This window comes from Ovis aries, chromosome 8, assembly GCF_016772045.2.
Source record: "Ovis aries strain OAR_USU_Benz2616 breed Rambouillet chromosome 8, ARS-UI_Ramb_v3.0, whole genome shotgun sequence".
NCBI lineage: Eukaryota > Metazoa > Chordata > Mammalia > Artiodactyla > Bovidae > Ovis > Ovis aries.
The window spans coordinates 64,421,260-64,493,348 of NC_056061.1; positions in this window are offsets into that span (position 1 = coordinate 64,421,260).

A 72,089-nucleotide genomic window follows, 5' to 3' on the forward strand; every position below is an offset into this window, starting at 1 on the left:
TTTGCATAGTCAATAAAGCAGAAATACATGTTTTTCTGGAACTCTCTTGCTTTTTCCATGATCCAACGGATGTTGGCAATTTGATCTCTGGTTCCTCTGCCTTTTCCAAAACCAGCTTGAACATCAGGAATTTCACGGTTCACGTATTGCTGAAGCCTGGCTTGGAGAATTTTGAGCATTACTTTACTAGCATGTGAGATGAGTGCAATTGTGCGGTAGTTTGAGCATTCTTTGGCATTGCCTTTCTTTGGAATTGGAATGAAAACTGACCTTTTCCAGTCCTGTTGTGCCCAAGTCTTTGTGACCCCATGGACTGCAGCATGCCAGGCTTCTCTGTCCTTTACCATCTCCTGGAGCTTGCTCAAACTCATGTCCATTGAGTTGGCTCTGTTGTCCCCTTCTCCTCCTGCCTTCTATCTTTTCCAGCATCAGTGTCTTTCTCAATGAGTCAGCTCTTTGCATCAGGTGAACAAAGTATTGGAGGTTCAGCTTCAGCATCAGTCCTTCCAATGAATATTCAGGGTTGATTTCCTTTAAGGTTGATTGGTTTGATCTCCTTGTTGTCCAAGTGACTCTCAAGAGTCTTCTCCAGCACCCCTGTTCAAAGGCATCAGTTTTTCGGTGCTCAGTCTTTTTGCTGTCACGTCCAAATATGACTACTGGAAAAACCATAGCTTTGACTAAATGGACTTTTGTTGGCAAGTAATGTCTCTGCTTTTTAACATGCCATCCAGGTTTGCCATTACTTTTATTGGCATAAAAGATGCCAAGCATCTTTTATTTCTGTGGCTGCAGTCACCATCTGCAGTGATTTTTTGAGCCCAAGAAAATAAAGTCTGTCACCATTTCCATTGTTTCCCCATCTACCTGTCGTGAAGTGGTGGGACCGGATGCCAAGATCTTCGGTTTTTGAATGTTGAGTTTTAATCCAGCTTTTTCATTCTTTTTCACCTTCATCAAGAGGCTCTTTATTTCCTCTTCACTTTCTGCCATAAGGATGGTGTCAATTGCATATCTGAGGTTATTGATATTTCTCCCTGCAATCCTGATGCCAGCTTGTGCTTCATCCAACCCAGCTTTCGAATGATGTGCTCTGCATAGAAGTTACATAAGCAGGGTGACAGCCTTAAATAACCTTGATGTACTCCTTTTCCAATTTGGAACGAGTCTGTTGTTCCATGTCCAGTTCTAACTGTTGCTTCTTGACCTACATACAGATTTTTCAGGGGTAGGTAAGATGGTCTGATATTCCCATCTCTTTAAGAATTTTCCACAGTTTGTTGTGATCTACACAGTCAGACTTTAGCATAGTCAATGAAGCAGAAGTAGATGTTTTTCTAGAAATTTCTAGCTTTTTCAGTTCCTGGGTGAGGAAGATCCCCTGAAGGAAAGCATGGCAACCCACTCCAGTGTTCTTGCTTGGAGAATTCCATGAACAGAGGAGTCTGGCGGGCTATAGTCCACAGAATCAGACAGAGTCAGCCACAACTGAAGCAACTGAGCAGTCATGTACCCACACAGAGAATGGCGGCAGTCATTTCTCTTATTAACCACAGTTCTGTTCTATGAAGTTGCTACAAACACTGAATTAGAGGAAATACAGGGTTATGTTCATGTGAGCTTTTGGTCATGACATTTTCATTAGCTGTTTAATACATATCCTTGTTATAGGTGTGTTTCTATTTAAAGACACTGTGTTGGTCAGAGTTATCCAAAGAATATATATTAATATATATGTATATAGAGAATATATATGCAGTATAGATATAATTATATATATATTATATATATATATATATATACACACACACACAATATATATATATATTGTGCTTCCCAGGTGGCTCAGTGGGTAAAGAGTCAACCTGCAATGCAGGAGATGTGGGAGAGGTGGGTTCTGTTCCTGAGTTGGGATGATCCCCTGGAGGAGAGCAGAGCAACCCACTCTAGCATTCTTGCCTGGAGAATCTCCCATGGACAGAGGAGGCTGGCGGGCTATAGTCCATAGAATCGCTAAGAACCGGACGTGACTGAGTGACTGAGTGTGCACACATACTATATATTATGTATATGGAGTATATGTGTGCTAAGTCGCTTCAGTCATGCCTGATTCTTTGCGACCCTGTGGACTGTAGCCCACCAGGCTCTTTTGTCCATGGGATTCTCCAGACAAGAATACTGGAGTGGGTTGCCATTTCCTCCTCCAAGTTATCTTCCCATCCCAAGAACTGAATCCTTGTCTCTTATGTCCCCTGCATTGGCAGGCGTGTTCTTTACCACTGGTGCCACCTGGAAAGTTCATACAGAATATATATACTAATATAGTAAATATATATATATGTATATATATATATAAATTTATTGCAAGGAATTAGCTCATATGATTATAGAGGCTGAGAAGTTTCATGAGTTGCCATAAGCAAGCTGAAAATTCTGGAAAGTTGGTGGTGTAATTCCAGTCTGAGTCCCAAAGCCTGAGAACCTGGGGAACTGGTGGTGTAAATCCCAGTCCAGGAGTAGAAGTCCTAGCTCAAGGCAGGCAGGAGGAACAAGTGACAAATCCCTCCTTCTTCTACCTTTTGTTCTATGTAGGTCCTCAAAGGAGTGGGTGATGCCTGCCCACACTGGGGAAGGCAATCAACTTGACTGATTCAAATGCAAATTGCATCAGAAAACACCTCACAGACACACCCCCAAATAATGTTTAATCTAGGCACCCCAAGGAGCAGTAAAATTGACACATAAAATTAACCGTCACAGACTCCTTGTTCAACATATAATGTTGGTTCACTAACATTGATCTCGAAGCCAATGACAATAGAACTCATGCCTGAACAGGGTGTACCTGACCCAGCTCTTTTCCTTGTCAGCACGTCTCTGTCCTCTTATGCTTAGGAACACTAGGCAGCCCTTCAGTGGTCTTCATTTGGAAAGTGAAATCCCCAACAATATACACAAAAATGTGGAAAAGGTGGCTCTAGAAAGAGCACTTGTTTACTGTGAAGTGAAGTCGCTCAGTCATGTCCGACTCTTTGCGACCCCATGGCCTGTAGCCTACCAGGCTTCTCGCTCCATGGGATTCTCCAGGCAAGAATACTGGAGTGGGTTACCATTTCCTTCTCCAGGAGATCTTCCTGACCCAGGGATTGAACCCGGGTCTCCCGCATTGTAGGCAGACGCTTTACCGTCTGAGACAGGAGACCCTTAACCAGAAGGTAGAGCACTGCCTCGATCCCTCTCTCTGGGAATGTGGAGTCCAACCCTTCAAGTTCTTTTCTATTCGTCACACATCTGTGAACGATCAGGGAACATCGTGTGTATTGATTTGAGGATTACAAATAATTTATAACGAGCAGGCAAATGAATGAATAATGAATTCATTGAATAATGAGGATGGGTTGCATTCCTTTAAGATTAGAAAAATTTTGTTTATGACATGCCTTTAAGACATGAAAGTCAAGTGAGTTGTTGGATTAGAAAATAGGTACTTGAGACACATTAGTATTTAAATGGCTGAACTATGCTGACTGTGTAAGAGACTGCTATGGGCTGTAGGAAATTGTTTTGGTCGTGTTTAAGCACATGCATGATGTTAGGATGAAGAAGGATGGTGGCTGTTGTGAGCTCAGGGGCAGGGCTGGCCGAATATGTCAGACATTGGAGGAACCCTGGCTCTTCCTGAGGTGAGCTTCTATCTGTATTACTGCCCTCTCTGTCCCACCATGGAATTTAACGTATGTTGGGCTCTGGACATCCCAGAGAGGGATCCAGGAGACTGGATTCCAGATCTCTACAGTTCCAGTCACTTTCACGGTTAATGCTTCAAGGAGGTCTAAAGTCTCATGGGAGGGGATCTGAAGTTGACAGAGAGCTCTGATAAGAATTCATGCCCCACCCTTTGTGTTACTTTTTTTTTTTTTTTTAATATACCATCTTATCCTTAAAAAAATTTTTTTTTATTTGTCTGCCTCGAGTCTCAATTACGGCGCATGGGATCTAGTTTCCTGATCAGGGATCAAAGCCGGGCCCCTTGTGTTAGGAGCATGGCGTCTTAACTGTGCTGCACTTGGCTTATCATGCAACATTTAGACCTGAGGTTTTTAGATTCTGTGGAGAGATTTACTGAATAGAAGGGAAGATGCCGGCCTTGGGAAAAGGACTTGATAATACCTTGCACAATTGAACACCAGCTGGAGAGAAGCCCCTCTGCTTTCTGTTGTTATACTTGGATTTAACTGAATGACTCCATCTGAAAGCCACTGCTGTGCCCTGTGAGTAGTAGCAGAAGCTCATGTATTGCTCTGGGTCCCCAAGAACATCTGAGAGAGACCAGGAGACCACATTTGAAATACAAAAGTTGAGTTGCTTTACCAGAGGTAAACATAGTGCCGAAATCTTGCATGTGCAGCAATTTCTGGAAATCAGCTCCCTGCCTTCTCAGATACAGATCTCTTGAAAGCATGAAGTGAAGCATGAATCCAAATAAAAATTGTTTTTCAAATAAGTATTAGGTAACACCCAGTGGGGGCGGATAGTTCTTCTACCATGCAATGCACATGTGTGGTTCAGTGTTTCACTATTAGCAGAAGGGAGCTTAGAGAGATATTATAAATATTTACTATACTTTATTAAATTTAGGGTAAACAGGTACCTCCACCAAAGGGTTTTTTTTTTTTTTTTTTAAGGGAAAAAATTATAGCCATCACAAAAGAATCCTCTTTCGTTTATTTTATGGCTAAAGTGATAGTTGGTCAGTCATGTCTGAGTCTCTGTGACCCCATGGACTATAGCCTGCCAGGCTTCTCTGTCGGTGGATTTCTCCAGGCAGGAATACTGGAGTGGGTTGCCATTCCCTTCTCCAGGGGATCATCCTGGCCTGGGGACTGACCCCTGGTCTCCTGCTTTGCAGGCAGATTCTTTACCATCTGAGTCACCAGGGAAACCTAAAGGACAGCTCTATTTAAATTAATAACCTGTTATGATTCTGTGAGAGAGGCAGGTGGAATCCACAGGGGCAGGCATGGCACTTGGTCTTGGCATTGCTCTTGTTTGAACTTAGACATCAGAATTCATCTCTCTGGCACTTACTCTGCATACGAAGAGTGCATGGCAGCAACGCCTATCCCTTGTTCTTGCCATGGATGGTTGTGAATCATGGTCGAGCATATGGCGTGCTTGAGAAAGGTTTGCTTCTAGTGCAAGCCTACCATGGAGTAGGTTTTGGGTCCACAAGCATATTTAGAGCTGTGACTAGAACTGAGTTGAGTTACTAAAAAATGCGAGACATTTAGATCCTGGGAGTACCTGATCATTATAAAATGTGGTAAGAAAACCACCGCTAAGACTTTCCTGACTCTAGAGAACCTGATAATGTACATGAGAGAGGGCGTTCTAGTTCTTTGGAGTTCTCTTTCTCTGTTTTCTCTGGTGAACTGTTCTCTTTTGCTCTTTCTGCTTCCTTCCCCTGGTTTTCCACTTCCTTCATCCAGTATATATATTTTTTTCTTTACTCATTTCTCTCTTACTCATAAGTGTGTGGAATCCACACTTAAAGACTCAACATGTAGTGAGGCTGAGGAGTCTAGTGATGAGCTTTTATTGGGAACGACAGAAAGATTATATTACAATGTTATAGTTGCCCAAAGCAGAGAGATTTTGCCATTCAACAGTTTAGCTGATTTAAGGAAGAGTGGGTATGGAGGGTTGTGTCTGAAGAGATAACAAACAAAACCCCAAAATGAATGCCATCTGAGATGCCAAACCATTGTAGAGTCTACTATCAAAGTCACAACACTCAGGAAATGCCCAGATAGTGTGGTTTTCATTATTAGTATTTGTATTATTTTTGAAATGTATGCGGTACGTGTGATAAAGTCCACACATAAAACTGGCTCTCTTGTGATTTGGTGAATGAGATCTCCTAAATTAAAGGAGTTTGATTGAAACATAAACAGTAGGTGAGTGCAAAAAAAAAAAAAGTTACTGAGTTGAGAAAAACAGTGGTTTGTAAATGATTGAGTGAAATAATACTTTGTTTTATCTTTTTGATTTGTTTTTAGTGTGGAATTATTTTTGATGACTTAATTTAAATTTAAATATAATTTAGTTTATTTCACTTCTTAAAAACGAACAAACAAACTTCAAGGTTTCAAGTTCTTGTGTTCAGCCCCTTCAAATGTTCATGTGTTATAGATATGTTATGAATATCCCCTCATATTTTCTGTCTTCTTTCAAGGCTCCTCTCCGGGGTCAAGGCCTCTTTTCAGGCATTCTGAACTTTGTGGGCAGGCTAATCCTTTCCCATGAGGGACCCTGAACTTTGTGTTCAGACTGCTACTGTAGCAGTAGCTACATCTCCAACGAAAGCACATCGGCGGTCATGTGCTATTTCCTGTCAGGAGGCCCTCTTTGAATTTCATGGCCCCTTTTGGGGCCATTGTCTTATCTCCCCATACCAGCCCCTTCCCAGCACTTGCCCCCTTTTGTATCATTGTCTGTTGGTCTCTCCTGGCTGAACTGTAAGCTCTGAGCGGACTAACACCACCTTGTTTGCCCTGTACTTGTATTGTAACGCTTACCGTGACAGTTGGTCCTTGAGTGGAATGAATATTTCACCTGTCAACCAAAAATATGTTTTATCAAATTGTTTCTGAAGTAAACAAATTTTTAAAGATTTGCACGTCAAGTTTTCAATCAAATTTATTGGAATTGCATTCCAAATGCAAATGATTCTGTCCATTTGCCAGTGTTAACACTGAGGAGTCCTTCCTTTTCCAGACATCAGTGTTGTTGGCCAACTCCTACTCATCCTTTCTATCTCAGCTTGAATGCTGCCTTTTTTTTTTCTCCTGGCATCTTCCTCTCTCCTCTTGCCCACCTAATCTGAAACAACTTCTCAGAAAATAATCACTCATCATACACCCTTTATTTTCCCCACATCTTTTGTCAAAAGTATAAATGATAGATTTTTTTTTCTTATGGTTTGTCTCTTCTACTAGATTGTAAATTATGTGAGGGTAAAAAAATTATATATTTAGTCAGTATTATATCTTAGCACCTAGTACAGAGTCTGGCGCATACCAAATTTGCAATAAATCTTTGTAAAATGATTTTTTAAAATATTTTCTGTTGTTTAAAAAGTGCTATAGGAATACATAGAAAAATAAGATATTATCTTTAGCCTTAAGGGGATTCTAGTGTCTCTGATGTCTTCAGGTTGAAAAAGACACATAGTGTATGAGATAAGGAGGAATGAAAATGTCCAGAGATTGTGTATGGGAATATTTTCTTACCATAAAATATTTAATAGTTGTATATTTATGAAACATTGATTAAGAAAATTCATAAAACTATATATTTATTCATTAATGCTATTAAATAAGTTTATAAATTGTGAATCAGAGCATTACATTATTTTGAGGGATATAGTATATATGGTAAGAGATATATAGTAGCAATTTTTGCTAAATTTAAAGTTTTGTAGCTACATCAGTTCAGTTCAGTTCAGTTGCTCAATCATGTCCGACTCTTTGCAACCCCATGAATTGCAGCATGTCAGGCCTCCCTGTCCATCACCAACTCCCGGAGTTCACTCAAACTCATATCCATCGAGTCGGTGATGCCATTCAGCCATCTCATCCTCTGTCTTCCCCTTTTCCTCCTGCCCCCAATCCCTCCCAGCATCAGGGTGATATCAAATCTCTTGCAATAACAGCCCCAGGATCCCCAAACTTTGATTGCTGGTTGTCTAAGGAATAATGCCAAGACGTGAGAAAAATCCCAGAGTGTAGCTGAAAGAATATCCATTCAGGGAAATACCGATTTTTAGTTCTTGTGGCATTTAAGAAGGCCCCTAAATTTGGAATTGTTTTTACAATTTCATCTTCTCTTCAATACTATGTGTATTAATTTCCTCCTTAAATAACCAGCAGTTGCTCTGACATATTTAGTGATGACCGTGTTTAGTTAAGAAGACACTGTTATCTCTTTGTTTTAAGCGGTGATAGACAGTATGGAAATAAACACTTGAATGTACAACAAGCTACAGCATTGTGTAATAGGTAGAAGCAAAACCCATAAATAATCAAATGAATGCATAAATATTTACAGAGTTTCACTGCTTAGGGAGTTGAAATAAAAAGAAATACTGTCACCCTTCTTTTAAAATTTTAGTCAGTAAGCCTTCAGGTAAAGCAAAGACCTTCTAGGCAATAAAACTGAAGTAACAACTAACACTTATCTTGGGCTAAAATACTCTGGGTGTCATACTAAGTGATTTATAGGTATTAATTCATTTAATCTTTATGTTAACTGTAGTGGATGCTGTGGTGTGTCAAACAATATCTCCCCCAAAGGACTAAGACATTCATTCCCTCATTTCCTGAAGTGTTGTCCTGCTGACAGCTTTTAGTTAAATCTCTGCCTAGAAATTGCCCTTGGCAGAAAGCAGCTGCTTTGCCCAAGGCTGCACACCTTTCCAGGGATAAGTGAAAGTGTTAGTCACTTAGTTGTGTCTGACTCTTTGGGACCCCATGGACTGTAGCCCGCCAGGCTCCCCTGTCCGTGGAATTCTCCAGGCAAGAATACCAGAGTAGGTAGCCATTCCCTTCTCCAGGGGATCTTCCCAATTCAGGGATTGAACCTGGGTCTCCTGCCTTGCAGGCAGATTCTTTACCATCTGAACCACTAGGGAAGCCCTGCATCCAATGATTGGTCAATTCAGAGATACAAAGATCTGGTTAACTTGCCACAATTCAGGATATCTCTGCAGGACCATTCCAGCTTCAGAGCTCTTCTGCTGAGACGCTGCTGCAGCTGTTTCCCTGTTCAACTTCATCCTCTCTTCCAAGTGGCTGCCCTCACTGCCTTTCTGATGTCTCCCCTCAGAGAACTCTCTATACACATTTCTATCTCAGAGTTTATTTCCTCAGAAACTGGAAGATAATAATTATCAACTTTGTTAATTTTTTTTTCAACTTCGTTATTATTCTCATTTTATAGGTAAGTAAACTGAGGCATAGAGATGGGTAATCATCCACATTTACTTGGTCAGGATTGAGACCCCACTTCCCTAGCTCCAGAATGAATGCTTGCAGCCACTGTGCTCTGTCTTAAAGTAAGAAGAGGAAAAGAGATGGGCTCTGCCCGTTGTGACTCTGCCCTCCTCTCAGGTGTAATCACACTCTGTGTCCTCTCATCTCCTCCTGTTTCAGTCAAACTGGCCTTCCTTCAGTCCCTTTACTGGCCACGAATGAGTGAATGAATTACTAAGGGTACCGGCAGTGGGTTGGAATATTAGAGTCTAGGCTGGTAATGATTAGAATCTAGGGAGAGGATTTGACTGCAGCAAAGAGAAGAAAAAATGAAATGTAACTGATATTATAGTTTGTAAGTAATAATTTATGAAATGTAAATCTGAAGTTCTCAGCTTGGGGGTAAAACATTTTGTGCTCAGCACAGTATTAAGTTCTTATTGTAAGGCATACAGGAAATAATGTCTGCGTCCTTTGGAAATTTGTAATCATTTGGGGAAGAGAAAAACACTATATAAGGAAGAACAAAAGAATACCAGAAGGTAATATGTAATCAAGAGCAAGATAATGTGACATTTTCTAAATATATTTATGAGAGTACGTAGATGAAATTAAGAAACAAACTGCACAAAATATTGAGATAGAATTAATTACTTAAAAGTTAGTGTTGAGTTTGTGGTGTATTTTCATAAGTTGAAAGGAGACAGAGGATTATTTTTGACAGAGGAAACAGATGGAAATCATGTGAAGAGAGTCATTGTCTCATTTAATCTCATAACATTTCCCTGAGATGAGTGTTATTATCAGGATTTATGAGAAAGTTGAGGTGCAGAGAGGTTAAGTAACTTGCTGGCACAAGCCAGGTTGGTGAGCCAGGGAGCCAGGGGCTGAACCTAGACAAGCTGCTTTCAGAGTGCATGACCTTGCCCACCACCTTTGGGGGCACAAGGTTTGTGGTGACATAGCAGATCAGGTAGGCCAACTGATGAGGCTCTCAAATTTGTAGGCTGGGAGAGTTTGGAAAGATCCATTAGGTAATCAGAGACCTTCATGGTCAGGTAAAACAGGCACTTGAAAGTGAAACTGATGGGCATTTTGATTCAGCTCTAGTCATTACTGGAAGAGTTGCTTACTCATTTTAAGATTCACTTTCCTCTATTCTAAGATGGAATAGCAAAATTTAACTTTTTGAATTGTAGTGAGGATTATATATAATGTATGTGAAGCAATTTGTATGGCACTTGTGATGATTGTTGTGGGTACTCTGCTAATGCATGATAGTTGTTGTTTTAGTGTAGATGATTAAACCTGAGTGGATATTTCTGGAAAAGATGGGATCATAGGGCAAAATACTAAACATGGAATTTTAAGAAGACAGAGATGGCTACATGGGGCATGGTGGGCTGAAAAAAAGGATGGGGTAGAGGAGCTGGGTGTGGGTAAATTATCATGATTTAGGATTCTCCCATAATATAAGGACACGAGTGGGGAGTGGGGGCAGTGGCGGTGGAAACATATGGAAGGAGTAGAGCTGAGGAGGAAGGGTTGACAAGATTCAGGACACAGAAGACAAGAGAAGAAGCAGTGAAAACGGTCAGATGATCTGGAGATCAAAAGGTTAAGGGAAAGAAAATACCATTGAGGAGAAAATGGGGAAACTGAGGAAGATGTAGTTCTTGAGTACATGGTGATAAATTCTGATGTTGAAATAAAGAGAGCTAAGATTTATGAAAAAGATTGAGAGGAATTTGAACGGTGAAATTAAAACAATTTTTTAAGTCGATGATTCCATTGACTTTGGTCTTGTGAAGATGGGATTTCTGGTTGTAGCTTTTCTGCTAAAATTTTGAGGAAAAGAGAACCAAGAAATATGGCTGCTTGACCTAGTGCCATTGTTGTATAATAGGGAGCTGAAGTCATAGGAATGTATAAGACTGGGTACTCAAAGAAAAGCAACAAGATAGATTCACATATGTAGATCACATAAGGGGTAGATCCTTATGTGAGCCTTTCCTATGTTGATTCCATGGTATTCTTCCTCTGAAGCCTGCAGTTCTAAGATCAACTCTATGATTTTTTAGATTTTTCACTTTTGGGGGTGATTTTAGAATAAAATTTCAAGGCCATTGTGTTTCTTCTGTTCTTTAGCTTTAACAGCAACAGGATAGAATGCCTTGCAACACCAAAGGATTCAGGAGAACTATTTCTGTTTTTCCAGAGGGCTTAATAAGGAAGCAACTTATTCTCTCTGAGGAAAATGACACTTCACAGAGGCCAAATAAATTTCTGTAAATTGTAAAGGATAATATTGTTCCAATTAAGCACTTCATGCTCACAGCATAGAGGCCAATTTGACATTCTACAAATAGGACAGAAGGAGAAAAAAGATGCAATTGCCAAAAATGCTCTCACCTGAAAGATAAATGTCACAAATAAGCAGGTGCCGAAAAAAATTCTAGAGAAACTAGAAGCATCACTTTATTTTTTCAAAGTGATGATAGATAGATGAATTCATAAATTGAGAAACTATAGGGAGCTGGAATCAGGGAATTTGAAAGTATCAGCCATGCTGAGCCAAGTAGATTCTAGAATTTCGTATTTTCCAATAACAAAGCCTAAAGCCCTCTGGCAAGCAGCCCTATCAAAATTTTTTATTATTAGTTCATCAGATGAAGTTAACTCTGAACACTTAATATGTATTTGTTTTACAGTTGGTGATGGCTTCTAGAAGGTTTCCCCAGAATTTACCTGCTCTAAAAATGGTCAAGGCCAGGTGCTAATTAAGGTCCATGCTTTTCCCTTTCTTGCAGACTTCTAAAGAAAGATGGAGAACAAAAACCCCAGAAGAAGCCTTTCCTTAGTTCATCTGTGAGCCATAGTGTTGTCTGTTTTTGTGTTTTTAAAATATACAGTGAAAAATTCTTTCTACAGTCACTGAAATATCTCAGAGGCGGGAAAGACAAGGAACTCACCACTGTACTTAAAATTCAATTAGCTTGACTGCAGGCTTGGCATAAGATTAGCTTGTGTAGTGATCTTTTTCTCTCCTTATAAGCTCAAATTTTATTCTCAAACATTATGTAAATGTTCACACTGAAGGATCAATAAATGCCCTGCAAACTTTTTTTTTTAATTAGAGAAATGTTTCCTGTTTAAGGAAAGAAACATACCTGGGAAAGAAATACAGTACAATTTCATATCCATTGATCAGGCATATTCTCATTCTACCTGTGACTCTTTTGGAACAATGTCTCATCGAAGATTCCCAGTTTCTATTCTGTAAGAGGAACCAGAGATCAAATTGCCAACATTCACTGGATCATAGAGAAAGCCCAGAAAAACATCTACCTCTGTTTCATCGGTGAAGTGTCTGTCTACAACGCGGGAAACCTGGGTTCAGTCCCTGGGTCGGGAAGATCTCCTGGAGAAGGAAATAGCAACCCACTCCAGTATTCTTGCCTGGAAAATCCCATGGATGGAGGAACCTGGTAGGCTACAGTCCATGGGGTCGCAAAGAGTTGGACACGACTGAGCGACTTCAATCACTGTTTCATTGACTATGCCAAAGCCTTTGACTGTGTGGATCATAACAAACTGTGGAAAGCTCTTGAAGAGATGGGAATACCAGACCATTTTACCTGTCTCCTGAGAAACCTGTATGATGGAAGGAAGCAATAGTTAGAACCCTGTATGGAACAACTGATTGGTTAAAGATTAAGAAAGGAGAATGACAAGGCTGTCTATTGTCACCCTGTTTGTTTAATCTGTATGCTGAGCACATCATGAGAAATGCTAGGCTGGATGAATTACTAGCTCAAATCAAGATAGGCGGGCAAAACATCAACAACCTCAGATATGTGGATGATACCACTCTAAAGGAAGAAAGCGAAGAGGAACTAAAGAGCCTTTTGATGAGGGTGAAGGAGGAGACTGAAAGAGCCGGCTTAAAACTAAATATTAAAAAAAAACTAAGATCGTGTCATCCAGCTCCGTTACTTCAAGGTAAATAGAAGGGGAAATGGTGAAAGTAGTGACAGATTTCCTCTTCTTGGGGTCCAAAATCACTATGGATGGTGACTGCAGCCATGAAATCAGAAGATGTTTGCTTCTTGGCAGGAAAGCTATGACAAACCTAGACAGTGTGCTGAAAGCAGAGACATTGCTGACAAAGGTCCATATAGTCAAGGCTACAGGCTTCCCTCTTAGTTGGTAAAGAATATACCTGCAAAGCAGGAGACCTGGGTTTGATTCCTGGGTTGGGAAGATCCCCTGGAGAAGGAAATGGCAACCCACTCCAGTATTCTTGCCTGGAGAATCCCAGAGGAGCTTGGCAGGCTACTGTTCATGGGGTCACAAGAGTCAGACACAATTTAGCAGCTAAACCACCACAGTGGTCTTCCCAGTGGTCACGCATGGTTGTGAGAGCTGGACTGTAAAGAAGGCAGAGTGCCGAAGAATTGATCCCTTTGAACTGTGGTGCTAGAGAAAACTCTTGAAAGTCCCTTGGACAGCAAGGAGATCAAACCAGTCAATCTTAAGGGTAATCAATCCTGAATACTTGTTGGAAGGACTGAGGCTGAAGCTGAAACTCCAGTATTTTGGTCATCTGATGCTAACAGCTGACTCCCTGATGTTGGAAAAGATTGAGGGCAGAAGGAGAAGAGAGCGTCAGAGGATGAGATGGCTGGATGGCATCACTGATGCAATGAACATGAATTTGGGCAAACTTTGGGAGATGGTGAGGGACAGAGAGGCCTGGCATGCTGCAATCCATGGTGTTGCAAAGAGTTAAGCAAGACTAGGAAGGAATGATGCTAAAGCTGAAACTCCAGTACTTTGGCTACGTCATGAGAAGAGTTGACTCATTGGAAAAGATTCTGATGCTGGGAGGGATTGAGGGCAGGAGAAGGGGACGACAGAGGATGAGATGGCTGGATGGCATCACTGACTTGATGGACGTGAGTCTGAGTGAACTCCAGGAGTTGGTGATGGACAAGGAGGCCTGGTGTGCTGCGATTCATGGGGTCGCAAAGAGTCGGACACGACTGAGCGACTGAACTGAACTGAACTGGGCAACAGAACAACAACAATATGTCATACAAAGATGTAATATATTGAATTTAGCGGTCAGATTTTAGCTGTTTGGCTTCTTTGGTTGATGACTGTCAAGTATGTCAGTCATGTCAATGGTGGTAAAAAACCTTTGCAGCATCCTAAACAGGCGTCTTCCCTTGTGACATCCTCCCTCTTGCAGTGGTTCCTCATGGAGATTACTCCTCCAACTCCTCTTTTCCTCCCAGGGAAAAGGCTCCAAAATGGTTTCCAATTGTCTAGATTATCTTATATTTGGGTTAATTGGGAATCTGTCAGTTCAAATATTCAATCCACATACTTCTTTTTAAAAGTAACATCTTACAGGGAGCCCCATGGACAAAGGAGATCCTGGGATGTAGTGCTGGGGAAGGATGCAGATGCAAGGAGGTGGGGATGATAGTATTAAACTTTTTCTTATTCTAACGCCCAACTAGTGCTGACCTGTATTGTTGTTACCTATGAGAAAGAAGAGAAATAACACCCCGATTCTTCTTACCTCATGAGTTTCTGCTCATGAAACAAGAATGATTTCAACTCAGAGCACAGCCTTTGCCTCTCAGTCTTCATGTTAGGCATGGGTGCCAGGTCTTGCTTCTCTATCTACCTGTGTTTGCCCCGAAACTCTTATGCCTGCAGTAAATGAGCATCAATCCTTCTTTCTCTTTGCCCAATGCTGTACAAAAAATAACCTGCTCTTATAGAGAATTACTAAGCTAACATTGATGCTGTATTCTTTCTTTGGAGGAAATTTAAAAAAGCATATTTCTCATTAAAGGGTCAATATTTTTGAAACAGTTAAATAGGAGGCTACTTTAAAAATATTCTAGCTGCTTAAATGTGGGCTATGAAAAGAGTCAAACCCAAGAAATTTCCTTTGCTCTGTGCTTATTTATTTTCACCATATTATGAGTTAGTTTTGTTTGCTTCAAGCCTTTTGTGTTTTGTTTGTCTGATTTGGTCCTTTGATGGCATAAGTTAGGTCAAACCTGATGACTCTCTGTTTTTACATCTTCTCTTTCATTTGCATCATTGCTGGCTTAAAAAAGGGCTCCTCCTCACAGATATTTGTTATTTATTTGTGTTCTTATTTACTTAGCAATCTGTTAAGAAATGTCAATCTTTTCTTATGCTAGTTTGCCTCGTCTATCACTTTTCTGGTCTATTTTAATTTTATTTCTTTATAGGCTTTCAATTTCTTGTTGACACTTCTTTTAAAATGAATATGCTCAAATTCCAAATTGTATGACCTTTTTCTCTAGTTTTTAGCTTTATGAGTGCTATTAAAAATAATTTATTGTTTTAGTTTGTTAAAAAATACAGGTTTGAAAAATTAGCAGAAGAGTAATTACTTGTTTAAAAAAAATGGGAAAAATACAAATGGGACAAAACGGGCACATAGTGAAACTTTTTAATATTTCTTTAATTCCACTCCCCAGATGCAACCGCTGTAAATAGTTTGGTATATATATACACTTTCAGGGGACTTCCCAGGTGGCACTAGTGGTAAAGAGCCTGCCCACTAGTGCAGGAGACGTAAGAGCCACAGGTTCAATTCCTGGGTTGGGAAGATCCCCTTGAGGAGGCCGCGGCAACCCACTCCATTATTCTTGCCTGGAGAATCCCCATAGACAGAGGAGCTTGGTGGGCTATGGTCCATAGGGTCTGCACAGAGTCAGACACGACTGAAATGACTTAGCACATACACTTTCAGATATTTTTCTATGTATAAACAAATTTATATCTATCTTTATCTACCTAGTATATATTTTTAAAAACAAATGGCACATATATATATGGAATTTAGAAAGATGGCAATGACGACCCTGTATGCAAGACAGCAAAAAAGACACAGATGTGTATAACGGACTTTTGGACTCAGAGGGAGAGGGAGAGGGTGGGATGATTTGGGAGAATGGCATTCTAACATGTATACTATCATGTAAGAATTGAATCGCCAGTCTATGTCTGACGCAGGATACAGCATGCTTGGGGCTGGTGCATGGGGATGACCCAGAGAGATGTTATGGGGAGGGAGGTGGGAGGGGGGTTCATGTTTGGGAATGCATGTAAGAATTAAAGATTTTAAAATTTAAAAAAAATAAAAAAAAACAAATGGGACATACTCTATGAGGTCAGTCCTCATTACCTGCGATAGTTACATTCTATAAGGGTGCTGTGAATCCTGAATCAGTGAAGCTCTGCTCCTAGAGAAAATATAGGGATAGGTTCCTATGAGCCTCTGGTCACAACACTTTTGTCAACTGATCAATAAGTATTGGTTTATAGGTATTTCTGTTTAAAGATACCTAAGTTAATATATATAGTTAATTCACTAACCTTGGCCAACAGCACTGTGACTCATACCTGAACAAAGCTTATCTAAAATATCCAGATATTTTCTTTGAAAAACACAGACTTCTTATGCTTAAGAATACCAGGCAGCCCTTTTGCAGTATGTTTGGGGGCCATTTTAAACAGAAAAATCAAATGCAAAAGCCATGGCAGCAAATAGACCATGAGACGAACACGTATTTATAGTATGAGAACTGGTATGAGAAGGAAGTCACCTTGTTCAGCCTCAGCTGGGAACATGCACATTGAGTGACTCAAATATTTTTGCTACTCTGTGCATATCTGTGAATGATTGTCAAAGTGCTGCAAGTATTGACTGTGGGGTTATAGGCAGAAAATCTGCAAATGCAGAATCTGTGGATAATGAGGATTGACCGAGTATCTTTCTATAGTGTGTAATTCGTTCCCTATAATTATCGATAGACATGGAACTGATAGACATCCTTCCACACTATTGCACATGATCTTTAGTTCATTCACCCCATGTTTCTTGAGCATATCTCAGATACTGTGCTTAGTGCTAGGATACTGTGCTGAACAAAACAGAATCTGTGTTCATAGAACCTACGTTCATTATGAATAGATAATATAATGCTTGGTAGTACTCTGAAGAGAAACAGAACAATTAAGGTTAGAGAAGGACAAAGAAAGTGATTGGCTAGCATGGTTAGAGAAGGACTTTCTGATTAGATGACATTTGAACAAGACTTGAATGAGCCAAGCAGATTGAAAAACTAGTGATTATATTTTAGGGCTCCTTACTTACATGGTTCTAGTGGTGGCCTTATGTCTTTCTAAGATTACAAAATAAGATGTTTAACTGCAGTCACTTATGACCACTGCCTCTTTCCTCTCCAGCTTCCCCTCTGGCATATTTCTGCTTGTATTGAGTGTTGCTGACTGTGAGCATTTGGGGGACTAAAGTAAAGCAGTGGTATGTTGGTGAATGTTTAGCAACAGGTGCTCAGGAAATGAAAACCCTAGTTTGTAGCACTTGTCATTTTCTGTGGTGTAGATACTCCTACTACAGACAATTTCAAGCTATCAGCATGAGGTCACAGAAGACAAATTTGGCAAGAGATGTCCAGTAGTATATAATTTCCACCATGCAATACAATAGATGTAACTTCAGTTCATTCTAAAGGAGATCAGTCCTGGGTGTTCTTTGGAAGGAATGATGCTAAAGCTGAAACTCCAGTACTTTGGCTACCTCATGAGAAGAGTTGACTCATTGGAAAAGATTCTGATGCTGGGAGGGATTGGCATCAGGAGAAAAAGGGGACAACAGAGGATGAGATGGCTGGATGGCATTACCGACTCGATGGATGTGAGTTTGAGTGAACTCTGTGAGATGGTGATGGACAGGGAGGCCTGGTGTCCTGCAGTTCACGGGGTTGCAAAGAGTCGGACATGACTGAGTGACTGAACTGAACTGAACAGGAGCATAAATTAGTATAGTCCTTTGAACTTTGAGTTTTCTGTAAAGTGGTAGTTAGATCTAGAGACTTGATCAGATTAAGGTTGTTTGTTTGTTTTTTTGACCAGACTATGTCATTGGCAGTATCAGTCTATCACATACATCCATCAGTAGATCTATTGTATATAATAGTCTTGCCTTAAATATTTATCAACTGTAAAGTCAAAAGGGAAGTCACTCAGTCGTGTCTGACTCTTTGTAACCCCATGGACTGTAGCCCACCAGGCTCCTCCATCCATGGGATTCTCCAGGCAAGAGTACTGGAGTGGGTTGCCATTTCCTTTTCCATATAAAGTCAAAGGACAGCTATAAATGATTTGTTGAACATTCTTCTGGAACAATGAGTCTATAAAAATAGGCAAATTTAGGTTGTATTTGTAAGGATGTTATATTATGACCATAATCTCAAGAAGCAGCACCACTGACCAAAGTGATTCTGACTCTGGAATCTTGGCAATATAGGTAGAGGAGATGATGTCATTTCTAGTCATTGGTGAACTAGTAGGAGAAGAATCAAAGTCTTCCATGTTTCTCAGTGTTGGAGTTAAAGGACTGAAGCTATTATTTATAGCTATCTTGATTTTTCCCTGGAGGAGGAATACCTCCAGGGAAATACCCACTCCAGTATTCTTGCCTGGAGAAATCCATGGACAGAGGAACCTGGTGGGCTACAGTCATAAGGTCACACAAAGTTGAACATGACTGAAGTGATTAGCATGCACACATGTCTTGATTTTTAAGGTAAAAGAAATAGCACCACATTTCCTTATTGCTCTATAGCAGGAAAGCTAATAAGGCTATAAGAGATGCTTCTTAAGCAGTGTTTTCACCCTTATGGGTGTCTATGAGGTCTCCTCTGTGGCTCAGCCTTGGTGTGTTCATGACTATTATTTTTGGCTCAGCCTTTTCCATTCCTGGGAGTCTCCATCTTCCTTCTTGCTTTGCATTCTTGAGGTCCGTCCATCTATGACTCTACTCTGGTTGGTAACTCTTAAATTAGACAATCTTTTCTCCTTTGCCTTCTAGGATCAACACCACCACCCTCTCCCTGCTGCTGCTGCTGCTGCTGCTAAGTCACTTCAGTCGTGTCCAACTCTGTGCGATCCCATAGACAGCAGCCCCCATCCCTGGGATTCTCCAGGCAAGAACACTGGAGTGGGTACCCTCTCCCTCCCTCTCAACAAGTACACACAAACCAGCATGTTCTGCTGTAATCATGGATTACCCTGACAGATCTATCAGCCTAGACTCCATCCTGCCCCACTTGGCATCTTCTTCCTCCCAGTTGACTTGGTAGTAAACCTCTGTGCATGACCCCTGGTTAGTAAATTTGTGAGGACAGCAGCTGTATCTGTTATCTATTTTAACCATTAAATCCATAGTATTTATTGCAGACCCGGATTAGTAAATAAGTATTGCATGACTGAATAAATGAATGTTCACTTAAGTTACTATATAAGATTCTATTAACTCCTACATTTCTTTCTTGGCATGTCTGAAGCTCTGATGCTGATACTTTAAAGCAATTTAAGATGTGCCCAACAAGGTGGCCAGAGTGGCTTTGGCATAGAGTACTCAAAAATGATGCACATACTTCAGATACTTCAGTCGTCATGTGCAAATGCGAGAGCTGGACCATAATGAAGGCAGAGTGCTGAAGAATTGATGCTTTTGAACTGTGGTGCTGGAGAAGACTTTTGAGAGTCCCCTGAACAACAAGGAGATCAAACCAGTCAATCCTAAAGGAAGTTAACTCTGAATACTCATTGGAAGGACTGATGCTGAAGCTGAAGCTCCAATACCTTGGCCACCTGGTGTGAACGGCCGACTCATTGGCAAAGACCCCAATACTGGGAAAGACTGAAGGCAGAAGGAGAAGAGAGTGACAGAGGATGAGGTGGTTGAATGGCATCGCCCATTCAATGGACAGGAACTTGGGCAAGCTCCGGGAGATGGTGAGGGACAGGGAGGCCTGGCATGCTACAGTCCATGGGGTCTCAAAGTCGGACATGACTTGGCGACTGAACAACCACTTCAGATTTAGAGGGTGGGGTTTCCTCAGAGATATGCCCCTGCTCCAGAAATGGTGCTCTCCAAAGGTCTGGGCTCGGCATGATTTGCAGTGCCTCTCCCATGCTTCCTGCCTTTCCACAAGTTGCAACTACTCCTCTTCTCCAGACACGCTCCATGAGGAAAGCCATTGTAGACTCCTGCCCTGACTCCAGTCTTTTACATTGTCACCTAGTGAGGTCCATGGAAAAGAGTCCAAGAGTGCCTGTGGACTCTCAGTGTCTGTGACTCCCAAGGCTCCTGTATTTAAGCTATCACATGCATACAGCTATTCTGTATGTAAGCTATCACATACTCAGCATTTTAAATTCATTAAATCTGTTAGCTGAGTTCTTCTTTCCTAATTGTATGTCTTCCTCCTATGACTGGCCCAAGATGAGGTAGTATTCATGTCCCTTCTTCATTTGGAAGCACTTTTCTTAGATTTCAGGCTAGTTGGTTTCACTGTAATCTCCATTCCTTCATCACTGTGATTTTGTATATTATCCAGCTTTTCCTTGTTAGGATGAAAGAAACCTTCTTTCTAACTTTCTAAGCAGAAGATGGAATATTTTCTATGTCATGTCTTCACTTGGCCCTTACTCCTTTAATTATTCAGGGATTTTAGTTTATAATCAATGACAAAAGCAAAATTTTACCTCTACTCATGACCATGTTAGTCACTTTCTTAATGGGATGATGACCTCTGGGTCAGCCAAACTTTAGATTCTATGCCAGTTCTATGTCTTTTTAATAATAAGCATTGTGTGTTAGGGAGTGTCCTAAGCAGTTTGCTTAAAATAATTAGTTGTTTAACCTTCACTACAGCCCTAAGAGGTAGATAATATTATTGTCATCCCCATTTTAGCTGTAAGGAAATTAAAACTAATTGGCTCAACAGGTGGTGGCAGAACAGAGATTTGAACCTGGGAGGTCTGACACCAGGGAATATGCACTTAATCTCTGTAATACCCTTCTTGTAATGCTGTGACTTGGTGAGGACTGCATGGGGTAATATAGGTAAAGGCTTTAGCAGGAAGTGGTTCATGGCAGGAGTTCAATTAATGCTGGGGAGAAAGGCAGGGTCTGCCACCTTCTACTTTTTTTCTCCCAGGCTTTTTTTGTTTTATTTTTTTCAATTACTCTTTTATTTTGGAAAAAGCCAAATATCTAATTGTTTTCATAGTAAAGAGATTAGTATAATGTAGTTTTACGTAGCATCAATAAATATGAATCCATAGATACTCTTGTTCCTCTATACCTCTTTCTATATTATTTGGAAGTAAATCTCCTGCATTACATTATTTCACCCATAAATATTTCAAGGTATGTCTCTAAACGATAAGAACTCTTTAAAGACACATAAGTAAAATACCATTACTGTATCTAAAAATAGCAAAAAATAATTCCTCAACATTATTAATCATCCCAGCCATGTTTATGTTTCCCAGTTGTTACTCATATTCTTTTCCCCATGAGTTTGTTTGATGAAATATAATTACAAATAAGGTCCATAAATTGCAATAGGTTCCTAGGTCTTGTATGTTTCTTTTACTCTATGGCTCTCCTCCACAATTTTCCCACTAGTGATTTGTTTGGAAAGAACTGGATTGTCCTGTGGGTTTCCTGGGAGATTCTTCCCCAGTGTGGATGATTGCATCTTCACAATGGTGTTCCCCTTGTTCCCCTGTTTCCTGTTTTTCTTGTATTTTGATAGATCTAGAAAGTTGGTCAGATTCAAGCTTTTTGTTTGTGTGTTTGATTTTGGCAAGAGTACTCCATAAATGCTGATGTCTACTTTCTACAGGAGGTATAAGCTTTCTGATATTTCTCTTTTTTAGCATATTGGCTGTCATTCATGATTATGCCTAGATCCACTCACTCATTCAAGGTTATAAATGGTGCTACTCTACTCCCTCTGTTATACAGAAGACTTCTATGAGGAGAAACTTCCCTATGAACTGCTTGTTTACTATGATTTACAGTTCTTTTAAAGCCTCTTGATGAAAGTGAAAGAGGAGAGTGAAAAAGCTGGCTTAAAGCTCAACATTCAGAAAATGAAGATCATGGCATCCGGTCTCATCACTTCATGGGAAATAGATGGGGAAACAGTAGAAACAGTGTCAGACTTTTTTTTTTTTTGGGCTCCCAAATCACTGCAGATGGTGACTGCAGCCATGAAATTAAAAGACACTTACTCTTTGGAAGGAAAGTTATGACCAACCTAGATAGCATATTGAGAACAGAGATATGATTTTGCCAACGAAGGTCCGTCTAGTCAAGGCTATGCTTTTTCCAGTGGTCATGTATGGATGTGAGAGTTGGACTGTGAAGAAAGCTGAGCGCTGAAGAATTGATGCTTTTGAACTGTGGTGTTGGAGAAGACTCTTGAGAGTCCCTTGGACTGCAAGGAGATCCAGCCAGTCCATCCTAAAGGAGATCAGTGCTGGGTGTTCACTGGAAGGACTGATGCTGAAGCTGAAACTCCAGTACTTCGGCCACCTGATGTGAAGAGTTGACTCTTTGGAAAAGACTGATGCTGGGAGGGATTGGGGGCAGGAGGAGAAGGGGACGACAGAGGATGAGATGGCTGGATGGCATCACCGACTCGGTGGACATGAGTTTGAATGAACTCCGTGAGATGGTGATGGACAGGGAGGCCTGGCGTGCTGCGATTCATGGGGTCTCAAAGAGTTGGACACGACTGAGCGACTGAACTGAACTGAAAGAAGACAGAATAAATGCTTGATTTCTCCCATTGACTAGTTTTCCAAATAATATATTGTTTCCTGATTATTGATTTAAACAAGTCCATTTTCAACACTTAAAAAAAAGATAAAACACCTCAAATTTGTGGAAAAGTTGACAGAGTATGCCTCTTACCTAGAGGTACCAGGTATTAAGTTTTTACCACATCTATTTTATCTATCCCACTGTATATGTAGAACTTCCTAGAAGTAGGTTGTAGTCATCATTACAGCTCATCCCTGAATACTTCAGCATATAGTTCCTAGAAACAAGAACACTTCTCTACATAACCAAATACTATTTTTTTGTAAGCAAGAGATTTAACATAAATATAGTATGTAACAATCCATATTAAAATTCACTGTTGTCCCAATGAAAGTGAAAGTCACTCAGTCGAGTGTCTGACTCTTTGCAACTCCATGGACTATATAGTCCATAGAATTCTCCAGGCCAGAATACTGAAGTGGGTAGCTGTTCCTTTCTCCAGGGGATCTTCCCAACCCAGGGATCAAACCCAGGTCTCCTGAATTGCAGGCAGATTCTTTACCATCTGAGCCAAAAGGGAAGCCTAAGAATACTGGAGTGGGTAGCTTATCCCTTCTCCAGCATATCTTCCGGACCCAGGAATCGAATCAGGGTCTCCTGTATTAGATTCTTTGTCCCAATAATGTCCTGGAAAACTTTTAAAAATTCAAGAACCAATGAAAGATGATTATAATATTCCATCATGTTTCTTTCTCTAGCCTTTTATATTCCTTTGTGTATTTCCTCTTGGTGAGATAGAAACCAGAGTGGATCTGACCCAGAGCCCATTAGCCTGCATTATGTTGCCTGGTGGTGGGGCAGGGGCGGGGGGGTCATGTATATCTACTACATAGGTGATACTGTTTACTTCTTATTCAGTTCAGTTCAGTCGCTCAGTCATGTCCAACTCTCTGCAACCCTGTGAACCGCAGCACGCCCGGCATCCCTGTCCATCACCAACTCCCACAGCTTACCCAGACTCATGTCCATTGAGTTGGTGATGCCATCCAACCGTCTCATCCTCTGTCGTGTCCTTCTCCTCCTGCCCTCAATCTTTCCCAGCATCAGGGTCTTTTCAAATGAGTCAGTTTTTCGCATCAGGTGGCCAAAGTATTGGAGTTTCAGCTTCAACATCCAACATCCAATGATCATCCAGGACCGATCTCCTTTAGGATGGACCGGTTGGATCTCCTTGCAGTCCAGGGGATTTCTCATTGCATCCTATCATTACTTCTCACTGCATCTTATCAAAAGGCATGTAATGTCAGTTTGTCCCAACACTGGTGATATAAAACTTAATTATTTGGTTAAGTTGAAGTATGACCAATTGCACACTTTAAAGTGAATTTGAATAGCACAATAGCAAAGGACAATTCAAAGTGAACAGTATAATAGCAAAGGGATTTTTTTTCCCCCTTGTAACTAATAAATATGCGGGCTAGCAGTTTTAGATTGTTTGGACCTTCTCTTTTCCCCAAAGGTGTTAACATCTACTTCTGATCTTGCCTGAATCAGTTATTACATTGGTGGCTGCAAAATGATGATTTTCTAATGTTAGTATGTCTGTTGTAGCTGATATTCTTCTGTGAAAGGGAGCTTTCTCTACTCCCCCATGTTTTGGAGTAACAATATTGATTCATAGATTCTTGTTTGATTCAATGCCATTATAATCCATTTACATCGTTATTCTTTTTCATGTTTAAATTTTTCCAAATTCGGCCTATATGAGCTCCTTCAAGATGGCTCCTGTGTTCTTTGAAATATATCCCCATTGGTCTTTGAGCCCTTCCGTGCTTCCTGGCACAGCTAGATGTTCTGGTTCATCTTGTCCCCCAGTGCTTGAGTCAGCAGCTTCTTCAAGGAGCCCCAGTTCTTTCCTGTGAATAATGGTCTTTAGAGAAACTGTGATCTGGGTGCCAAGTATGCATATTGCTGCTGAAGTGTCATCACTTCAGGCCCTTTCAGTAGGAAAAGTGGGATACCTTTTTTTCCTTCTTGCTAAAGCAGAAGTTCAGATTAAGCAATCTCAGAGTTCCTTACCTTTCCCTTCTCCATGTTAGTACCTTTCTTTTGCCACAGTGAGAACTGTGATTCTGAACACTATTAATAAATTTCATTCTCTCTATCCCATGGTATTCACAAATGTTTTAAAAGAATTATTGTATCCGTGCCTCTCCCAACAACAAATCTACAGTGAAGTTTAAAATTTCTTCATAATTTATTGTTTTTTGGTCCCTAGACTATTTCCCACTAAAATAGGGTTTCTCAGGCTGAACATTCTTTATATTTGGGGCTGGATAATTCTGTGTTGGAGGAGTTGTCCTGTGCACTGTTAGATGTTTTGCACCATCCCCGGGCTCTAGATATTAGATACCAGTACTCCCTCCTCAACCCCAGTGTGGCAGTGAGAGATGAATGTAAACATCATCAAATGTCCTCCGGGGGGCAGGGTGAAAGTCACCGTCAGTTGAGAGCCACTTCACAAGGTGGAACATACAGCCGGAGGACTGGTTTCAAAAGCTACTTAAATTAAGCTTATTATGCTGTTGTATCATCCATTTGATATAGTTATATTCTATATTTGATATTGATGTCTTTTTATTTGTGTTCAACTTTAGCATTTTGTTTTTCTTTTATCATTTTAAAATTAAATTTAATTTGTGAATAAATAAAGCATCTACATCATTCAAAAGTAAAAACTTCATAAAAAATATTCTGTAAAGTCTCATTTCCATTCTCAAACCTGCCACTCTGTTCTTGCTCAGGATACTGTTTTTGTTAATTTCTGGTTTATCTTTCTTACACAAATCATAGCATATTATACATTCTTTCTGCAACTCGATTTCTTCATTTAAAATATATCCTGTGGTGATATCACTTCAAAACAATTCATAGATATCTTCACTTTTTACAGCTGCTCGTTACTCTGTTGTGTGTCTGTTCCACAGTTTACTGCCCTGTTAGGGATGAGCATTTAGGGTGTTTCCAGTGTTTTGATAATACAAATAATTTAACAGTGAATAAGCTTGTGCACATGTTGTTTTGGATTTCTGAAGATATGTCTCTGAGATAAATTCCTAGAAATGGAATTGTTGGATCAAAGGGTAAATGCATATGTAATTTTGTTAAAGATTGCTAAATTCTCCTTTATGGGGTTTATCTTGTTTTCCATTCCCACCAAGGTGTGAGAGAATGTGTTGTCATCCCTTGAATTTGTGCCAATCTGATAGGTGAGAATGTCAGTATAGAATTAGTATAGTGTTGACGTGTGCTTTTTTTTTTTTTTAATTGCAGTAAAAGTTGAACATCTTTGCATATGTTTATCTGTTTGTGTCCCTTTTCTACTGTGTGTGTGTGAATTATTGGGTTGGTCAAAAAGTTTGAGTTTTTCCAAAAAATATTATGGAGAAAACCTGAAAAAACTTTTTGGCCAACCAAGTATTTATGTTTTGCTCTTTTCACTTTAATTTATATAATAAGTTAAGGAGAGATAATCAATATATTTGTAGTATTGAGCCATCCTATTTAAGAGAAAATAAAATTCATTTTTTGATGTCCATTTTCATGTCTTTCAAGAGTAGTTTAAAATGCTAAAATTTTTCTCATGTAAGAGTTTCTCATGCTGCTTGTTAAATTTACTCCTAATTACTTTATATTTTTTGTGACTTTGCAAAACATTATTTTTTCTCATTGGTTATAGTTTGTATATTTGAAGACTGTTGAATTTTACATGTTAATTTTATATTCTGATATTTTGCTGAATTATTTTATTATTTTATCTTATCACTGAATAGTGAATGTTTTCCAGGGATTCCATCATGTCATGTAAAAATAAAGATAGTTTAATTTTCATTTAAAAAATTTGCATGTCATGTCTATCTGGAATCTTCTGTCCTTTTGTACTCTCCATTGTTGCCCTTGCTATTCATATGAACTGAAGTTATCTTTGTTTTTTCTTTTTCAGTAAGTTACCAAATGGACACAAGTAATACAGGCTCTGCAGCCCTTTGGGCATGATCCTAGTGACATTCCAGAAAACAAGGAATCTGCCAATATGTCCCCAGCTGAAGCTGTCACCTTCTCCTTCAAATGAGGTCTTCCACTGCATTCTTAGTTTATTCCCGGTTGTTCCTAATTCATGACTTTAGCTCTGATTTTTCTTTCTCCTTTGCATGCCTGCTGCCATGCCCAGGTATAGACTCCCATTATTTCTTAGAATAACTGCTCCTCTTCTCATTGGTACCCCTTATATAATCAGTCTATACAACTCCTAAGTTCAGTTCAGTTCAGTTCAGTTGCTCAGTCGTGTCAAACTCTTTGCGACCCCATGGACTGCAGCACGCCAGGCTTCCCTGTCCATCACCAACTCCTGGAGCCTACTCAAACTCATGTCCATCGGTCATGCCATCCAACCATCCCGTCCTATCATCCCCTTCTCCTCCCGCCTTCAGTCTTTCCCAGCATCAGGGTCTTTTGCAATGAGTCAGTTCTTCACATCAGGTGGCCAAAGTATTGGAGGTTCCGCTTCGGCCTCAGTCCTTCCAATGAACATTCAGGACTGATTTCCTTTAGGATGGACTGGTTGGATCTCCTTGCAGTCCAAGGGTCTCTCAAGAGTCTTCTCCAATGCCACAATTCAAAAGCATCAATTCTTCAGCACTCAGCTTTCTTTATAGCCCAACTCTCACTTCCATACATGACTACTGGAGAAACCATAGCTATGACTAGATGGACCTTTATTGGTAAAGTAATGTCTCTGCTTTTTAATATGGTATATAAGTTGGTCATAGCTTTTCTTCCAAGGAACAAGTCTCTTTTAATTTCGTGGCTGTAGTCACCATCTGCAGTGATTTCGGAGCCCCCCAAAATAAAGTCTGTCACTGTTTCCATTGTTTCCCCATCTATTTGCCATGAGATGATGGGACCAGATGCTATTATCTGAGTTTTCTGAATGTTGAGTTTTAAGCCAACTTTTTCTCTCTCCTCTTTCTCTTTCATCAACAGGCTCTTCTGCCATAAGGGTGGTGTCATCTGTGTATCTGAGATTATTGATATTTCCCCCAGCAATCTTGATTCCAGCCTGTGTTTCATCCAGCCTGGCATTTCTCATGATGTACTCTGCATGTAAGTTAAATAAGCAGGGTGACAATATATAGCCTTGATGTACTCCTTACCCTATTTGGAACCAGTCTGTTGTTCCATGTCCAGTTCTAACTGTTGCTTCTTGACCTGCATACAAATTTATCCTAAAGCATAGGTCAAATCATGTTGCTTTCTTGATCAAAAACTTTGAAAGCTCCTTTTAGTTTAATTTTAAAGTATCTCCTCCTTTGAGGGGTCCCTTTAATTGAGTTTGGGAAGGAAATGGCAACCCACTCCAGTATTCTTGCCTGGAGAATTCTATGGACAGAGGAACCTGGCAGGCTACAGCCCATGCGGTTGCAAAGAGTTGGACACGACTGAGCAACTAACACTTTAATTAGGTTCTTACTCCTCACTTTGACCTTCAAGGCCCTTCCTGATCTAGTCTCCACTATTTTTATACAACATCCTTTATTCCAGTATAAGAATTCCACACTTCATTTAAATTTGGCTGCTTGCTGTTCTCTGAATCTACCATAAAAATTTCTCCTTCCTACATTTGTGTCAATTTTTCCTGTTTTCTGTTACTTTTTTTTCATCAAATTCCAACCATATTTCAAAGTCCATCTCAAACATCACATTCTCCATTAAGACTTTCTTTGTGCCTTAATCCGGAGAAGGTACTGGTGACCCACTCCAGTACTCTTGCCTGGAAACTCCCATGGATGGAGGAGCCTGGTAGGCTGCAGTGCATGGGATCGCTAAGAGTCAGACACGACTGAGCAACTTCACTTTCACGTTTCATTTTCTTGTATTGGAGAAGGAAAGGGCAACCTAGTGCAGTGTTCTTGCCTGGAGAATCCCAGGGACGGAGGAGCCTGGTGGGCTGCCATGTATGGGATTGCACAGCAGCTGTATGCCTCAATCAAATATATTCTCTTCCTCATTAACCCCAATGCAGTTTGTACTTCTCATTGATACTTACCTGATTATATTGACTTGTGTGCTTGTTTCAGGTTTTTATTCTCCTCCCTACTGCCACCTGTACTGATGCAATATAATCTTCAGAGCAAGATTTTAGCTAAATCATCTTTGTATTTCTTGAATCAAGAAGCACAATCCTTAATATGAGTTCAATAAGTTATTAACAAAATCAATGGAGTGTGAACTGCCAGTTTGTTTGGCATCTACACAAATGCTTTTTATTGTTCCAGCTTCAAGTTTGGGGAAAGAGGGCTTCCTATTAGGACAATGTTTAACTGAGATTTCAAAAAAATGAAATCATATTTATGCTACCTTTTCTAGTGCAGTTTTCATTGTAAGAAGATTCCAAATTTTCCCTTAAAAAAGTTTCTAAAAGTCAGGACAGAACAGTGACCCATATAGTACTGGCCCTAACCTGTTAAACGTAGGCAAACACTATGACCAGGAACTCCTGAGGGTAGAGAGGAGAATCATGAGACCATGTAGTCAGATGATGTGACATCAGACCCATGGTGCAATTCAAAACACAGCTGTGGGGCAAGAATCTGGAACCAACCATAAGTCTCTTTCTCTGCTGTTTCCATCCCCCAGCAGAGGTGATGTGGGTTTTAGTTTTCTTATTCTAAACAGGTTTCACCCTTATCAAGATAAGAGCTTTTCTTTTTCCGTGCACCTTACCCTCATTTTATTCACTAACATCTCTTTCTCAGCCAAGTGAAAATAGTGATTTTCCAAAGCATTCTTGATTGATATTTGATATTGCCCATAACTCTGCAATTAGAGACAATGAAAGTAGGGCACTAATTAAAAATAAGTTTTTGTTGTTAAAAACAATATTTATGTAGGCAATCTGTAGAAGGAAAGAGGTAAAATTGAGGAGATATCATATATCTCAAGATACACTTTAAAGTTTGTCCATCTGTTTATATCATCCTATTTCTTAGAGTAAGCTAACTACAAATTGTATAGTAGTAGAATGCTAGCTTCTCCTTTTGGGAGTATAGAAGTTGAGTTTTCAACAAGCAGAGCGTGGTTATGGTTGGATAGAACAATATAAGACTGTGTTTTACATAGACTGTCTCCTTGAAAGAAATTTGGGTTCTTTATTAGCATTGCATCATGAATCCTTCCAACATCCTTAGGAGGAGAGTGGAGTTATGGTTCCATTTAATTAATGGAAAAATTAGAAAAGAGAGGGTTTGAGTTTCATATTCACCAGTGACCATATGGATATGACCTATACAGCCTTTTGATTCTCTATCTATACTTGTATGAATTACATCTCTCTGTTGCTCTATCTGTGTTGTTAGTTGCTCAGTTGCATACGACTCTTTGCGACACCGTGGACTGTGGCCTGCCAAGCTCCGCTATCCATGGAATTCTCCTAGAAAGAATACTGAAGTTGGTTGCTATTACCGTCTCCAGGGGATCTTCCCGACCCAGGAACTGAGCCCATCTCCTGGTGGCTCAGAGGATAACGCATCTGCCTGCAATGCAGGAGATCCAGGTTCGATCCCTGGATTGGGAAGATCCCCTGGAGAAGGAAATGGCAACCCACTCCAGTATTCTTGCCTGGAGAATCCCATGGACAGAGGAGCCTGAGTGGGCTACAGTCCACGGGGTCATAAAGAGTCGGACACAACTGAGTGACTTCACTTCATTTCACGTCCTGCATCGCAGGCAGATTCTTTACCATCTAAGCAGCCAGGGAAGCCCTATCTATACTTGTATAAATGATATCTCTCTGTTCTGGTTTTATGTTTAGTTATATTTCTTTGCTTTTGCATTAGGCTGTTTAAAAATTATCACATAGAAACTTTTTGTAAATATCCTGTATTATGAGGTATCATCTTTAAATTTTTCTGTTGTAGTAGTCCAACTGGAACAGGGCTTTGCTGTATCCCATTTATCTAGAGGTTGCATCTCAGTTGCTTTAGCCACCAGGAATATAGCCACAATCTCAAATTCGAACTAAGGCTGGTCCTAGGTGGGAAATTGCTGTCACAGAGCTCATGAATCTTACCTTATATAGAAGATAGCACTGGTTCAATCACTCAAGCAATATGTGTAAAGCAAACAATAACAGGACATCAGTCTACTGACATCAGCAAGGAAACGATACCTGAAAAAGGATGGCGAGTTCTAAAAAGCAGTCTGCTATAGGTGAGAGTATATGAAAGATTGCGAACATTCTCAGAAAAAAAATAAAAGGCTGTTTAAATGACAGCAGCCTAGTAATGGAATCTTGTTTCTAGTCCTTTCTCACAGTAGTTTGGGAGTGTTCTCTTACATAGCTCTGAGACAGGGAACAAAATGGCAGTGGTAAATAGGCAAGGTTAATTTGGTATGCTGACAATTCTTAGTGAGGCAATTAGAATTGTTATATTTTGTATTTCTATGAGGTAAGACATTTGAAATTCTATTTTAAAAACATTTCTAATTTTATTTCTAACATCAGAAATGGTTAAAAAGTAATTCCTGAAGTAATATATATCAGAGAATGAGGATCTCCTTCTTTCCTCCAAAGGAGAATGGGTTGTCTTTTATCGAGTATAAGTCTAAAGTCGGAGCCAATCCGTGAGTGAGTTGCATACTGGCCCTCTGACAGTTGTCAGAGGGTCTTGACATTTCTGCTAATGATCTGTGGACAGGAACACCTGGTGGTGGTAACAGAGGTGAAGATCAACAGAAAAGAAGCCATGGGGGCCTCCCTGCATCAGTCAGACTCCCATTAACTGACCTTTGGTGAGTTCCAGGTTCTAGATTGTATAGAATCTACTTGGTGTGGAATAAAGTTTGTCTGCAAATAAATTTATTCCAAGGAGAAAATCTGATTGTGTGCTTTCTGTATTCCCATACCTCAGTCTTTAAAACCACAGAATATTTTGGATTCAGTGTTCATTGGATCATTTGTCATTATGGCAAATAATTTTCGGGTCTCATAGCACTTGAAAAACATGTTTTGGAGATTCCATGTAACATTCTGGGTGGGGTGGTTTTTCAAAGGCTCAATCTTATACACAAAGCAGAGCTATAAAACCAGCGATTAGCACTGATGCAACAGCTTCCCAGCTATGCTGAATATGCAGTGTTCTGAATGCTTTAAGCCCATGCTGGCCTGACACGTCTCAGGGCTAAATTGTGTATGCTACACATGTATAATCTTTATTCAAACAAACTCAGTTTCTGCAAAAGTCATTTGATAATGAGAGTTTTTATGTATTTCTCTTGAAAAATTATGAAATACTTAATAGATGTAAAATAAGAAGTATTATAACAAACTATACCCCTTTGTTTACCATCTAGTTAAGAAATAAAATATTTCTAATTATTTTGAAGCTCCTTGTCATTATTTCTCACTCCAGAGATAACCACTATCTTGACTTTTGCATCTATCATTTTAATCTTTTCCTAGTAATTTATATACATATAAAACTGTGATATTATACATATGGTGAAACTATGTATGTTTATGGTAATATACATGTGGGAAAACATATATGATGGCCAAAGTGTAATGGAAAGGACCTATATATACATATAACATGTATATATATATATAGTATTGATAATAATAAATAGTTATAGTTTGTCAAGTTTTCTAACTTTATATGAAAGGCATAATATTTTATGCCTTCTGTGGTTTGCTCATTTGTTTAGGATTTTATTTTTTAGATTGATTCATATGCATGTGGCTCATTAGTCTTCTCTGCTGGGTTCAGTTACATAAACATACCACATGTTATGTGCTTACTTCCCTTTTGGTTTATACCTAGGTTGTTTGCAGCCTATCAGGAACATCCTTGTATATGCATCCTTATGTACACAAGCAAGATTATCTCGAGTATAAAAAGTGGAATCTGCGTGCCTTCAACTTTCCTAAATAATACCAGATTGTTTTCCAAAATCAGTGAATCAGTTCACACTCAGTGGCTGATAGTTCTCATTGCTCCACATTCTCTTCAATCTCTGTGGTAGTTAGACCTTCAAGTTCTTGCCAGCGTAGTAGGTATGAACTGGTATTTTGTAGTGGATTTAGTATTATTTTCCTTTGTTTCTAAAAAGATTAAACTTCTGAGTATATGTTTCTGCTTTGGTTAAATGTTCATTTTGTATGCCCTTTTTGTTATTGAGCTGTTAACTTATTTTTGTCTGTTTTTAGATGTTCTTTATATATTCTGGACACAAGCTTGTGTTTCATTAGGCATGTATGTTTCAAATATTTTCTCCCAGATTGTTATCTTCTCAGTTTCTTTTGACACAGTCTGTTATTTCTTTAAAATTTTGCCTAAGGTAAATACATACTTTCTACTTAGTATTTAAAAAGGTAAAATTGGATTAATTATAATATTCAGAATTTCTATATGGACATAAAAATCAGAAATGGTACATTCATGCTAATTGTTTTAAAAAGCAAAATGGCTGATTTATGCTTCCTAACAGACTCTCCAGCACAGCCTATTGAGATGATGATGTCTAGTCTTAACCACATAGATTTCTTTATTTATTTAACTGAATCAGTCATTGTTTTGGGTATATCCACAAAGTCTGTACATTAACCTAATCGCAGCACATCTCTTTCCTTCCAACATCCAGTTTCTGAGAGAAGCCATCTATTCTTGTCTCTCCTTCCTTATAATCACTCATACCTTCTTTTCTGGTGACCTGGCTTCCCCGTGACTTGTTTGGAAACTGATCTTTCGAAGATTGCAGTGAACTTGCAGTTTCCAAATTGAATAGCCTCTTTTTTAGATTTGCCAGGTTAACAAATAAAAATACAGGATTTGAAGTTAAATGTGAGTTTCAGATAAACAAAGAATAACTTCTTAGAATAAGTATGTCCCAATATATGTCTCAAATATTTGCCCCTCAGCCCCCCACCCCAAACACATTCAATAGAACACAAAGTACTATCAAAATGCTTCAAGTATTTATATTAATAATTCCCTCATAGTGATTATAATTCTGGAGTGAAACAAAGATATGGAAATTTTGGTATTTAGTTCATGTGATACATTTATAGAACAGTGAGCTCTGATTACATTTCTGTCTAATCAAATGCTATTCCACCAGTCTCCAGACCTGAGACATTCCCTCCTTCAGCTGGATTCTCCCTAGGCAGTATGATTGGGGAAGAAGATGCAGACTAACATAAATTATCCTACTGGGAAGAGTTAGAACCTCAGAGAACGGCTGTAACCAAGAGAATCCCATTGTGAAGACAAAAGAGGTTAGGCTGGGGAGGTTGGGGGTGAGCAGGGTGGGAAAGTCTTGGAATTGTGCCTGAGGCGTGCCTTTCTCTCCTCTAATCCTCCATCAAGTGCTTTTCCCTAACTTCTATCCTCTGGAAGGAAATGCAAAAGACTAATAAATACAAACTCCAGAAAGAGTAATTAAAGCGACAGTAAAATATCTTGGAAGGGTTTCAAACAGGTGAGGGAATGTGGTCAAGAGCCTTTCTAAATAAATGTACTTTTGTTTGATTTGAACTTTTAACTGCAGCAATAATTTCAAGAGGTAAATGTTTTGAATTACAGATTTTCAATAACTTGGAAATAAGAGTGATATATCATAAACAATGGCAATATTTAACACTTAAAAATATCCCAGCATGTAAAGAAAACAAAACAAAACCAAAAAACCAGAATTCCTAAAACCACGAGTCACTACTTCTTCAAAGTTCTAAGTCTTGAGTCATTCCTTTAAGTATTGAGGGTTTTCCAAGTAGCTCAGTGGTAAAGAATCCACCTGCTAATGCAGGAGACATGGGTTTGATCCCTGGGTTGGGAGGATCCCCAGGAGGAGGAAATGGCAACCCACTCTAGTACTCTTGCCTGGAAAATCCCATGGGGTCACAAAAGTTGGACACAAATGAGCATGTATGCACAATGCATGATTAGATATTGAAATTCAAAAGTTCATTTAAGATCCACCTTAAAAGTCATTGTCTTCTTGAAGTCTTCACCTATCTCAGTGGTCTCCATCACTAACTCAGAGCACATTTACATTTCATTTAGTCCTAACTTACCGTGGCTGTGTACTATGGTTTGTTACAAGTCCCTGCCTACTCTTGGATCATCACTCCCCTAAGGGAAGAGTTCATGCCTCATTTTTCATTATTTCTCCACTGTTCTTGGCCCTGAATTGTGCTTGAAGACTGTTGACTTGAACCTCAATTAGACTTAAAGCAAAGAAAAAATGATTCACATTGCTCAACTGGCCTAGAAGGGTTCTTGTAGAAAAATGTTGTATATGTATTAGTAAAGGTAAAATAAATTGGCAATATATTGCATCTCCAGAATGATACCCTTGATAATCTGTCTTTGAGTCCACTCACATTCAAGTCTTGGAAAATACTTTAAAATTTCAAAAGAGACAGTTGTATATCTGAGATACAAAGATGTATTTAAAAAGCAAGGTCTAAAAATATGCTTGACATGTAAGCAGGGAAAGGTCACTTTTAAATGATGGGTCTTTCTCTTATCTGAAAAGTCAGAAAACTTTTAATATGTCTTCAAGGAGAAAGTTTGAGAAACAAAGAATGTGGCCTTTCCTCCAAAGGCTTCAGCTATATATTATCATGGAGTCCTGGGTCTACATGTGGAAACTGATGGTGTTAGGCAACTTGCCTAAAGGGAGTCATTGACTGGAGCTGGGAAAAATCTCCCAGCTTGTGCCATAACCCGTAGACTGTGTTGACAGAAGTCAGGCTCCACAGACTGTTTTGTAAGTGTAATGTTAGCATAATGTTAGCAAACAATAAAGCAACATCTGCTATAGACATGGCCAGAGAAATCATTTTATAAAAAGCACAAAATGACCTGGGAGAGAGGAGGTAAATCTGAGAAATATGAGCCCTATTGTTGCTAACATTTTTATTGGAGATTTACAGAGAAATGAATGTTCAACCAACCCCCCCACGTCCCCCACCCCCACCCTGAAGAGTAACTCAGGGAACATCCGAGCCACCAAAATTATCTAGCACAAAAGTTCTCTATTTCTTGCTTCTGAACAGCCCAGGTTTCTTGTTATCTGACAGGGACACAGCTTTACTGAAATGATGGTATCCATGTTTTACATGGGGGAAGGTATACTGAAATAAACACTGAAATAAGCGCTAAAATTTTTTTTTCATGTTTTACATGGGGGAAGGTATACTGTAATAAACTCTGAAATAAAAAATGAGCCTGGTATTAAGAAGGTGGCTTAAAGAGTGTTCCCCCACAATGTTTCTATGAAGAAAAGTAAGCATGCCATGTAGCGCATGACTAGAATACTGAATTGCTACCATTGGCTTTTCACAATTTGGATAAAATATTAATATATGACCAAATCCTAACACTCATTATGAAAACACATATGGAAAATCCTTTTCATTCAGAGCAGACAACCGGGAAGCATTGTCTTAGCCACAAGCATGTGTCCCTATTAAGGCACCAGAAGCCTAGACTTCAGTGCTGCTGCAGTTTGCCACACAAGAGCTATTATTTTGCTTCACATTTCTCACAGGACTTGAGTCTGAAGCTCTAAGGCGACAAGTGATGTGATAACAGCATTGTCTTCATAAAGATTTCAAATATGTGGAGGTTCCCACTGTTTGACCTATTTTTGCCACTCACGCATTATATACTGAGAAAGTTTCATGCATACAGTGACCCCATTCATGCTTAATGGTTCTTATCTCTGTGCATTTTTATGTGTAAGTATATAGACATACATATATTTTTTGTATCCAAATGCATACTTTTTCTTAGATGACAGGATGAATAATCTAAATATTATCAATTATTTCAGCATTTTGATATAAAATTATAGTCAGATGTCTTGAATAATTTACTTTTTTTTCTAAAACTTTTTTATTGGAGTAGAGCAGATTTACAATGTTGTGTTAGTTTCGGTGTACACCACAATGAATCAGTTATACATATATCCATTCTTTTTTAGATTGTTTTCTCATACAGGCCATTACAGTGTATTGAGTAGAGTTCCCTGTGCTATACAATAGGTTCTTTTTTTTTTCTTTTGATTGGAGCATTTAATTCCATTTATATATTTTTATTTCTTTTTAATGACACAGCCACTGTGGAGAACAGAATGCATATTCCTTTAAAAACTAGAAATAAAACTACCATATAACCTAACAATTCCACTATAGGGCATATATCCTGAGGAAACCATAATTGAAAAAGACACATACCCCAGTGCTTATTGCAGCACTATTTACAATAGCTAGGACATGGAAGCAACCTAGATGTCTATCCACAGATGAATGGATAAAGAAGTTCTGGTATATATACACAATGGAATATTAGCCATAAAAAGGAATACATTTGAGTTAGTTCTAATGAGGTAGAAGAATTTACTTTTCAAATCCAGAATTCTTTAGGCAAAGAGAATTAGGTTTAAAATCCAAAAAGCAAAAACTAAAACATAAAACCCCCTCAAACCAACAGGATTTAATGTATAAAATACAATGTGCCAGATTCTATCACTACCCTCTAGCTAGTCATGAGAAATGTACTTCGGAAGCTTTGTCAATTCTTTCAGGCCACTAATACATTAGTGTACTAATAGCCTAAGAATTGATGCAACTATTAAGAGTGCCTAATTTACAACTCAGAGTAAGTTATCTAGTGACTGAATCTCTCTCAAGCATAATGTTATTGCCTGAATCTCAAAAAAAATCAGATAATTGTTTTCTTGATGAATTTAAGGCAATAATAGGGGGATAGGCTTCATCCACCCATTCTCCATCATTTATTGATTCTTTTATTTGACACGCTTTTTTGAGTGACTACTCTGGGCTCAGCACTGTTTTGTATTCTAGTGTGCAATGCTTTGTTAGTTAGACAAACTCGTCTTTTAGGAGCTTATATTTTAGTGAGAGACCCAGAACAACAAATAATTAAATAGACAAATAGATGATCTCCACTAGTGCTGAGTGCTATGAGCAAAATAAAGTGGGGCCACTTTTTGTTGGGGGGATTAGGGAAGTTTCCCAAGGAAATAATATTTGAGCTGAACTCAGAATGGTGGAACTAAACAGCTTCATGAAGGTCTGAGAGGGTGAATGGTTCTAAGCAGTAGGAATAGTAAGTTTCAGGCACCTGGGGGAACAGCCAGGCCTGAGTGGTGAGCAGGAGGGGGCGTGGAGCAGAAGGTGAGGGCAGAGAGGTAGACAGGGATTTGGCTCTCTGAACCACACTGAGGAGTCTGACCTTCTGTGACAAGAAGCCATTGGAGTGTTTTAGTAAGCCACAGGCTTGATTTATGTTTTGAAAGATTATTCAGTCTATTGGGTGGAGAAAGCATTGTGTGTGTGTGTGTGTGTGTGTGTTTTGTTGTTTCATTATGGTTTATTGTAGGATACTGAATACAGTTCCCTGTACTATATAGTAAGACTTTGTTGTTTATCCATTCTCTATATAATAGTTTGCACTGGCTAATCCCAAACTCCCAATCCATCCCTCCCTAACCACCTCTACCCCTCGGCATCCACAAGTCTGATCTTTATGCCTGTGAGGCCATTTCTGTTTCATGAATAAGTTCATTTATGCCATATTTAGATTCCACATGTAAGATGAATCATATGATGTCTTTCTCTGTGTGACTTGCTTCACTTAGGTTATAATCTCTAGGTCCATCCATGTTGCTGCAAACGGCATTATTTCATTATTTTTTATGGATGAGTAGTATTTCACTGTGTGTGTGTGTGTGTGTGTGTGTGTGTGTGTGTGTACCACATCTTCTTTATCCATTCATCTGTGAATGTACATTTAAGTTGCTTGCATGTCTTGGCTATTAATAGTGCATGTATCTTTTTGAATTATAGTTTCATCCAGATATGTGCCAAAGAGTGACATTACTGGATTATATGGCAACTCTAGTTTTAATTTTTTGAGGTATCTCCATGCTGTTTTCAATAGGGGGAAACAATTGATAGTCCCACCAATAGTGTGAAAGGGTTCCTTGAGAAGGCACTGTTAAGGGACAGAAGGAGAAACAAGAATTTTAGGTGACAGTCTATTGAGGTTTGCTCTAGGGGAACAGCAGTAGGAATGGAGAGATGGAAAGTGGGTGGAAGGGGTGTATTTTGGAGGGAAAGCCTGTGGGGTGTTAGGTTAATGGAAAAAGCAGAATCTCATATGGCTTCAACAGCTCTGTGCATGGTGCTGCCATTTACTGACAGGATAAGTTGGAGAAATAGTAGGTGGAGTGGGGGAAGATGGGGTAGATGATGGATTGGGTGAAAATGCAGAGTTGTCTTGGTTGTTACACTTGAGATGCTTTTGAAACACTCAAGTTGAGGTTGGTGATCACAGGGAGAAAGCAGGATACTTTGTTGATCATCAGATCAGAGCACTGGGGAAAACCAGTGGCTCTCCCAAAGAGGTTGAGAGCATCCTTACAAAGTTTTGGAATCAGAATTCCTAAATCAACTCCCCCCTCTGCCTTTTCTTTAAAACCTTCTTTTTATCTTTAAAGTCCTCCCCTTTGCCTTACCTTTAAAATCCTCTTGGTTACCAAAGGGGCGTGAGTGCCTGGGGACAATGAATTAAGGCCGAGTTGGAAAGGTTTGTAGACTTAACTATAAAAACACAATTTCAGCACAGTGTCCCCACCCAGCTCTTCCAGAGCACTTCCCCTACCAGTCGGGTTTTCTCTAATCCGTTTTGATCCACATGCCCATGACAAATGTGCAGGAAAGAGAGCTGGTTGTACGTGTATTGCTCATTCCACTCATCCTTCCAGGAGAACAGGCTATATGTTTATAACAAACCAGTAGAACTTTGGGTGGGAAATGTTTTTTCCCCTGTTATCAGAATGCAGCCAGACTTAAAGAAGGCTGGTTATCTATTAGTCATTTGGTATTCTAAACACATGGGTGTGGGCTCCCCACCTGGCTGTGGCTTTCGTGATTTGTAACCAAGTTTGTCCCAATTAGGTTGTCTAAATGCTGGAGAGATTAAGTTTTTTGGCAGTTCAACCAGAAGCCCAGTGCTTGGGCCAGAATCTTGATAGTGTTGTAAATTCATAAAGGACAGAACTGACTTCTATGAATGTAAAAATGAAGTAAAGTGAGTGCTTTAAAATGAACATTAACAACAACAAAAAAAACTCAGAAATGAGCTTGGTTCTTTAAAGGATCATTAGGAAAACAAATGCAAATCCGAAGCATGCTTTCAACTCCTTTTATTACAAAAAAAGGTATTTTAGGAATGGTTTGGGTTGCAGGCATGAAAATTCTTTTTAAAACTGACGTTTCTTATTTTTGATTGAAATTTATTTATCATTGTGGAAAAAAAGATCACAGTCTTTAGAGAGTCATAGACCTGGGTCAAATCCAATCTATGCTGCTGCTGCTGCTGCTAAGTTGCTTCAGTTGTGTCCTATTCTGTGCGACCCCATAGACGGCAGCCCAGCAGGCTCTACCGTCCCTGGGATTCTCCAGGCAAGAACACGAGTGGGTTGCCATTGCCTTCTCCAATGCATGAAAGTGAAAAGTGAAAGTGAAGTTGCTCAGTCATGTCCGACTCTTTGCGACCCCATGGACTGCAACCTACCAGGCTCCTCCATCCATGGGGTTTTCCAGGCAAGAGTACTGGAGTGGGGTGCCATCGCCTTCTCCACCAATCTATGCTACATTCTGGATTTATGACTTCTTTGTTCAATGTACTTCTTTGAATTTTTATTTACTCATCTGAAAGTTGGGGAAATCATCACAGCCAGTAAATATATGTATGCATGTCTTAAATTCAGCAATTCTACTTAGAAAAATTATCTGAAGGAAGTGATCACAGGACTCCACAAAGACTTCTCTGTGAAGAATGTTCATATGAAATATTGAAATACTGGAGTAGTAAATACCCACATAAAAGAATACAGAATAGTAAGTAGAGATGATTTTGTAGAAGAAATTCAGTAAGTTGAAAATCTGTTCAGAATATATTATTAAGTGAATAATTATAAAATTATGTACTGTGTGATTATCTCTTAGGTGAAAGAGCATATTTATAGACTCACTCATAGGAAAAGTCTAGACAAATAAGCATGGTAATGTCAACAGTGGTTAGATCTGAGTGGTAAGAACTTGAAGGAGGTTTGGTTTCTTTTTGCTACTTTTCTAGATTTTCTAGACTTCCTTCAGTGAACATACTCTAATTTTATAATTATTAAAGAGGTATTAAAAACAAACACTAATATCCATCTTACAGATTTGTGGTGAGGATTAAATTAGGTGAGATGATTTATAAAATACACTTAGCTTAGTGACTGACATTTAGGTGGCATTTTCCATTATTTTTACCCAATTTAATCACTCATCATGGATTTAGCTCAAAATGATTTTTGACCTAACACAAAATGAAAAATATTACATTTCCACCAGTAAAGAGTTTCCAGCATTAAGATACTCAAAAGAATGTATTGCAAGCTAAGAAGGCAATTTTAAAACAGTTGTACCTGAGATGCTTTGAACAATGGAGGTAAGGGGTGGAGATGGACACTGAAATCAGTATTTATACTTAAGGTGACTAACTACTTTGGGATCTTCATTTGGACATACTAGCTTTGTATTGTTTGTTTAAAAATCTGTCATTACTACACAGCCACATGGGGTACCTAGATAAATAGAACAATATCTGACTCAAAGTGAGCAATTAATCTGTCATGATAAATGCCCCCTCTTCTTCAGGCTGATAAAAAACATCTTGTCAGAGCCTCTGTGTCTTTCCAGAAACACTGTGCTTGAGCCCTGCTGCTTTCTCTTAGCAACATTCTTCATCCTGCAGAAATGTAGAGGGAAGCTTTTGTGGGTATGGTTGAAAGACAGCTCATGTTGTCCATATCTCTCTTCTGGGACTATTTATCTTCCTCCTGTGCTGGGCTTCTCTCCCTCCACCCATGTCCCTTTTCCCCTCCCCCACACTCCTTCTTACCTTCCCCAGTTCCCTCCTATCTCCCTTCCCTTATGCTGAGCTCCTCTTTTCTCTTCTTTAAAAATCTCTATTTTAGTATTTACCATAGGATATCGTCAACATTAGTTTGCTTATCTCGCTCCTGCACTGGAGTTCCCTGAGACCAACCACTTTCATGTCATCTCCCAGAGCCTTCCTTTCTTCCTTCTAGTTTTTCATTGGCAAAGTGGGAACTTAATGCTTCATTTAGGGGTGTGTTGTGGGCCATTCCATTGCATAATGGAAGCAGAGTTCCTGGCACATGTTAGGTACCCAATAATAAAAGCTATTATAATGATCAATTATATTACTTATTTACTTTTGTACCCTTAGGGCCTGGCATACTGCCTGATGTGTGATGGCTGCAAAATAAATTTCTGGTGAATTAATTTATAAGCTTATAGAATATGGCTTTAAAATACAAAAAGAATGTCTCTTTGTAGCATTTATAGACTTGGGCAATAGTTCCATGCACTGTTCCTTCTCACTTTTTTCCCCCCAAACATCCTGTCTGGTATCTATCCCTGGGCACTATCTTTCCTAGGCATTGAGAAAATCAATGGCTACCGAGTCAGACATGACTTAGCGATTAAACCACCACCACCAAATAGCTATAGAAAGTCTATTGACACATAGATGTAGCTTAAGAGAGTTAAAGAGGAATTTTCTGCCTTGATCGTCACATCCTTCATCTACATAGTTTATTGCTTAAGGACCAGGGTTTTTAGTTTTGTTAACCTCTACATTCTCTCTAAATCCAGCAACTAACTCCTTGCCACAATAATCTGATTGAGAGGAAATCCATTCTGCTGCTAACTCCAGACTCCCCCTGGTCTGTTCCAGTCTAGTCACCTGTCTCAGTGTTGACAAAACCCGTCAGCTCATTTGCATTCCACCTCCTATCTTTCCCCTATTTCTTTTGAGGAAGATGTTTGTGAATTATTTTAAGCCAGTTGAATCACTCTGAGAGTTAAGTGCTATATTTAAGCCTTTGAGGAATAGTTGAGAAGGAATGATTTAGGGATGTGAACCATTTCACAATAATATCCCACAGAAACTTCAAGTTTGTGGTAAGTTTCAGCATATTAAGATACTAGAGATAAGTAGGTCATTGTTCTCAGATGCAAAATGCTAAGGTGCTGCTGCTGCTGCTAAGTTGCTTCAGTCGTGTCATACTCTGTGCGACTGAATAGACAGCAGCCCAACGGGCTCCACCGTTCCTGGGATTCTCCAGGCAAGAACACTGGAGTGGGTTGCCATTTCCTTCTCCAATGCATGAACGTGAAAAGTGAAAGTGAAGTTGCTCAGTCGTGCCCAATTCTTAGCGACTCCCTGGACTGCAGCCTACGAGGCTCCTCCATCCATGGGATTTTCCAGGCAAGAGTACTGGAGTGGGGTGCCATCACCTTCTCCGAAGGTACTCAGTAGCAAAAAGAAAGCAATGGTATATGGTGCAGGTGAGACACATAAGAAGCCACCTGTTGCTGAAGAGAACGCATCCTTACCAATATCTCTTTGCTCTTTCCTCTGCCTGGATGTAAAACTTGGTCATTTTATTGGGACCACTGTCTTCATGTTTCTGTCAGACTTCTTGCTCTCCTATAAGTCCATGCCAACAGGTAGTCAGCTGCCGCACCATCCTCTGCTCCAAAGATTGCTCGGTGGGTCCAGGGCCCTAGGGGGCTTTACAGGGGGAGTAGAATTCTGTCAGCCTATCATAAGGGGTGAGCCCTCTAGACTGATTATCCCACTTGTTTTTCATGAATTTTTTCTGAGCCCTCAGCCCACCAACCGAAGGACAATACCCCACTGAAAAATTTAGGACGTTTTCTCAGATTCAGAGGTCAGATGTTTTATCTTATCTCAACATTTCTAGATCTTTATATAGTTCCCATCTCAGTTATGCATATAATTTACTGCACATCCTTGTGTGCCAGTCTATACCTTTTTGATCACTGGTGCTGTTTCGTTTTGCTATCTGTTTGTCCCTACCACCCTGGCTCAGTGTATTATTCCGGTAATAGACTGTGTGCAGTTAGAAGGGAAAGACCATGTTACCGTTGTTCTTTCTTTTTTCCTTTTAAGGTGATCAGTGAAGCATCAAGTATAATTATGACTTAATAAGTGCTTTTTTGTTGATGATGAGGAAATGTTCTTTCATAGTTACAGACTGTACCTTCCTGTAATCCAGGTATTGCAGGTCATGGAGAAGCAAGAGTGGAATATTAAAGCTGATGAAATCTGGAGTGATATCTTTGTTATTAACAAGCTGAAAATTTGGATAAATTTTTAAACAATTTCTTTATATACACTGAACCAGCTATTATCAGGGGTTGAGGATGAAAATAAGTCCATAGTTTTCACCATGGATTGTGGAGTTTGGATAAAGACAAAGGACTTTCTAAAATGCCAAGATTCCTCCAACCTTCAGGGAAATAATCTACTCCATGCTGATAATTTTTTCCAGTGAGGGCACTAGATACTTCTCTATACATGCAGTTTCTTCTGACATGCAGAATACTGGGAAAATCTACCACTAAATTTTGGAGATGTTGCCATACTCACTAATTTCACAGGGAAGAAAAATGGTTGCCATAATAATTTTTCTTGTGTTGGAGCTGTTGTTCCTGGTAATAATTCATACTTTTGTTGAATTAGGAGTTGGTATTTTATCCAGAATGATCAATAGAAATATGAGTATGGGGAATTTTAAATTAAGAAATAGAAAGGAGCCCAAGAGTACTTGGGATTAAGGAAGCAGATGCTTAGAGAGATGACATTTAAGAATAGGTGGCTCACATAACCCATCCTGTTGGGCTAGGGGTGAAAATAAGTCCAATTTTCAGATTCCAGTCTAGAGCCCTTTCCAATGAATGGTGCTACCTCTATGAGCTCTTGGCACTGAAAATAGGGTAGGACATATAGATGTTGAGAAATTGCTCCCAAGTTTTATCTGTTTATATAGAAGTCTTCATAATATTTCACTGATGGCTTTACTTTTTACCGACATATTATTATGGACACAATCACTATGCTTGTATATACAGAACATATATGCGTGCGTGCATGCTAAGTCACTTCGGTAGTATACAACTTTGAGACCCTATGAACTATAGTCTGCCAGGCTGCTTTGTCCATGGGATTCTCCAGGCAGGAATACTGGAGTGGGTTGCCATGCTCTCCTCCCAGGGAATCTTCCCAACCCTGGGATAGAACTTGCATCTCTTGAACCTCCTGCATTGACAAATGGGTTCTTTCCTACTAGCGCCACCTGGAAAGCCCATGACACATATATGTTCAGTCACTTCAGTCATGTCCGACTCTTTGTGACCCTATGGACTGTAGCCCTCCAGGCTTGTCTGTCCAGGTGTTTTCCTGGCAAGAATGCTGGAGTGTGTTGCCATGCCCTCCTCCAGGGGATCTTCCCAGCCCAGGGAACGAACTTGCATCTCCTGCACAGGCAGGGGGATTCTTTACGCTGAGCCACTGCGGAAGTCGTGGCACATATATACCGGATGTGTAGTATGATGAGACGCTATAATGAAAGCTTTAGTTTCAAGTAATGCTGAGCCATCACTCACCTGGCCTATAGGTCTCCATGAGTAAATAAATAAATAAATATCATGGCAGCAAATATTTGGTGTGGGGAAGAAGGACTGAAGGACTTCCCAGGTGATGCTAGTGGTGAGGAATCTGCCTGCCAATGCAGGACAGTAAGAGATGCGCGTTCGATCCCGGGTTGGGAAGATCCCTTGGAGGAGGAAATGGCAACTCACTCCAGTACTGAAGTGACTTAGCACACTTAGAAGGATTGAAGGTGGGAGAGAGGTGGAAAGAAAGGCTTTCAACTTTCTGTGCTTGTTTTAGGCCAGGTGACTCTAGCTGGGTGGCTCTGGGCTTACTGGCAAAGAAAGGATGCCCCTTTCCTTTCATCCTCCTGTTCCCATGCCCTACTCCTCAGAAGAGTTTCCAAAGTTCTTGTCTGCCATCTAAGGGAAGAGATACATCATCTCTTCCTAAAAGGAAAATGTATTTTTTTTTATTTGTAGGATCTAGGCTATGGACAGTTATTGTTGTTCAGTTGCTCAGTGATGTCTGACTCTTTGTGACCCCATGGACTGCAGCACGCCAGGCTTCCCTGTCCTTCACTATCTCTCAGAGTTTGTTCAAATTCGTGTCCATCAAGCCTGTGATGCCATCCAGCCATCTCATCCTCTGTCATCCCCTTCTCCTCTTGCCTTCAATCTTCCCCAGCATCATGGTCTTTACCAGTGAGCTGGCTATTCCCATCAGGTGGCCAAAGTATTGGAGTTTCAGCTCCAGCATCAGTCCTTCCAATGAATATTCAGGACTGAGTTCCTTTAGGATTGACTAGTTTGATTTCCTTGCTGTCCAAGGGACTCTCAGGAGTCTTTTGAAAGCATTAATTCTTAAGCTCTCAGCCTTCTTTATGGCCCAACTCTCATGACTCATCTATAAATTCAAGACAAAAAACAGAAACAAGACTCCTAAACCTTTTGTAAACTCTCCTTCTTTGTATATATATCCTTTTGAGTAAATCCCTCTTGGCCTTGGCTGTGTCACCTGGCACATTTCATGTCGCCACAGAAGTACTAAAGTGAGGCTAGCTCATGTCCCTTGAGCTAGTTAGGCTAGCTCACTAGCTTTATAACAAGGCTTTCTTCTTTGTTCTGCTTTTCAGGGCAATTCATTTCCCTGAAGCATAGGTCTCCCCTTCCCAAGAGACTTTAAAATGTACGTCTCCCTTCCAAAATTATGGGAATCCTAATTTGTAATAAAATCACATGAATGAGTTGTGGTAAGTTTTTGGCAGGATCTAGAAAATAATGGTTTCACTTAAACATGAATCACTAAAATACTACTTCAACACAATTAACTCAAAGCAGCCCTTATTGTTAGAATTAAGAGATTTCCTCCACAAATCTCTCTTCCTTACAGACTTCCAGTACGGAGGTCTACGTACCATTGCACGGTAAACTGTTTCAACAAATCTTCTTTTCCTCCAAAACAAAATAAAGATCAATTTCTTCTCATTGTCTTCCTGAGGACAGCTGCTCAGGTTGCAGAATATTCATAGATTGATTAAGATAGGAATAAATATATCAAAAGTGAAAAAAAGGAAAAGTTGAAAAACGTCATTTCCTTTGAGGGGGATTTTTCAGTAATCACAAGAGGAGCATGGGGACTGCTTTCATATAGTATGGAAGGCATTTTGGTTGGGAGCTTTGCTAAGACTGGAGCTTAGAATGTGTACCCAAGTTGTCTCATTCTAAACAGAACTGCGCTCAGATGTATATGGCGGTGGTGAGCCCAGGGACACCCAGGGAATGTGAGGTTGTAACAAAATATCAGCGAGAGCTTTGCTTTGCTGTGCAATCAATTGTTATACCAGATTGCTTCTGAGTCACATAAAGGATAACATTATTTTCCAGCAACGTTTATTTTAAAACATAAGGTAGACTCGACAATGCTTAAGATGCTGAAGAAAATTGAAACCCTCTCCGCTTGAAGAACTTAAAGTCTAAAAGACAACATGACTGGCAGCCTGAATAGTAACTTTTACTTTTCTTTTCCTAATGAAGGACATGAAAAGACTTTATCTTTTTATCCTGGTCCCTTTCTTTTTGCTGTAAATTAGTGTTTGGTGATGAGGAAAGGGGAGGAGGAGGATGACCATGTTTCAATGTAGAGGCAAACCATGGAGCTGAGCGGAGAAAGCAGAGCTGACTGGAGAAGGAGGAGGGGAAAGTTTCTAAGTATTTTTTCGTTTTAGGGTAGGGTGTTCTTGCCTGGAGAATCCCAGGGATGGCAGAGCCTGGTGGGCTGTGGTCTATGGGGTCACACAGAGTCGGACACAACTGAAGCGACTTAGCAGCAGCAGCAGCAGCAGCAGCAGCAGGACCAATTATAAAATACCAAGGTACATTGACGTATACCATGTTTCCTATTAAGAAAACTTGTAGTAATTGTTGAGTTTGATTTCTTCTTTCAAGTAGGAACCTGTGATCTACTCTTCCTGGGGGAAGCCTTTCACACTAGAAACATCCAAGGAGCTGAGAAAAATTCTAACTCACTCTTACTCCTATGGGAAAGATGAACACGCAAAGTGGTATGGGTTTCAAAGGCACTTTAGAAGAGTCACATTTTATTTTTCTTTGATTAGATTTGTTGTTGTTGTTGTTCACTTGCTAAGTCATGTCTGACTGTTTGTGATCCCATGTACTGCAGCATGCCAGGCTTCCCTGTCCTTTACTGTCTCCCAGAGTTGGTCAAATTCCATGTCCACTGAGTCAGTGATGCTATCTGAGCATCTCATCCTCTGATGCCCTCTTCTCCTTTTGCCTTCAGTCTTCCCCAGCATCAGGGTCTTTTCCAATGAGTTGGCTCTGAACATCAGGTGGCCCAAGTATTGGAGCTTTAACTTCAGCATCAGTTGTTCCCATGAATATTCAAGGATTGATTTCCTTTAGGATTGACTGGTTTGATCTCCTTGCAGTCCCAGGGACTTTCAAGCGTCTTCTCCAGCACCACAACTTGAAAGCATCAATTCTTTGGCACTCAGCCTTCTTGATGATCCAGCTCTTACATCCATACATGACTGCTGGAAAAATTGTAGCTTAAACTATGTGGACCTTTGGCAGCATAGGCTGTCTAGGTTTGTCTTGATTAGATTAAACTTAAACAGACTGAAAAAGAAAAAAAAAAAATTCCTTGGCAATCTGGTGGTTAGGACTCCACACTCACTAATAAGAGCCTGGATTCGATTCCTGGTCCAGGAAGTAAGATCCCATAAGTGATTCTGCTGCAGAGGGCACAGGTTCAATCCCTGATTAGGGAAGTTTCACATGCCATCAATGTGGCCAACAACAACAACAAAACCCCCAAAACCTCTTTTTATTCTTCCAATAGCATCAAGTCATGGGGCCCAAATGTTTCCCACCAGGGAAAGATGTTTATCCCTTTCAGCAAGAAGGATGGGTGTTCAGTGCCATACAACCTGAAAGGTAGGTATAGCCAACTCCATTTTCCAGATGAGAAAAAATGTGGTTCCAGAAAACTGTGTGATTTGCTGGGCCAACAGGTTGTTACTGGTGGAACCAGAGTTCCCACCCAGGTGGTTTAAGTTTCCGGCTTTCCTCTTTCCACCCTGCATCTGTGTTTAACCAATCCTGGAGGTCTCCTTGGCCCCAGTTAGCCTTCTCCAGTGTGGGTGCAAATCCGTTTTCCTCTTTTGAAATCATGCTCCAAAACAGCTTATAAAGAAACTGTAATATTTTACTGACAATCTCCAGAGTCCCGGCAACACATTGGGTGCTTGAATACAGACACACACAGGTCCACAACTCTTCCTGACCTCCTTGCATCTCCCTCCCCAACTCTGATGACAAGTTTAATTGCTGCCATGATTCACAAATATTTCTAAGGAAGAGGTTGAACTTGTTTCTTCTCTTCAGCCACAGGAAAACATCAAGAAAGAAGGTGGTTTCAGACAGACTTGCTGCAAAAGCCAGGCGACTGACTGGTCTCCACTGTTGGTGAATTTTGTCTGCAAACTTGGCACATCCTACCTCCCAGCTCCACTCAGAGGGCACCCCATTTCATCCTCAAGGTAGTGTTTCTGGCTACAAAAATCTCCAGCCATTGCAAGCTGTCAGGGACCCTGTCAGTTTTCAGCTGGGCTACACTGGTTTGAGCATTCTTACTTGTGCACGTTATGATCTGGTTATCCATGGCCCAATTTCTTTGAGCTGCTCTGCAAATTTGGCCATGATGGATGCACAGCATCTATTTTAGACTCACTTTTTAAATCGTGATCATAAATAGTTTCGGAAGCATTAATAGGAGGACATGCTGTTCCTCATTTGTATCACTGTGTCACTTTGGAATGTCATTAATAACTGGCTTGCATTATCCATGTACTACCCCCTACTCTCCAAAAGTAATAATTTTAGCTTTATTTTTAGTCTGTGCACATAGTTCTGAAAATGACCAGGGAGACAAGGAGTACTGTTTTGAAGGAGATTCTTTCTGAGCATTAGCTTATCATCTGTGTTCACAAAGAATGAAGTATTCTGCCATTTATTCCTGATCTTACAACAGTGAAACGTCCCTTATAGCTCAAAACGGGCACCTAAAAATCAAAGCCCATGACTATCAATGTATGTAGGATGTACTTTTCTTTTCTTTGTTCTATTAAAAGCACAGAAACACGTCTGACCCAGATTAGTATTCCTCAGGATTAGAATGAATAAGCTTTTCAATTGCTTTGTAACTATATCAAAGTTAATTGGAACACACTATTAAATTTTTTTCTCTGTCCTCAGTTATGTAAGAAAGAATGTGCTGGAGAGTAATATTCCTCATTTGCAATATTGAAACAGAAATTGTATGCAGCATTTCAATTCTCCCCCTTTAGGCAGGAAACATGTCTTAAGGTGACATAGGATTTGCCACAGAAACTTGGACAGTGGTTCATTGGTGGTTGAGGCTGGGCAACACTGGAGACCTGTCTGCATGCTCTCCCGGAGCTGGGGAAGAGGCAAAGACCACCTTCACCCCTGGAGCCACCTTCACCAGTGACTGTGGTAGAAAAACTCTGGTCTCTGTGCACAGGACAAAGCATGTCTAATGTTCACGCCAGCTGCCATGGACTGAGGGTTTGTGTCTTCTTAAAACTCAAAGGCTAGAGCCTCAGTGTGATGGTATTTGCATGTGGGCCTTTGGCAGATACTTAGGTTTAGATGAGGTCATAAGGGTGGAGCCCTGTGATGGCATTAGTGCCCTGATAAGAGGTGAAAGACTGATTCTTGTTGTTTAAGCCACCCAGCCTATGGTCCTCTGTGACCATAGCCCGAGGTAACTAAGACAACTGCATACTTTAATGCTACCCTGACATTGAATGCTTTACTTATCATTTTATCTTTTAACTCAGTGCTGCCCTGTACTTTGATCTGGGCCAGTTCTTGCTTGTAACCTGGAGAGCCTCTCATGTCAAAAGGCATCATGTTGTTCAGTGGAGACAGTTGCATCTCCAACATTTCCACATTCAAAGCCTGATGGCAGATTTCCCTAACCATGGGTATTTAGTTTTCTCTGGTTTGTTTCTTTGATAACTCAGTCATAGCACTTAATACCCCGAACTGGGTAGAAATTATTACATTCCTCTCTAGCCCCTCCATCTGCGCTTCTCCACTAGAACCCTAGCTCTGTAAAGGGCAGGATGTGTTCTTTTTGTTCCTCTTCATACCGTAACATGGTACCCAGCTCCAACAGGTGCTGACTGGTGACTACATGAGGGGCATTGCTGGGTGTGGTGAACCAGAGAGCACCTCAGATTCAGTGCTTACTTGGCTCCTGGAAAGAATTAAAGAATTCTTTGGATGATGTGTCTTTTCTAGGGTTATTTCTTTCAATCCATCTCTCTGTTCTGGATACTTTCAAACTCATTTCCTTGCTTTGTTTTAAGCTGACCATTCTAAACAACTTGTGACAAGAAGACTGAACTAAGAATTGGGATTCCCCAGAGCTCTGAAGGAGTTAATGGAAGCAGTAACTGAGGGACTGTTTGGCCAGATCTGTAATTTCAAGCAAATGATTATTTATACTCAGAACCAGGAAGAAATCTTTCCTGGACCCAGGAGATTATATTCTCTGTTTCTCCTCTGTTTTAGGTAGACTATAAAGCTAGGATCATTGAACATTTTTGTGTAGAAAAAAGGGAGAAAAGATTTCTCTGATAGGCAATTCTGAGCCCTTAATAATTGCCTAGCATTGTGATGTAAATTCGCATGCAGATAAGGAGAAAGCTGCGGGTGGAATATATGTGGATTTTCACAATGTATTTGATAATTCATTGGAGTTTTTAGTGGAGTATCCTGATGATTTTCTCACTGGGGGAAAGAGGATGATTAGTCACATTTGGGGAAAAACAGGAAATGAAGTGTATGGTAAACAGACAGTTTCACATGGGGAAATATAAAGGAGACAACGTTCAAGCCTTTGTTTTAACCAGATTCCTTATAAATGAATTTTAGTGCCTAAATTTGTTAATGACCCAAAATTTTAGGGGTTGGGAAGAAAGCTAAACGAAGAGATAAATGCAGAAAGTTTATAAATGTTGGGCTTCATTGGTGGCTCAGATGGTAAAGAATCTACCTGCAATGAAGGAGACACAGGTTTGATCCCTGGGTTGAGAAGAGCCCCTGGAGAAGGGAATGGAAACCCACTCTAGGATTCTTGCCTGGAGAATTTCAGGGACAGAGGAGCCTGGTAGGCTACAGTCCATGGGGTTGCAAAGAGTCAGACATGACTGAGTAACTAACACACACATACACACACACACACACACACACACATACACACACACACACACACACACACACACACACAAATCTGTTAAGTAGGGATAAAAATGGCAACTAGAACATGTGAGAGGTTTTTAGGTAATAACCAAAACCAGCGTTTATCAAGAGTCTGCCATGTACTGGCCACTTTTTTAAGCACTTCACATGTGTTATTTTACTTGGCCTCCTAAAACACCATATGAAGTTGGTTCTGTTATTATCCTCATTTTATTAATGATGGAACTCAGATCAGAACTTACTCGAGATCACACAAATAGTAAATTGTAGAGCTGGACTTAACCTAGGGAGCCTGACTTAGAACCTATGTACCTTAGCATCACTCTAGAGGACTGACTACATCAAATACATAGAAGATGAAGGGAATAGAAAACAGAAAAAAACATTTTGTTCAAAGCAAAAATTCTTCCAAAAGAAAAAAAAAAAAAGCTCAGCAGGAAGAGTGATGAAAACCCAAACCAAATATGATCCTATCACTTTATAATTAGAATGCATTTACACTTGCATTTTTGTGGGCAGCTGTTTAAGAAGGAACTAACCAACCAACGGAAGATTGGCAATAAAAATGGTAGAACAAATGAAAATGGAAGTTTGGGAGAAAGACTTTAAGAATAAAGGTTGAGAAAAGGCTGAGATTACTATCTATGAAATCATAAGTAACATAACTAAAGTAGATACAAAAATTACTCTTGAAATTGCTGGCAAAGTAAATACACAGCACTCATTTAATAATCAACCTATGGTATCACTACCCCAAGAGTTAGTGTGGGAAGAATATACAATATCTATCGCTGTGTTTAAAATTACTAAGAATAATTATAAACAACTTCTGAAAACAGAGATGGATCCAGCATACAAATGTGTGATGCCAGGAAGAGTAGTCACGAGCCTAACCGAGCCAAAAAAAAGCAAGAGAGAAGTTGTACTGCAGTGGTCAACTCTGGCTTTGAAGTCAGACAGACTTAGGTTTAGATCCTGACTCTACAGTTCACTGAGAAGTTATTTAATCCCTCTGAGTCGTAGTTTCATCACCTGCCAACAGCAGATAATTATACTTCAGTGGGCAATTGGGCCCGGCACATAATTGGCACTGAAAAAATGTTGGCTGTTATTATGATTAATATGACCCCATGTATCTCTGTGCAATGTGCTCAAAAAAACTTCCCTCTTCCGTTAGGCTGAAGGATGTTGAGGGTTTCAATTTTATTTTACCCTGAGCTGAGGTTCTTAAGCTCAGCTTTGAACAGACGTTCAGGTCCTCCATGTATGCTGGGAAATTACTGTGACCTCCTTTAATCTTGGGAAGATATGTACTGGTGTGGTAGTCTCTTATAAATTTAAACAGCTTATACTTTCTTGATTACCTCTTCTTAAGAGTTTATAATGACATAGTGATCTCTTATGCATCTCTTTTGAATTTTATTTTCTGGAGGCTTGGTTTGTTTTTGATGATCCTTTTCTGCCTGTCCTGTGAGAGGGGAAGGACTTTGTGTGTTTGCTCTTCTTGTGAGAGTGGATTCCTTTTGCTTGCTGTTTCTTATCTCCGTGATCAAAAACCTTCTAGTCCAAGGACCAAACATACTGTAAGTAACAACAACAATACTCAAATAAGCCTTCTGCTCTGAAATGACAAGCTGAATAAAAGGCAAAGTAGCGTGTGCTTGTTATGACTCACATGTTGCCTAGAATTTCAGAGCCTCTGCCCTATTTTGTTTAAATCAAACGCATCATGTGATCTGGCCACAAGGACTGAGTATGACAATGATGTGCATTTTGCTGAAACAAGGTCAGCAGTCAGAACTGGAGAGCTACACCCTGGGGAATTCAGCTGTGACCATTGCCCAGAAAATTATAATTTAGGAAATTATTTCCTAAATTTCAACAACATTTCACATTTCTGGGCAATGTCATTTTATATCTTTTTTTTTTTTCCTATTTGCCTGGTGAGTAGGTAACTCTTTTTTCAGTGACAACAGTCAGGCTTGACCTAAAAGAGAAACAGGAAGAAAGAAATGGTCCAGAACTTTGAAATTATATATTTCCATTTCCATTATATTTATAGTGCCCAAGAAATAAACAAAAAATAATTTTAAAAAGGGAGCACCAGCCAAAACAAATATACAAGGGGAAAGTAAATAGTGATTAGAATCTGAGATTATGAATATTGCTTTTTTTTTGTAAAGGGGCATCTACCTTAAAGACATAGCATTAGAAAAATGTATAAAATTGAAAACACATTGACAATAAAGTATCTCACCCATCCTCCCTGTACTTTTAGATTAGCTTCAAATTTTCTGATTACAGTCACAACCAGGAATGAAAGGTCAAAGGAGAACTGTAGAGTTTCCTTTAATCTTTAAAACTTCTTTACGTGTTTCAGATGGCATCTACCTGGAGCCTGGGGCCACCACCATAGACTCCTTGCAATTGTTGCTTCGGCATGTCTGTCATCAGTGGTTTCTGAGATGTAATCCTTTCAGAAATGTAGTCGACATCCTTGTTTGCTTTAGAGTAGAAGAGCCTCTAATTCGAAAAAGGGCATGGATCTCAATGTTCATAGCAGTGCTATGTACATTAGCCAAGACATGGAAGCTACCAAGTGTCTTTCAGCTAAGGAATGGATAAAAAAAGTTGTGGTATATATATGTATACACACACACACACACACACACACACACACACACACACAATGGAATATTACTCAGCCATAAAAATGAATGGAAATAATTCTGTTCGGACCAATATGGATGGATCTAGAGGTTATTATGCTAAGTGAAGTGAGTCAGATAGAGAAAGACAAATATTATATGATATCACTTATATGTAGAATCATAAAAATAAAACAAATGAATTTATTTACAAAACAGAAACAGACTCACATAGAACACAAACTTATGGTTACCAAAGAGAAAAGGGGTGGGGATTGATGAATTAGAAATATGAGATTAATAGGTATGCACTGTTTATATACCTATACTAGAAAATAATCTAGAAAAAATATATATAACAAGGAATTCCCTGACTGTCCAGTGGTTTGGGCTCTATGCTCTCATTGTGGGGCATGGATTTGATCCCTGATGCTGGGCTTCCCAGGTAGCTTTAGTGGTAAAGAATCTGCCTGCCAATGCAGGAGCTGCAGGAGAAGCAATTTCGATCCTGGCTCAGGAAGATCCCCTGGAGGAGGAAATGGCAATCCACTTCAGTCTTCTTGCCAGGAAGTTTCCATGGACAGAGGCGCCTGGTGAGCTGCAGTCCATGGGGTCACAAAGAGTCAGATATGACTGAGTGACTGAGCATGCGCGCATGGGGAAGTAAGATCACACATGCATGTAACATGGTTAAAAAAAAAAATATATATATATATATATATAAAAACTGAAACTTTGCTGTAACTTGAAACTAACCTATTAGGATATGAGACTTCAGTAAAAAAATTTAAGAACAGCAAAAAAAGCTAGGTATTTTTAATCAATCAGGTAAATAAATCACAGAGAATTTCAGCTACAAATTAAAGTGTATTTATTTTGAGAGTGAGAGGTATGTTCAATTCAGTTCAGTTCAGTTGCTCAGTCATGTCTGACTCTTTGCGACCCCATGGACTGCAGCATGCCAGACCTCCCTGTCCATCACGAACTCCTGGAATCTACTCAAACTCATGTCCATTGAGTCATTGATGCCATCCAACCATCTCATCCTCTGTCGTGCCCTTCTCTTCCCACATTCAATCTTTCCCAGCATCAGGGTCTTTTCAAATGAGTCAGTTCTTCACATCAGGTGGCTAAAGTGTTGGAGTTTAACTTCAACATCAGTCCTTCCAATGAACACTCAGGATTGATCTCCTTTAGGATACACTGGTTGGATCTCCTTGCAATCCAAGGGACTCTCAAGAGTCTTCTCCAACACCATCGTTCAAAAGCATCAATTCTTTATCGCTCAGCTTTCTTTATAGTCCAACTCTCACATCCATACATGACTGCTGGGAAAACCATAGCCTTGACTAGATGGACCTTTGCTGGCAAAGTAATGTCTCTGCTTTTTCAATATGCTGTCTATGTTGGTCATAGCTTTCCTTCCAAGGAGTAAGCGTCTTTTAATTTCATGGCTGCAATCACCATCTGCAGTGATTTTGGAGCCCCCCAAAATAAAGTCTGTCACTGTTTCCTCATGTATTTGCTGTGAAGTGATGGGACCAGATGCCATGATCTTCGTTTTTTGAATGTTGAGCTTTAAGCAAACTTTTCACTCTCCTCTTTCACTTTCATTGAGAGGCTCTTTAGTTCCTCTTCACTTTCTGCCATAAGGGTGGTATCATTTGCATATCTGAGGTTCTTGATATTTCTCCCGGCAATCTTGATTCCAGCTTGTGCTTCCTCCAGCCCAGTGTTTCTTATGTTGTACTCTGCATATAATTAAATAAGCCGGGTGACAATATACAGGCTTAATGTACCACTTTTCCTGTTTGGAACCAGTCTGTTGTTCCAGTTCTAACTGTTGCTTCCTGACCTGCATACAGATTTCTCAAGAGGCAGGTCAGGTGGTCTGCTATTCCCATCTCTTTCAGAATTTTCCACAGTTTATTGTGATCCACACAGTCAAAGGCTTTGGCATAGTCAATAAAGCAGAAAGAGATGTTTTTCTGGAAATCTCTTGCTTTTTTGATGAGCCGGCAGATGTTGGCAATTTGATCTCTGGTTCCTCTGCCTTTTCTAAAACCAGTTTGAACATCTGGAAGTTCATGTTTCACATATTGTTGAAGCCTGGCTTGGAGAATTTTGAGCATTACTTTGCTACCGTGTGAGATGAGTGCAATTGTGCAGTAGTTTGAGCATTCTTTGGCATTGCCTTTCTTTGGGATTGGAATGAAAACAGACTTTTTCCAGTCCTGTGGCCACTGCCGAGTTTTCCAAATTTGCTGGCATACTGAGAAGTTATGAGTAGGACTAAATGTCTGTATTGAGACAGCAGGCAGGCAGCTGCACTACCTGACCATCGCCTCTGGATTACTCAATGCATGCAACTACTTTTTTCCGTATTCTCTACAATTACCAAAAAAAAAAAAAAGAAAAAAAGCCAAGGTCACCCTTTTGCCTTCTTTCTCCTGAATTCACTCTTCTCTTTTTTAGGCTGATTTTGAAGTATATTTGCTACCATTTCTGTCCAGTAATGAGAAAGGGGAAAACTGGATAAGAAAGAATAATACTGTTCATTCAGTGGTGCTGGTTCTAGTCTTTTGTAAAAAATGTATTACACCCATTCACCTAATGGGTGAAGCATTTGTAAATCAAGGCAAAAAATGCCTGGTTTAGAATGTTTTAACATTTTCACACTTATTTTTTAAAATAAGTGTTGATTTTGGAGAGAGTAGATAATATTGCTAGTGTTCTCTAGTAATGAGGGAAGGTCCTGTCATGGTCCCTGACTGCTTCTCTCAGAGAGGACAGCTACCTGGGGATGGTATACCAGTTAAGTCCAACTTCCCATTTCCATGTGCAACTTGTGTGTGCGTGTCAGTCGTTCAGTCACGTCTCACTCTGTGATCCCATGGACTGTATCCCACCAGGCTCCCCTGTCCATGGAATACTCAGTCAGGAATACTGGAGTGGGTTGCCATTTCCTCCTCTAGAGGATCTTCCCAACCCAGGGATCAAACCCATGTCTCCTGCATTGCAGGCAGATTACCAACTGAGCCGCACACTTGAACAACACTCAAAAAATGACTGCAAAGGCCCTCCACTTTTTCTGTTTTGTTTTGCCTTGTTTTTAATCATCTAACTGAGGAATTCTGGGTACATATTAACTTCTCTCCCTCCACGCCACTCCCCGACCCTGCCCCACCCCAAGTGTTTTTCTGCCAGGAACTGAGCGCCACAGTGCTTTGATGGATTTCCTATTTTGATAGTAAAATCCTTGTTTGCCTTACAAATCAAGAGTTTTCTCTGCTTCTAACAGTACTCTAATCTTGCCCTTCTGACTACCCAGTGCCTGCATCCCTTCCCTCCACGTTTCAGGAAGGAGCAGTTAAGCAATCCTGTCCTGTTTCTTTTGAACGTGGCAAACAGAGTGGCATTAAGAGCTGTTATGCTGAATCATGACATAGACATGTTTTCGAACACCATCCAGACCATTTTGGATTAAGGCAGGAAGGCTGATTCTGAGCCACTGTTGAACCCAACCCAAGAAAGACAGAAGTGTGGAAGAAGGTTGAAGGAAAACAACCTTATCTGAGTCAAAAGTCCAGTTTTCCTTCCAGTGTATAGTTTTAAAGTGCTGACTCATTGGAATGAACTTGAGGTTGGGGTTACAATTTTTTTACAGCAGATTTTTGGGTTAAATTCATTAAATAAACCCGTTTAAACCTGTTACAGGGCTTCTCTGGTGGCTCAGATGGCCACGAACTGCTTGCAGAGAAGGAGACCTGGGTTCAATCTCTGGGTTGAGAAGATCCTCTGGAGGGGGAAATGGCAACCCACTCTAGTATTCTTGCCTGGGAAATCCCATGGACAGAGGAGCCCACTGGGCTACAGTCCATGGGACTGCAAAGAGTCAGACATGCCTGAGCAATAACACTAACTAACTATACCTATTACCTGAGTATACATAGAAATTAAATTATATACCTTCTGCACTTGCTTCCCTGCCTTCACATCCATCACAACCACTAATCTCTAAGTTGTTTATTTGTTTGCAAAGGGCCCCAGGAAATACATTTGTCTTGGAGTCCAGAGCACTTGGACAGCTGTGGGAGCCATCATGCCCCAGCCTCTGGGACAGGTAGCTCCTGCGTCCAGGCAATGGACATTCCCCTGGGGGTAAGGCCCACATCCAGGCCACACCTTCAGAGTCAGTGAGACTGGAGGGAGGTAGAGATAAGATTCAAAAGGGAAAAAGATCCCCTTCTTTGTCTCTACCCACATCTCCTTCCTCAGGTGGAGAGCCCTAGGCTCTGCCATTATTGTTCCTTTTGATGAAAGGAATGTGGCACTTGACACACTCCTCTCTTCTTCAAGACTCGGTAAAGGGTTAAGAGCCATTTCTTCCTGGAGGGGGTTCCTGACTCCCACTCCTACCCACCTCTGACTCCCCGACTTCCCTCCTTGGTCTGCTGCTTTTTTATCCGCTCTTCTGCAGCAGCTGGCTTTCTTGTTGATCTCTCCAGACAGGGAAGTACTTCTAGACATTGGACTTCAGGAGTCCTGGTGAATGTTTGTAGTTTCCCGTCTCGCACTCAGTAGATGCACAATTGTCGGCTGAGCAAACAAGCTGTGGGAACCCACAGAGCTCTCTGACCTCCTGACCATATAGATAAAGCCATATCTGCTGAGCCAGGTAGACCAAGTCTGACATGTCTTAAAACAGGAGGTACTTTGGAGGAGGGAGAGGAGGAAAACAGCGATAGAAGTGGTCTCCTGGTAAACAAAGTAGGGCCTTTGAAAGGGTCAGCAAATAAAAATTAACTAGGAATCTCTGTTTTACCACAAATTGAGTTTTCTAAACCCAGATACAGGGCTGCCTTTATTAGCCTCAGGCCATCACAAATCCAGTCATGTCAGTTTCTGCACATATTTTTTTCCTTCCAGTTGTGATGAAGTCATCAAAAAGCTAGTACGATCTGTACCAATAAACTCCAAGGATTGTAACTGTGTATTCTATCATTATAAATAAAATATATCAGCCCCATCTTCTCTTTCTATATAGCTATAAATTATGGTGGTGGTTGCTTAGTCATTCAGTCATATCTGACTCTTGTGCCCCAAGGACTAGAGCCTGCCAAGCTTCTTTGTCCATGAGATTTCCCAGGCAAGGACACTGGAATGGGTTGTCATTTCCTTCTCCAGGGAATCTTCTTGACTCAGGGATCGAAACTGCGTCTCCTGCAATGCAGGTAGTGTCCTTCATTGCAGGCAGATTCTTTGCCACTGAGCCACCAGGAAAGCCCAGCTATAAATTATATGCATGCTCTTTTACTATGCTAATACATCACACACATTATAAAATATTACATATATATATTAGAAGATGAGATAAAAATATAAATAGATATTCCAGCATTTTCTCCCTGGCCTGAATGGATCATTGCTGCACCCTATGTAGGTGGCACACCGAGTCTGGAAGGGCTTCTCCCACCTCTCCCACCTGTGACTTACTGATTTGGACAAAGTCAGAGCATGCAGGTGTGGGCTACACATTATGCTTCTCTCTGCCTCAGTCTCTTTCTCTCCCAGTGATACAACTTTCTCACAGAAATGCAGAGATCAATGACTGGTACACTTGGCTCTAAGAGTGAGGTCATTTGTTTGGTATACTATAGGTTAATTTCTTCTCACCTCTACTGTTTTCCGGGCTTCTCTGATGGCTCAGTGGATAAAGAATCCGCCTGGAGTGTAGGAGACACAGGAGATGCGGGTTTGATCCCTGGTTTGGAAAGATCCCCTGGAGTAGGAAATGGCAATCCACTCCAGTATTTTTGCTTGAAAAATCCCACGGACAGAGGAGCCCGGTAGGCTACAGTCCGAAAGGGTCGCAAAGAGCTGGAAATGACTGAGTGCTGTGCATGCACGCACTACTGTTCTCTGGGAAGATCTGATGATTTCATTAAATCATGCTGATTCTCCCATTAAGTGGTGGTGGTAAGGGAAAGAGTCACCTTTGTCTTTGGATTCTGGAATTTTAGCAGCTGGAGGAATCTTAGTGGTGACCTCTAGTCTAGTCTTTACCCAGTGATATGAGGAAAACTAGTCATAGAGAAGACACAAGTCTCCTTGATGTAACAGATAATCCCTGTTGCCTGGAAAACTGACCTTTCCTCTAATTTTGTTTACCCTCCTCTGAGTACCACATGCCCAAAGGCCAGCTGGGCCCCCTCTTTGGCTGCAGGGAATGTGTCTTGATTAGGGCAAGTCAGTTATGAAGATTCCATCCATGAGCCTTGTGAAGTGGTTGAGTTTATGCTTTGGTGTGTGACCAAGCTTCTTGGAAAGTTTCACTTTGAAAAAAGGAGACACCTGGCAGACATTCCCTTGCTTCCTCTGGATCTTATCACCTCCATGTGACATGGATGCTTCAGCAGCCACCTGAGGGCCCCGGAGGGAGCTAGTTTACTGGCACAACCTGTCCCGGATGCATGGCAGAGTACAGAGATGGCTGCAAGTCACAGAGCTTTCAACTTAATCATGCTGGGACTTAATCATTCTGGGCCTCACTCTATGCAAAGTAATAATTTCCCCCATTGTTTAAACCACTGTTAGCTGCATTTTCTGTTATTTGTAACCAAATGCTTCATAACTAATACACAAGGCGTTTGGAGACAGCAGAAACAGAACAAGACCCTAGACCTTTAAAACAGCAAATATTACACTGCTTGGTTTTTATTTACAAATGAGAGCTTAAGAGAGTTCATTCACCTTTAGTGATAAGAGCAGTTTGCTCCTTTCTCTTCAGGAACTTTTGTCCCTGTATACTTGGAAGGTTCTGAGAGAATAAAACTATTTGATTATAAGAATGTTCTGCTTCTTCACTTTCATTGAATGTTCAACTCTGGTGACATCTTGATGTATTTCTTCTAAGAATACATTGTTACTTTTTTTAATAATAAGCACCTTATATAGAGATATCAAGTTACACTATGCATTTTGTCTATTGGCAAATATAATTTGCCTTCAGAGGCCTGGGCCAACAGTCTCTTGGTGCATTAGTGGCAAAATGCCTGAGTATGGAATCAGGTTGGCTCAGATGGCACAGAATCTGCCTGCAATGCAGAAGACACGGGTTCCATCCCTGGGTCAGGAAGATCCCCTGGAGAAGAGAATGGTTACCCACTCTAGTGTTCTTGCTGGGAGAATTCCCAGGGTCAGAGGGGTCTGGAGGGCCACAGTCCATGTAGTTGCAAACAGTCAGACACGACTAAATGACTAACACTTTCACTTTTTCATGGAATCAGCATAGTTGTACGTTCAAACTAAAACTCTGTCCACTGCTGGTCTAAGCTGCCCTCGCTGCTGCTGATTATTTGGGACACTCAGAAATAACCCAGGAGCTTATAAAGGTAATGAGTGGTTCCAAATCACCCACAGACACCCATAGTAAATGGAAAAGCTTTTGTCAACATGTTTAATGGTTTCAGTTGGTAAATTATTAACAGAATATATGTGGCATCTTCAGCATTTCAAATACATTTACTTTCTGAGTGAGAACATTGGAGAACAGTCTCTCCTGCCAAACCCCCAGCTGCAAGTGCCCATTCTTCTGCCTCTCCTCCCTTTTCTCCCAGATAATGTGGAAACTTCCTCATGTTACACCAGGGGACTTCCCCTCATGCTGCCGAGGGCTCTTAGTTTTTCCAGCGCTTCCGCTTGGCCAGGTCCTATCACGGGACTAGTTTCATTCCATTCCACTCTTCTTCTCCTGGAATGTGGGAAAAAGATCACAATTTGAAAGAAATAAAAACATGGATTCTGGAGACTGTGCCACTACTCACTAAGCTATATTAACTTTCAGTAATTCATTTACTTCTCTCAGCCTCAGTTTCTTCACCTGTAAATTGGGGCCAGTCATGCTATGGGCGTTCTCTACATCTTGGGAATGTTGTCAGGATCCAGTGGCAAAATCCATGTGGATAGGCTGTGACCTTTATGATTCTTGGTGTTTACAAATTGAATTGTTTCTGCTGGCAGTTTTCCTTCCAACAAGGCTGACATATATCCACTCAAGTGTACCAATTCTGACTGACTCAGTAGGCAGGAAGAACAGGTCCACATGCCAATGAGTGAAATGATCTATATGACACATTCACTTGAAAACATAGAGTGTGGTGTTGTTTTTACACAAATGAACTCTGAGAAGCAGATCCTGTTATTATTGTTCATGGAAACGTATCCTAACATATACCTGTCATGCTAGATGATGTCCTCATGTTGGGAACATTAAGTATTTGAGGGAGAAAGGGAAAAGGTTGAAGAGGTTAGAGGAGGGATGGGTGGGAGAGATGGATTTTACTTCATGAAGATTTTTTAAAAGAGCACTAGCTCTTACCTTGTCATGATTACATCTATGGGACAGGAGACAGTGTCCTGAATTAGAACACAATAAGATGTATTGTCCACTACTGTCACTAACAGTAACAATGCTTGGCAAAGTATATAACTTCTCTGAGCTAAATTTTCCCCATCATCAACTGCGTGCTAAGTCACTTCAGTTGTTGTCTGACTCTCTGCAACCCCATGGACTGTAGCCCGCCAGCCTCCTCTGTCCATGGGATTCTCCAGGCAAGAATACTGGAGTGGCTTGCCATGCCCTCCTCCAGGGGCTGTTTCCCACCCAGCGAGTAAACCCACATCTCCTACATTGGCAGGTGAGTTCTTTACTACTAGCATCACCAGGGAAGCCCCAATTTTCCCCATTGGTGAAATGGAAATGGGAATGGTACCTACCTCATAGGGTTGCTGTGAGTGTTAAATGGGATAACACGCAAAGTAACTAGCACACAGTAAGGATGCTATGTGCATTTGTGTGGGCATACTTTAATATTACCCAGTTTCTGGTTTACTGAGAAGCCATACTTTTGACTGAGAACATATAAATCACAGTTCTGTACTTCAAGGTAGTGAACTCTGAAGGTCTTACTGCTACTGCTAAGTCACGTCAGTCGTGTCCGACTCTGTGTGACCCCATAGACGGCAGCCCACCAGGCTCCTCCATCCATGGGATTTTCCAGGCAAGAGTGCTGGAGTGGGGTGCCAAAGTCTTAGATCTAAACAAAAGATAGAAAAGACAAGGACACAGATAACAAGAGTAAAGATGAAAAGTAAGTACATTAAGATGCTAAATATAGACCATCATTGGCTATAGAAGCTGAGAATAGTACCCATTCCTTGAGATTTGAAAAATTCACAAAAGTTGTATTTCATAGAGGCTTCCCTGGTGACTCAGACACTAAAGAATCTGCCTGCAGTGTGGGAGACCCAGTTTCAGTCTTGGAGTCTGAAAGATTTCCTGAAGAAAGGAATGGCTACCCACTTCAGTATTCTTGACTGGAGAATTCCATGGACAGAGGAGCCTGGTGGGCTATGGCTCCTGGAGTCCATGACTCCAGTCCATGGAGTCACGAAAAATCAGACATGCATTTCATAGGCAGAATCATGGAACTACTTCTTTATTATTATTTTTAAAATAAATTTATTTATTTTGATTGGAGGCTAATTACTTTACAATATTGTAGTGGTTTTGCCATACATTGACATGAATCCGCTATGGGTGTACATGTGTTCCCCATCCTGAAGCCCCCTCCCACCTCCCTCCCCATCCCATCCCTCTGGGTCGTCCCAGTGCACCAGCCCTGAGCAACCAGTCTCCTGCATCAAGCCTGGACTGGCGATCTGTTTCACATACGATATTATACATGTTTCAATGCCATTCTCCCAAATCATCCCACCTCGCCCTCTCCCTGAGAGTCCAAAAGACTGTTCTGTACATCTGTGTCTCTTTTGCTGTCTCACATATAGGGTTATTGTTACCATCTTTCTAAATTCCATATATATGCATTAGTATACTGTATTGGTACTTTCCTTTCTGGCTTACTTCACTCTGTATAATAGGCTTCAGTTTCATCCACCTCATTAGAACTGATTCAAATGTATTCTTTTTAATAGCTGAGTAATATTTCACTGTGTATATGTACCACAGCTTTCTTATCCATTCATCTGCTGATGGACATCTAGGTTGCTTCCATGTCCTGGCGATTATAAACAGTGCTGCGATGAACATTGGGGTACACATGCCTCTTTCAATTCTGATTTCCTTAGTGTGTATGCCCAGAAGTGGGATTGCTGGGTCATTTGGCAGTTCTATTTCCAGTTTTTTAAGGAATTTCCACACTGGAACTACATCTTTGAATGGGAAAGAAATTCCATGTGTAGAAGCCCATAAGAACAATGGCATGCTGGGGAAGGGGGAAGAACCCCAGGCTGACCAGAATGGCCAGCCTGTGGGAACTGCTTGGATAGTAAGGTAGGGTCAAGCATCTTTTTCACGGATGCTGTCATTGGCTCCAACAATGATAGAGTCTCCCTGGTCATTGCTCATTCATTCTTGCTTCTTAAGAGGACAACTGCTATGAGTAATGTCTGAAACTACCTCTTTAACACACAGAATACAGTGTGGCCTGGCCTTTCTCTTTGTGAAGATTGCTATTGATCAACAACATTCACTGGGTGGGTTTGGTGTGCTAGGCAGCAAGAAAGATTATGAAGAAAGTAGGTAGTGTGCAAGATACCGGGACAGAAGATCATTATTACTGTGGGCATAGAATAAAACACAAAGATAAAGAGAATGGATTTTTATAGACTAGAATGGCTACGTGTTTCAATATAGAACACCTTTTCTTAAAAAACAGCCTACTAAAGATAGAAAACTGGGTTGTATTCCCTGTTGTTGACAGAAGTGAGATTGTTGTGAAGTTTGTGTGTGTGCAGAGCAGCGTTCAGAAAACCTGAAATCATGATTTGACTGTGCTTTGCCTGAGGCCCACTCAGCCCTGGGGGAGCGGTTGGTATGCCACAATATTTCCTGTTTGCCTGGCAGGTTACCCATCATATTTTGATCTTGCTCCATCAAAGCAGTGATGATGTGTTCAATGATTAAAAAAAAAAAAAATCCTCTTGCTCATTCTCTTTTGTATTTATGGATCATGTGTCTCCACTTCTTCCTCCTCCACTTGACTCTTGTGTAAGTTTACTGTTAAATAGTTTCTCCCCTTAGTTGGATAGTAAGGTAGGGTCAAGCATCTTTTTCATGGATGCTGTCATTGGCTCCAACAATAATAGAGTCTCCCTGGTCATTGCTCAACAACATTCTAGAAAGACAATTCTTTCTATTTCTCAGAACTTCATTAAGGTTCTGGAAAAGGACTTCTGGCTGCTCCCTGTTTCTTGCTAAGCATTAGGGCGAAAAAACCCCTGAGAAGTGAGTTGACTACATCTGCAATTTAGAATTAGAAGGAGAGAAAATAGAAATGGATACAGAAAATGATGTCAATTTTGGAACATGAAATGGAATCATAGCTATGTCAGGTGGTAGAAACAATGAAAGCCACCTGCTTCCAATAAGATACATACCAAATCTTCAAGAAAATGAGGGGGAAAGGATGATGAAGGTGGCTAACACAGGAGCTCCTGCCAGCTTGAACTCTCTGAGGTGAGGTGGGTGCTGCAGATTAAGTTGCTTCAGCTGTGTCCGATTCTTTGCGACCCCATGGATTGTAGCCCGCCAGGCTCCTGTGTCCATGGAATTCTCCAGGAAAAAATAGGTAGCCATTCCCTTCTCCAGGGGACCTTCCTGACCCAGGAATCAAACCCGCGTCTCTTGTGTCTCTCGCTTGGCAGGCGTATTCTTTACCACTGGTGCCACCTGGGGCGGGGACTGTGTCTGCTATTCCTTTGGCTTCATGCAGTGCTGGGCACATTGGAGATACACACTTGGAGTTCTGTATGCATAAATAAATGAACAAATTCCAAGAAAGTCTCATACATGGGTAGTAGCTTCAAGCAGATCCACAGTCTTCTGAAACTTAACTTCCGGGTTGACCAGAGAATCACTGTGACTCTCTGTTGTTCCTTGACCTATCTTAAGTTTTCGTAATTTAATGTTTCCTTTGGAATAAACCCGCTATTTGAGCTACAGAAAGTAGTTATGCAGCTTTTACTCAAGAATTACTGCTGGTGGTTGCAGAATCTTTGTATTCCCTGAGTTCTCTTCTCTCAGACACCTTGCCACTAATTATTAGACTTAGCTTTAAAACACTTTTGGAATTTCAACATTTTGAATTTTAGATATAAATTATGGCATCTAGCATATGAGCATTCACAATCTGTACCTATTTACTCTCTACCTAAAATCTGTATAATTTCTCACAGGGCTAAATAGAAAAAAGTATTACACAGAAGAAAATCCACACTGTAACTTTGTCCTAAGAATGCCCTTGGGGCTATCTTTGTTTTTGAGAAAAAAAGTCTGTCTGTCTCAGTAAGAATGGGAAGAGGGTACTGGCACCTTCTTTGACTATAAAGGAATCAGTTTGTGTCATTCCTGCACTTTTCTCTCTCTTCTCTTTCCACCAGCTAAAGAACAGAACAAAGCAAAACAAAACAAAAACTCTAAGAGCAAACAAACGCACAACAATAGCAGCAGCAAGAGCAAACCCCAAACTTAAGTGGAGTGATTCTAAACCAGCAAATGAGTTTTGGAGATGTCATATTGCTTATATAAATCTAGGAACAAGATACATTTTATGTGTTGCTACCAAAGGAAAGTGGGAGATAGGGGAAAAAAAGAAAGGAGAGATAAAAAGAAAAGGAACGAGAAAGCTGTTTGTCTGGGTGAGTGTTTCTCAGCAGGGACACTAAGAGTATTTGGGGTAAGGTGGTCAATCGTATTTTATAAATACAATGAAGAATTTTGATAGGGGCTTAAAAACGTCTTGGACTTTTCTTGATTACTTGTATATTTTATTCCCACTTCCAAAATTCCTAATGTTTTAAACTTTTTTGAAAGATTTTTTTCCTGTTACAGTTCATAAATGCCCAAAGTGTGGGCACATGGCAAACCATTCCAGATTTATCCTGGGAGGAATACTCTTTAATTTTTACTTTTTTGGTTCTCCATTTGACTTTTGCTTGAGCATCTTCAGCTCACTCTGCTCTTCCGTCTTTAAACTCTCTCCGGGAGAACTGATTAATTACCATGGTTTTGATTGTTGTTGATGGCTTAGTTTTTATACCCACCCCTTGACATTTCAACTGCTCTTCAGCCCCATATCTTAAACAGGGGTAAGAAATCTGCATTTAGATGTATTTTCCTCTTCTAGGAAAAACATGATAAAAATCAAACTTACTACTTTTCCTTAGCTCCCTCAATACAGTTGATGACACCATTATTTATTGAGTTTTCTTAGTTTCACTAATATTTGAATTTTTTAATGCTAAGTTCTAATGACCAAACTGGCAGAGTCCTCAATCTCCTGAAACTCTATAATATAGGGGTAGAAATATATTAGTAATCACACAAATGTATAATATCTAATAGAAATAATGGCCATGAAAAACTACAAATTTCTTCAAGTGTCTAATATAAAGGCCTCGGTTAGCCTGAACAATTAAAAATGACTTTCTAGGCTCCATTTCCTTTACCCCCCATATACACGCAACCTCTGAGTCCTGTTGGCTGCACCGCCATTTTTACAGTTGAAACTCTATTGGTGGATATCTCTGCATTTGGATTACTCCCACTGGGTCTTTAGTTGATTTTCTCCATTACAGACTATAGGCACATGGCTGCCATGTTAATTTCCTTAAATTCTCATTTTTATCACATCAGTCCCCAACTTGAGACTCTTCAGAGTGCTGTCCCCCTTTGTCTATCGACTTTACTCCATGCAGATCTCTTTTTCCTAAATGCTTTTATTGGGCCAAATCAGAAATTTCTATCACCACTGTCTTATTCAGCTTCATCATGCTGTCCTCTGCACCTGCCTGGAGGGCTATCTTCTCTTTTTCCTGTACCTCGTACCTTCTAGATTTCAGTGATTGTTCAACTGTGAGCCATTTAAAAGTGAAGAATAAGGGGGGAGAAACACACGCAGTGGATGGGGTAAGAGGTGAGCTCTGCTCTTATTGCTCCCTCCATTGGATTTCATGTGCAAGATTCCAAGTGAAGGAAGGGGTTCAGGGTGAAAGAACACTTGGAAATCTGTGTATCATTGAAGTTTCCCCTTGGGATTCATCTTCTGTCAGAAATTCGTCCTTCCTAAGCCTCTCTCCTCCACACTGACTTTTCCCTCTACCTTCAACACTGCGCTCCTAGTACCTGCTGACTTACTGCTTTGTTTTGTATGCTTGATAAATTTGCCTCCATAGACCCAATTTTTAAATTCTTTTGTATTCCCTGAAGTGTTTTATGTTGGTATAAATGGATGAATAAATTGAACACACAAATACTTTGTGGTTCTTTCAGCACGTGGAAAGTTTCTGTCTATAACATTATGCCTTTAACATGTCTTCACTTTTTTAGCAACAAAATAAATAAAAGTAATCAGTATATCAAAACTGACATTCTGCCATATGAGGGTGAGTCCATGTAGATGGTCAAAAAATAGGGAAGAGGATTCAGGAGAAGTGCTGAGAATGTTCTCTCTGAAAGACTTTACTCACTGGGATTTACCTTCTGTCTTGCCTTTGTCCTTTTTACTCCCCCAAGGCAGATGGGGTCTGTTGGCCAGTCTGTGATATACAGGGTCAAACTTTGTATGTACCTCTCTTAGGGCAGAATGGAATCTCTTTTAAGACCAAGGTTTACTTGATTAAGTTGAAGTAATGTTAACTTAATTGGATCACAAATCCTGTTAGCACATATTCAAGCCTGTTCTTGAACTAGAAGAGGACCCTGACGTAGTCCAAGTTCCCAACTGGGAACAAGCAATGAAGACAAGTCTCTGCTGTGGCTTCTCTACTCAGCCTCTCAAACCACATCTGATAAGCTACGTAATTGGTTCTAGCAATTAGTGCCAAAAACAAAGGCACACTTTTGGAGAGTCCCGCATTTCTTAGAAAACCTGAACTCCACCTCACGCTAATCCAGCTCCTTTCCTTTCTTTTTCAAACTTGATGTTCACGGAGATAAAATACTACGTCGCACTTTAGGTCTGATTGACCTGTGGCCAAATGGCTGGGTCCATCCTTCTCCACTCACCCCAACCCTGTCTCGCTGTCACACAGAAACGTAAACCTGGAGGACAGGCAGAGATGCCTGCAGTGGTCTGTTTTACAACACCCCGATAACAGGATGTTTTTAGCAGCACAGCAGATTCTTGGCCTATGGCCCTGGGTAAAGGAAGAGAGGCACAGAATCTTAGAAGTCATCAATTTTAATGAGGACTGCAACTATTCCAGTAAACTAGATCCCTTCATTTTTGTTTGCTTGATAAAGAAACCTGATTCATCCAAGACATTTATTTTATTTAGTTCAACATCAGGATAGGAACTTGCTTTTTCACCACCAGTATTAGGCCCCCAATGGTGATAAAAATTCCTGTGCAGTCTTTCGGAGGGGAAGAATAAAAGAGTCTACAAGGGGAAAAAAAGAACACCAAACAAATGCTAAGTTTTGAAATATTCAGGCTTGTCTTGGCTCAGAGGTTAAACATGAATTGTTAGAGTTCCCTTTCAAAGTTGGAGTCTGCCAAGGTCTCTCATAAGCTTGGATAGTTTTTGTGGAAGTTATAATAGAAATAAGAAATTTCATCTGCATTTTCAAAGGTGAGGAATAACGCCTTTTAATAGTGAGGTGTGTATGTGCGTATGTGTGTGTGTGAAGAGAGAGGCAGAGATGGAAAGAGACAAGCAGATAAATTGAGCCAGGAAAAGATGAGAATTCAACTAATTTGTTTATAACTTAATAAATTTAAAATAATTGATGAAATATTTTTCTGGGTTTTCTAGGAGAGATGCACTGGAGGCACTAAGTAGTTTCTATAGTTCATGGTGAGATAGCAGGTGAATTGCTCAAGAAGTTTGAGTATCAGAGAACTTAGCCTTTGCTTCTAATCTTCTCATCTCTGTGTAACTCACTCTTATTCCAGATCTGAAGGCACCGGGCAGGCATGTGTTTTAACTCCTTAAGTAAATTCAAGTTCTAGAATCACTAAGGTTGAAAGTCCTGGTATAATCTCTAAATCTCCCTCCTCATTATTAAGGGATTCACAGCAAGGGCAATCTGTGAATTCATCTCATATGAATCTTTCAGTCAAAAGAAGTTTCTCTTTTTTTTCCCCTGTTACAAAATTCTTTAAATAGAGTTTTTTAAAAAGAAAGCAAAAAAAATTACACAAATGGCAAGGTAGTGACAGGACATCTATCAAAATGGCTCTGGAAATTCCAATTTTTAAAGTGCTATAAAAATATCATTATTAATGATGATTGACTGGGTTTTCAGAGCCAAGCTATTTCAAGGCTGCTAAGTTAGCACTGAGTGCAAAAGCAGGGGTGCTGAAATGGCTTCAGGGTGCCCTCACTGTGTTTCTTCATTGATTTTTAAGTAACATATGAGCACGCTCAAATTGATGATTTTCATTTTGAATTAGTTTGGCCTCTGTCATGGAGAGCCTTCCATCTTTCCCCAACTGTCAGTGTCTAATTCATCTTCATCAAGTCCCCAGCAGGAAGATTTGGATCTTATTACTTTTTGTTTTACAGTTTTATCATTTACAGGAAATTGGGACACAGAGAAAAACAGAGCAGAATCTACCTAAGTTTTCAATAGAACTACTCAAAGGGAGAAGATACACCTTCACTCATGGACTTCAAGGAAACTCCTGGATTGTGGCAGTCCCACCAGACGAGAGAGAGAATTGGGATCTTTCCTGGTGCCTCAGATGCTAAAGAATGTGCCTGCAATGCAGGAGACCCCAGTTCGATCCCTGGGTTGAGAAGATCCCCTGGAGAAGGGAATGGCTACCCACTCCAACATTCTTGCTTGGAGAATTCCATTAAGAGAGGAACCTGAAGAGCTACGTCCATGGGTCTCAAGGAGTTGGACATGACTGAATGACTAACACACAGGAGTCCTGAAAAATCTTAGCTTCCAGTTTGTGTCAACCTGATACCTTGTACCTGTTGTTTTTATGAGCCTAGAATTCCTGTTCTCTTCTGTCCATGAGATTTTCCAGTCACGAATACTGGAGTGGGTTGTCATTTCCTCCTCCAGTCCATTTTGCAGATGGGAAAACTAAGGCTAAAGAAAACCATGCACAAGATTGGCAAAAATCATATTAGATTTCAGTACAATCAGCTGTTCTTATGAAAATCTTATATTTTGTTCTATTTTCATCCACTGCCAAGACTGGAAAAAATGACAAGTATTTTTT